Genomic DNA, 71,928 nt, shown 5'->3' with positions numbered 1-71,928 from the left:
TAGGAACAATTTTTTTTTAGATTTTTGAATAAGATAACTAAATTACACTATCAGTAAGGTAAGAAACTAGAATCTATTGTAATTCATGGGGAGATCAAAGGATGATCTGCGGTGGTGGAGATGACGGCGAAATTCGACGACGACCTTTTAAGCAACTATGGGAATTGCTTTGGGTGGCTATGGAGGGCTGATGGATGGCTGTGGAGGGTTGATAACTAAATTACAGCAACAGTAGGGTAGGAAATCAGAACATGTTGCAATTCACTGGGAGATCAAAGGATGATCCGTGGTGGTGGAGATGACAGCAAAATTCAGCAATGATCTTTTAAGTAATTGTGGGAATTGCTTTGGGCAGCTGTGGAGGGCTAATGGATGGCTATGGAAGGATAGCGAGACGCCAAGAACACTGCTATAATACCAAATGTTATAACCCTTGTGGATTCTAAGCTTGGGGTTGATCTCTTTAGGGGATTGGCCTCCTTGGAACTCTATAGGAGTTCCTTCCTCTACGTTACTATTTAAATGTTGCTAGAAAGATTCATCTATTTCTTGAGAAAAGAGGCTGAATACATGGTTATTTATAGGGCTTCTAAACCCCAACTCCTAATAGGACTCATACTCAAGACTCATACTTCTAACCAACTCATAATAGGACACCTATTCAAGACTCCTATTTCTTTATAACTTCTAATTCTTCTCTAAAAAGCAACATCCTAACCCTAGCCTACCTCTTCACCTCTTTAATAGGGGTCAACTAAGTAGATTTTATATAAATACCTCTCTCAATTAGGACTCTCCTAACTAGAGTCCTAACAAAAACTAGAAAGAGAATTTTCTTACTTTCTATGGATTTCGAATTGTAGAACATTGTTGAAAGCAATTTTGAGAAGTCTTCCTAACTAATGAATGAATGAAATGATTTGGAAAAGAAGACTTTCTCTTTGAATGCTAAAGCGATGAACGCTTTGTTTTGTGCTCTTGATAAAAATAAATTTAATCGGGTTTATATATATGAAACTACACATGATATTTGGCACACACTCGAAGTTACACACGAAGGCACAAGTAGGGTTAAAGAGTCAAAAATTAATCTTTTGGTTCATAGCTATGAGTTGTTTTGCATAAACCAAGCGAGACCATTAGAGACATATACACTCATTTTATAGATGTCGTCAATGGTCTAAAAGCACTTGGTAAAAGTTTTTCTGATTTTGAACTTATTAACAAGATATTAAGATCCCTTCCAAAAATTTAGGATCCCAAAATAACGACAATACAAGTAGCAAAAGACCTCAATAACTTTTCGCTTGAAAAACTTATCGAGTCCTTGATGACCTATGCAATGACGTGTATTGAAGATGATGAACTTGAGAAAAGCTTTCCAAAGAACATTAAGGACATGAAACTTAGAACCAAAGAAAGCCACTTGGGTAAAAACTCAAGTGATGATGACTTGACACTCCTTACAAGAAAGTTTAAAAAATTCTTAAGAAGAAACAAAACAAAACAAGATATTAAGAACAAAAGTGAACTAAAAAAGGGCCGAATAGTATGCTATAAATGCAAGAAGCCGGGGTACTTCAAAAATGAATATCCCTAAGTGAAGAAAAGTTACCAAAGAAAAAAAAAGAGCTCAAAGCTACCTGGGATAGCTCAAGTGCATCCGAAGACAAGGAGCCAACCAACCAACAGAGAAGAAGTTGCTAACTATGCATTAATGGCGTTTGGCGATGAGGTAAGTGACTCAATCAAAACTCATTTATATTTTGATGAATTATTAAGTACTTTTCATGATTAGTTTGAGGAATGTAAATTATTAGTAAAAAATATAAATTATTGAAAAAGGATTATGCTTCTCTTTCTAGTGAACTTGAAAAATTAAAAAATGAGTATGATAAGTGTATGTTAACTCCTTGTACTCAATGTGAAGAGTTGAGTCATTTAAAAAGAAAATTTTGTTACTACAAGAAACATTAGAAAAATTTAAAATAGGGAACAAATCTTTAAACATGTTCCTTACTAATAAGGGTTATGTTCGTAGAAATGAAGGAATTGGCTTTGTGAGTAACACTCAACAAAAGCCAACTATCTTCATTAAGTGACTTACATTGCATGTCTCGCCTAGAGAAAAATATAATTTTTGTAGAAAATATGGTCATTTTGCCTACAAATGTCAATTTAAAAGGTATAATCCACACAAACTAGTTTGAGTTCCTAAATGAATAATAAATCACTCAATGATAGGTAGATCTATTTATGAGGGACCCAAGGCTAAATAGGTACTTAAAAGAAAACCTTATTTCTTGTAGATGTGTTTACAATCACAAGCTAGGAGCAAGAGATGGTACCTTGATAGTGGATGCTCAAGGCACATGGCCGAAGATCCAACATACTTCTCTAAGCTCACTGGCCAAGACGAAGAATTTGTCACTTTCGGAGACAACAATAAAGGAAAATTTATTAGAAAAAGAAATATAGGTAACAAATCAAACCTTTTGATTGAAAATGTTTTATTAGTAGATGGTTGAAAACATAACTTACTAAGGATTAGCCAATTGTATGATAAAGGTTATAATATCAAATTTGAATCTAATACTTACAATATAGAAATACCACACATAAATAGATTTTTTATTGTCTTAAGGACAAAAAAATGTCTATACTATTGATCATGATGAGTTTTGTGATGAAACTTACTTTTTGGTTTTAAATGATGATGCATGGCTTTAGTATAGAAGATTAGGTCATGCAAGTATGAAACTAATTTCATAAATTACAACTAAAGAACTTGTAAGTGGTATGCCTAAAATTAAATTTGTCAAAGATAAAGTTTGTGATGCATACCAACTAGGAAAACAAATAAAAAGTAGTTTCAAATAAAAGAATCAAATAAGCACCTCTAGACCACTATAATTAATTCAGATAGATTTATTTGGATCAATTGATACAATAAGCCTACGAGGTAGCAACTATGCTTTTATAATTGTTAATGATTATAATAGATATACTTGGACATATTTCTTGACACATAAAAATGATTGCTTTAAATATTTTTAAAATTTTATAAATTAATTCAAAATGAAAAAGTTTTTATGATTACCTCTATTTAAAGTGATCATGATGATGAATTTCAAAACCATGATTTTAAAAACTTTTGTGATTTAAATGAGTATAATCATAACTTCTCCACTCCAAGAAACCCTTAATAAAATGGAGTTATTGAGAGAAAAAAAAAGAGTTTACAAGAAATAACAAGACCCATGCTTAATGAACATAGCATACCCAAATATTTTTGAGTCAAAGCTATCAACATGATATGCTATTCATGAACAAGGTTCTATAACCAAAGTTCTTTTATTAAAGACACGAAAAGCTTTAGACATAGAGGAGTAACTAAGAAAAATGTCATATTGAGTATTGGATCTCTATCTAACTACCCAAGCCTCTTAAATTAGTGGATCTCTACCCAATAATCTCTTATTGACTCTTATTAGATCTCATCCATAGGATCCAATAATTTAGGGTCTTATTAGATATCCATTAAGATAGGGGCTCCAACGGATATCTCATATTCGAACCTCTACTCGTCGCAATAACTACCATATGTGTGTGACCCATTAGGCCCAATTTCGAGCTGGCCATGAGTCATACCTATCAGAACTCCTTCTTCAGTGAATTATTATCTCTATAATAATTCACTCGACTCATCGACTACAGACGTACTAGGCCACTATGTCGTAGTCCTCAAATGATATAAGGGAATCCAATCCTTTAGACCTATCTATCCTCAATTACAATGTATCTATAGTTCCTTATCTATCTAATAACTCAGAGACTGTATATCGGGCATGGTATTGTCAAGCCTATACAGTTTCTACTCAAGTCTCGCTCCGATCGGATTCTCACGGAGAACTCTTTCTCTCTCAATCTGAATGACCCTAGCTAGAGATTTATCTGAGCAAGAACACATGAGATATTCCTCCCATGACATTGAGAGCTGATGATCCTCTATCGATACTTAATAACCCTCGTAAGGTTGACTACCACTCCCGATAACCGGCTGTGTTAGATTTTGAACCTCTAGACCTATAAGTTCGGTATCAAAGAGTAGAGTACTCATACATGACATCCTTGGTGACTCAAGTCTAAGAACCAAATACACCATTGGGATGACAAAATCGTTGTCTAACAATAAGGCATCGTCATCCATCCAACATTCCATGAGCAAATCAATCAGTGAACTCATTTTAAAATGAGAACCTGCACTGTATCCCTAATGTCCTCACACGAGCAGCTATAAGACTAGCTACATCCATCATATGGACGGGTATACAATACACTAGTATATCTGGTTATCTCGATGTCCCTCTCGAGTAACCTATGGCTAGGATTATTTAGGATTTGTGTTTAAAGGCGAATCAGTCTCATTATCATAATCTCATCATGATCTGATTCTCATTCCACAGATCCATTGTCATCATAATATATTCATGCAACAAGTAATATAAAATGATAAAATATCAAATAGTAATAATAAGAAAAAAAAATTGTGTATCAAGTCACACATGCCATCACTCATATGATTGGCTTGTAAGGCACCTATAACTAGTAATCTCCCACTTGACCTAAAGCCAATCACCTTTGTGTCTGATGTCCATCAGACTCCTGTGACACTCAAAGGCAATTTGAGATAATGGCTTTGTTAGTGGATCTATGATGTTATCTTCGGATGGAATTCTTTGTTGGGAAATCTTGGGGGCGACATCATATGCGCAGCGGAAGAACAAAAAAATAAAATCCCTGATTCCCAAAGAGATGTTCGTCGTCGTGCGAAGATTGGTGCGCAAAATCCGCGAAACTGAAAAAAACTGCATATAGAGTAGATTGTGTTACCTAGGGAGATCGTATATCCCTATTTCCTTGCAGATCTTTAGAAGAGGGTGAAGGAGGTCAAGCGTCCTCCTCTCTAGTGGTGATCCACACAATAGGGTTGCGATGATGCTCCTCAAAACTCCAAGCCAGCTCTGAGGTGGAGAGGGGAAGGAGAATAGGAGAGGCAAGCAAAGGCTCTAGCCTATGAGGCTCTGAATCCCTCCTATTTATAGAGGTCCCCTGTCAAACCCTAATGGATCCTCCCCTAGTGGGTATTAGGTCTGCATCCAATAACCCAAGCCTTTTAGATTAGTGGATCTCTGTCCAAAAATCTCTCATGGGCTCTTATTGGATCTCGTCCATGGGATCCAATAATTTAAGGGCTTATTGGATATCCAATAAGACAAGGGCTCCGTCGGATATCTCATATCCGAACCTCTACTCATTGCAATGCTTACCATATGTGTGTGACCCTCTAAGCCCAATATCGAGCTGGCCATGAGTCATACCTGTCAGAACTCCTTCTAACTCAGTGAATTATTATCTCTGTAATAATTCACTCGACTCATCGACTATGGACGTACTAGGCCACTACGCCGTAGTCCCCAGACGATACAGGGGAATCCAATCCATTGGACCTATTTGTCCTCAGTTACCGTGTACTTATAGTCCCTCATCTATCTAATATCCCAGAGACCGTATATCGAGCATGGTGCTGTCAGACCCATACGGTTTCTACTCGAGTCTCGCTCTAATCGGATTCTCTCAGAGAACTCTTTCTCTCTCAACCCGAATGACCCTGGCCAGGGATTTGTATGAGCAAGAACACATGGGATATTCCTCTCATGATGTCGAGAGTGGATGATCCTCTATCGACACTCAATAGCCCTCGTAAGGTCGACTACCACTCCCAATGACCAACTGTACTAGATCCGGGACAGCCAAACCTATAAGTCTAGTATCATACAGTAGAGTACTCATATAGGACATCCTTGGTGTTTCAAGTCTACAGACCAGATACACCACTAGGACTACGGAATCGTTGTCTAACAATAAAGCATCATCAACCATCCAGCATTCCGTAAGCGAATCAATCAGTGAACTCATTCTCCAATGAGCACCTATATTGTATCCCTAGTGTCCCTACACGAGCAGCTATGAGACCAGCTGCATCCATCATATGGACGGGTATACAGCACAACAGTCTATCCGGTTATCACGATGTCCTTCTCGAGTAACCTATGACCGGGATTATTTAGGATCTGTATTTAAAGGTGAATCGATCTCATTATCGTGATCTTATCACGATCCGATTCCCATTGCACAAATCCAAGGACATTACAATATATATGCATATATGCAATAGTTATAAAGTGATATATGCCAAAATATAATAAGCAAAAGGATTCTGTATCAAGTCACACGTGCCATCACTTATGTGATTGGTGTTGGGAAATCTTGGGGGCGACATCATATGCGCAGCGGAAGAACAAGAAAACAAAATCCCCGATTCCGAAAGAGATGTTCGTCGTCGTGCGAAGATTGGTGCGCAAAATCCATGAAACTTAAAACTACGTATAGAGTAGATTGTGTTACCTAGGGAGATCGTATATCCCTGTTTCCTTATAGATCCTTAGGAGAGGGTGAAGGAGGTCAAGCGTCCTCCTCTCTAGCGGTGATCCACACAGTAGGGTTGCGACGATGCTCCTCAAAACTCCAGGCCTGCTTTGAGGTGGAGAGGAGAATAGGAAAGGCAAGCAAAGGCTCTAGCCTATGAGGCTCTGAATCCCTCCTATTTATAGAGGTCTCCTATCAAACCCTAATGGATCCTCCCCTAGTGGATATTGGATCTGCATCCAATAAGACAAGGGCTTCGTCGGATATCTCATATCCGAACCTCTACTCATCGCAATGCCTACCATATGTGTGTGACCCTCTAGGCCCAATATCGAGTTGGAGGTGAGTCATACCTGTCAGAACTCTTTCTAACTCAGTGAATTATTATCTCTGTAATAATTCACTTGACTCATCGACTACGGACGTACTATGCCACTACGCCGTAGTCCCCAAATGATACAGAGAAATCTAATCCATTGGACCTGTTTGTCCTCAGTTACCGTGTACCTATAGTCCCTCACCCATCTAATATCCCAGAGACCGTATATCGAGCATGGTACTGTCAGACCCATACGGTTTCTACTCGAGTCTTGCTCTAATCGAATTCTCCCGGAGAACTCTTTCTCTCTCAACTCGAATGACCCTGGCCAGAGATTTGTCTGAGCAAGAACACATGGGATATTCCTCTCATGACGCCGAGAGTGGATGATCCTCTATCGACACTCAATAGCCCTCGTAAGGTCGACTACCACTCCCAATGACCAACTGTACTAGATCTGGGACAGCCAAACCTATAAGTCTGGTATCTAAGAGTGGAGCACTCATACAGGACATCCTTGGTGTCTCAAGTCTAAGGACCAGATATACCACTAGGACTACGGAATCGTTGTCTGACAATAAGGCATCATCAACCATCCAGCATTCCGTAAGCGGATCAATCAGTGAACTCATTCTCCAATGAGCACCTGTACTGTATCCCTAGTGTCCCTACACGAGCAACTATGAGACTAACTGCATCCATCATATGGACGGGTATACAGCACACTAGTCTGTCCGGTTATCACGATGTCCCTCTCAAGTAACCTATGACCGGGATTATTTAGGATATGTGTTTAAAGGTGAATCGATCTCATTATCGTGATCTCATCACGATCCGATTCCCATTGCACAAATCCAAGGACATCACAATATATATATATATATATATATATATATATATATATATATATATATATATATATATATATATATATATATATATACAATAGTTATAAAGTGATATACGCCAAAATATAATAAGCAAAAAGATTCTGTATCAAGTCACACGTGCCATCACTTACGTGATTGGCTTCCTAGGCACCTATGACTAGCAATTGGCTTGCTGGGCACCTATGACTAGCAATCTCCCACTTGACCTAAAGCCAATCACCTATGTGTCTAATCCCCATCAGACCCCTGTGATGCTCAAAGACAATCTGAGACAACGGCTTTGTCAGTGGATCTGCAATGTTATTTTCGGATGGAACTCTTTCCACTGCTACATCTCCTCGGGTTACGATCTCTCTGATAAGGTGGAATCTCCTCAGAACATGCTTAGATTTCTAATGAGACATGGGTTCTTTCACTTAAGCAATCACCCCGTTGTTGTCGCAATATACGGAGATCGACTCCTCGCTACCCAGCACGACTCCCAAATCTGTGATGAACTTCTTCACCCAGACTCCCTCCTTTGCTGCATCTGATGCAGCAATGTACTCTGCCTCTGTGGTTGAGTCAGCAGTAGTATTTTGCTTGGAACTCTTCTAGCACACTGCTCCTCCATTCAAGGTATACACATACCCTGAATTCGACTTGCTATCATCGACATCAGATTGAAAACTTGAGTCTGTGTAGCCTTCAACCTTAAGGCTATTACCTCCATATACTAGTAAAAGATCCTTAGTCCTTCTCAAGTACTTAAGGATACACTTTACTGCTTTCCAGTGCTTCAAGCCTGGATTCGCCTGATACCTACTCGTGACACTTAGAGCATGGGCTATATCAGGCCTAGTACATAGCATGGCATACATGATAGACCCTATTGCTGAGGCATAGGATATCATATCCATGTTCGCCCTTTCTTCTGGAGTCTTTGGGGACATACTCGTAGAAAGCGATATCCCATGTCTCATCGGTATGAGACCTCTCTTGGAATTTTCCATGCTAAACCTTTTGACAATGGTTTCTATGTACCTGGACTGGGACAAGCAAAGCATCCTCTTGGATCTATCTCTATAGATTCTAATCTCCAAGATATAGGATGCTTCTCCTAAGTCCTTCATGGAGAAGTGTCTAGATAACCAAGCCTTTACTATGGATAGCATTCCTACGTCATTCCCGATGATCAGGATGTCATCCACATATAACACCAAAAAGGTGATAGCGCTCTCACTTACCTTCCTATACACATAAGGCTCATCTTCATTCTTAACGAAGTCATAAGATCTGATTGCCTTATCAAATCTTATGTTCCAACTTCGGGAAGCTTGCTTTAGTCCATAAATGGATCTAAGCAACCTACACACCTTATCTGGGCAGTTCTTGGACACGAATCTCTCAGGTTGTATTATATACACCTCCTCCTCGAGGTTCCCATTGAGGAATGCGGTTTTCACATCTATCTGCCAGATCTCATAAGTATAGTATGCTGCAATAGCCAATAGAATTCTGATAGAATTTAGCATTGCTACGGGTGAGAAGGTTTCGTCATAGTCAACATCTTGCCTTTGACGATACCCCTTAGCCACTAGACTTGCTTTATAGGTCTCTACCTTTCCATCTACTTCGATCTTTTTCTTAAAGATCCACTTGCAACCGATGGGTACAATACCTTCGGGCGCATCAACTAGGTTCCAAACCTTATTGGAGTACATAGAATCCATCTCAGAATTCATGGCTTTTTGCCACTTCCCGGAGTCCAATATCCTCAACATTCTCTCCTCTAATATGTCCCACATATCTCTCATGAGGATGGGATACTCTATTAGACCTACGTAAAGTTGAAACTTGTGTATTAGGTACCTGAACAGACTCGGGCTGTAGAGTGGTGCTTGAGCTTGGTTCTCCAACCTCACTCAACTCTATCATTCTCCCACTATCTCCGCCAAGAATGTGTTCCTTCTCAAGGAACACTGCTCTCTTAGCTACAAAGACCTTTTGGTCCTTGAGATAATAAAAATAATACTCAAAAGTTTCCTTGGGGTATCCCACAAATTTGCATCGCTCTGTCATCGATTCTAACTTATCGGGGTTGTGTCTTTTAACGTGGGTAGGGCAGCCCCAAATCTTAACAACCTTAAGATCAGGCTTCTTCCATTTCCATATCTCATATGGTGTAGACACTACCGACTTAGTTGGAACTCTGTTCAGAAGGTAAGCTGCGGTTTTTAGGGCATATCCCCAGAATGAGATGGGTAGGTCAGCGAAACTCATCATGGATCATACCATGTCTAATAACGTATGATTTCTCCTTTCAGAGACACCATTGAGTTGAGGTGTATAAGGAGGTGTCCATTGGGATAATATCCTATGGTCCTTGAGGAACTGAGTAAACTTTGTACTTAAGTACTCACCTCCTCGATCTAATCGAAGAATTTTGATACTCTTTCTAGTCTGGTTCTCCACCTCATTCTTATACTCTCTGAATTTCTCAAATGCCTCGGACTTGTACTTCATTAAGTATACATATCCATACCTTGAGAAATCATCAGTAAAGGTAATGAAGTAGGAGTAACCACCAATGGCATGAGTTGACATGGGTCCACATACATCACTATGTATGAGTTCCAACAGCTCAGTGGCTCTCTTTCTAGTTCCACTAAATGGATCTTTATCCAATAATCTCTCATCGACTCTTATTGGATCTCGTCCATGGGATCCAATAATTTAGGGGCTTATTGGATATCCAATAAGACAAGGGCTCCGTCGGATATCTTATATCCGAACCTCTACTCATCGCAATGCCTACCATATGTGTATGACCCTCTAGGCCCAATATCGAGTTGGCCGTGAGTCATACCTGTCAGAACTCCTTCTAACTCAGTGAATTATTATCTCTATAATAATTCACTCGACTCATTAACTACGGACGTACTAGGCCACTACGCCGTAGTCCCCAGACGATACAGGGGAATCCAATCCATTGGACCTGTCTGTCCTCAGTTACCGTGTACCTATAGTCCATCATCAATCTAATATCCTAGAGACCGTATATCGAGCATGGTGCTGTCAGACCCATATGGTTTCTACTCGAGTCTCGCTCTAATCGGATTCTCCCGGAGAACTCTTTCTCTCTCAACTTGAATGACCCTGGCCAGGGATTTGTCTGAGCAAGAACACATGAGATATTCCTCTCATGACATCGAGAGTGGATGATCCTCTATCGACACTCAATAACCCTCGTAAGGTCGACTACCACTCCCAATGACCAACTATACTAGATCTGGGATAGCCAAACCTATAAGTCTGGTATCATAGAGTAGAGCACTCATATAGGACATCCTTGGTGTCTCAAGTCTAAGGACCAGATACACCACTAGGACTACGGAATCGCTGTCTGACAATAAAGCATCATCAACCATCCAGCTTTTCGTAAAGCAGATCAATCAGTGAACTAATTCTCAAATGAGCACCTGTACTGTATCCCTAGTGTCCCTACATGAGCAGCTATGAGACCAGCTGCATCCATCATATGGACGGGTATACAGCACGCCAGTCTGTCCGGTTATCACGATGTCCCTCTCGAGTAACCCGTGACCGGGATTATTTAGGATCTGTGTTTAAAGGTAAATCGATCTCATTATCGTGATCTCATCACGATCTGATTCCCATTGCCCAAATCCAAGGACATTACAATATATATATGCATATATGCAATAGTTATAAAGTGATATATGCCAAAATATAATAAGCAAAAGGATTCTGTATCAAGTCACACGTGCCATCACTCACGTGATTGGCTTGCTGGGCACCTATGACTAGCATTCTTTCTACTGATATATCTCCTCGAGTCATGATCTCTCTGATTAGGTGGAACCTCCTCAGAATGTGCTTAGGCTTCTAATGAGACCTGGGATCCTTTGCTTGAGCAACCGCCCCATTGTTGTCACAATATAAGGGAATTGGCTCCTCGCTACCCAACACGACTCTCAGATCTGTGATAAACTTCTTCATCCAGACTCCCTCTTTTGTTGCCTCTGCTATAACAATTTGCTCCACCTCTATGGTCTGGGTAGCAATAGCATCTTGATTGGAACTCTTCTAGCATTCTGCTCCTCCATTCAGGGTGTACATGTACCCCGAATTTGACTTGCTATCAACGACATCAGATTGGAAAATTGAGGTTATGTAGCCTTCAACCCTAAGGCTATTACCTTCATATACCAGTAAAAGATCCTTAGCCCTTCTCAAGTAATTAAGGATACACTTTACTACTTTCCAATGCTCCAAGCCTGGATCCGCTTGATACTTGCTCATGACACTAAGAGCATGCGTTATATCAAGCTTGATACAAAGCATGGCATACATGATAGACCCTATCACTGAGTCATAGGGTATCCTATATATGTTTACCCTTTCTTTAGGAGTATTTGGAGACATACTTCTAGAAAGCGATATCTCATGTCTCATCGGTATGAGACCTCTCTTGAAATTTTTCATGTCAAACCTTTTGATAATGGTATTTATGTACTTGGACTAAGACAGGCCAAGCATTCTTTTGGATCTATTTCTATAGATCTGAATCCCTAAGATATAGGATGCTTCCCCTAAGTCCTTCATGGAGAAGTGTCTTGAGATTTTTATAAAAAAATCAAGATCTCTTTGTTATGACTCTAGCTAGGAGAGTCCTAATTGAGAGGGACATTCATGTAAAACCTACCTAAGCTCACCCCTATTAAAGAGTTGAAGAGGCTGGCTAGGGTTTGGAGGTTATTTCTTAGAAAAGAATTATGAGTTGTAAAGGAATATGAGTCTTGAGTAGGAGTCCTATTAGGAGTCTTGAGTAGGAGTTTTAATTGAGTAGGAGTCTTGAGTAGGATTCCTATTAGGAGTTAGGGTTTAGAAACTCTATAAATAGCCATGTATTCATCCTTTTTTGGAAAGCAATAGATGAATCTTTTTTGCAGTCTTTGGGCAGCAACTTGAAGGGAGGAACCCCTATAGAGTTCCAAGGAGGCCGATCCCTTAAAGAAATCAACCCCTAGTTTAGAATCTGTAAGGGTTCTAACACCTGGTATCAGAGCAGCATTTTTGGCATCTTACGACCCTTCCACAGCCATCCATCAGCCCTCTAGAGCCACCCAAAGTAATTCCCACAATTGCTTAAAATATCATCGCCAAATTCCGTCGTTATCTCCACCACCGCGGATCATCCTTTGATCTCCTCGTGAATTGCAATAGGTTCTGGTTTCCTCTCTTACTGCTACTACAATTTAGTTATCCTTATTTGAAAATCTAAAAAAAGATTATTTCTATATTGCTGCATAAACTTTTCATCGTAAAGTTTTCATCTCTACGATGAAAGATACATTGCAGAATTCCAACCGTATAGCACAATTTGTTTGATCTTGCTACTACATTTTTTCTATGCAAATCTTTACGAAATTTTTATGACAACTTTGACACTTCCTAACAGCAGATTTTCCTTTAGTTTTGTCAAAAAATTCTTAATATATATCATTGATCTTTTACGTCTAAACTGCTATTCTTAAAAATCCGCACGGTAAAATTCCAGCCACATAGCACAGATTGTTTGATCTTGCTATTATATTTTTTCTATCCAAATCTCTACGAAATTTTTATGACAGCTTTAACACTTCCTAACAGCAGATTTCCCTTTAGATTTTTCAAAAAATTCTCAATATAAACCATTGATCTTTTACGTCTAAGCTACTATACTTGAAAATCTACATTGTAAAATTCCAACCGCATAGCACAGATTGTTTGATCTTGCTACTATATTTTTTCTGTCCTAATATCTATGAAATTTTTATGATAGCTTTAACACTTCCTAATAGTAGATTTTTCTTAGGTTTTGTCAAAAAATTCTCAAAATAAATTACTGATCTTTTATGTCCAATCTGCTACACTTGAAAATCTGTGCTGCAGAAAATTTCAGCCACATATTGTTGCCTTAACCCATCTATTTGTAATCTTTTTTAAATAATTTTTTTTATATACTTCATAGATCATCTTGGCTTCCATCTAAGATTGATCTATTAAGGAATTCATCTCTAAAACTGATTTTGTATTGCTACAAATTTTTATTGCAAACCGTTGAAATTTTTCGACGAGAATTCTGCTATCGCAACTTTCACCAATTTTCTTGCTATTATACTGCCAAAATTTTCTTGATTAAATTAGACATCCTTGTTGTCATATAAACTAAGATTTTTTTGTCAATTTTCTCCTCAAATTTCTCAAGTTTTTGGTGGAAATTTCATCGAGAAATTACTGTTTCTTTGACGACAATTCTGCTCTTACAAGATAACACATACCTGCAACAACTTCCATTGATTTCTATCAAACCTTTGCTGCCATCTACCATAGATCTAAAACTTTCATCCACATCCCTAAAACTCTATTAAACTACACCCTCAATCTGCACCCAAAACAGCTACAAAATAAGCCTAAACCGCAGCCTACATCTATCGATCCACCAACCCTTCCGACCATCACTTCTCTCAGCCTATACATGCCTTTAACGCGATAACAAAAGGGAGATCTTAACATCACATATTTAGAAGCATATACTATGGCATCTAAAGAGGTAATCAATGCTGAATTTGAAGCCTTTGAGGCGCGAATGAAGGATAAGATTCAGATGCTCTTTACCGAACTTAATTTGGGCCGACCACTAAGCCCGAAGAAATCACATCAAGGAGAGAGCTCTGCCCAATTGCACCAAGCCCAAAGAAATTACTTTCAAGAGAGGGGAGGCTCTATAACTGACTCCAACTATCTACACATGAGGGTGGACCTCCCTAGATGGGAAGAAAGTGTTGAATCTCAGATTTTGATGATGAAACTAATTGATTGTGTTTAGATGTTTAACTGTATTTTGAGTGATGCAGGTCTACTCAATCAGGTTTAGACAGTTGACGCAGGAGGAATTGACGTTGCGCTGGAAGAGATCACGTTAGGATATTGGATGGCTGAACGCTTCGAACGTCGGACATCGGGCCAAGGAGAGCGAAATTGTGCCAAGGATATCGGCGTTGCGGAGGTCAACCGCTGATTGGGCAACAAGCCGCAAGAGAGGATGATGCGCCGAAGAATCGGACGAAGCGCCAACCAATGACGTGCCGGGCAACAGAATGTCAATTCGCTTTATAATAATTGTCTAGATCGGAGTAGAGTTTTTGCTTGTGTGTGCAGGATTAACTACGATAACGACGAAGACATAAAGCAAAACAAAGTGTCGGAGTCAAGCACGAAGGATTCATTGCGAGTTCGAGAGTTCGACGGAAGTCCGAAGGTTCGTCGGGAATGCTGCCGAAACTAGCCAAGAATGAGTAGGGAGCTTGCCGAAGGGTTTTTCGGAAGCTCGCCGGAAGGTTCGTTGGAAGTTCGCGGAGCTCACCGAGAATGATCGGAGCTTTCCGAAGAAGCTCGTTGGAACTCGCCAAGATCAAATCGTGAAGTCTAGGAGCTTGTCGGGAGTCCGCAGAATGGTTTCCGAGAGTTTATCGGAAGACCGTCGGAAGTTCGCCGAAAGCTCGCCGGAAGAAGTCTTGACTTACGGACTTTGTAATAGCTTATAAAATGTCTTTAAATTCGTAGTTATCATGTTAATTAGAGTTAGGATTAGGTGTTAATCCTATAACCCAAGTAGGGGCTAATTGGGCCCGAGTTCGGACTGGTTTGGGCCAAGTTTGGAGCTCAACCAGTGAGCTGATTTGGCCTAGGCGGTGGCACCGCCCAGCACCCGAGAGCTGGGCGGTGACACCTCCTGGGCTGGGCGGTTGCACCGTCCAGCACCCGAGCGCTGGGCGGTGGCACCGCCTGGCTGGGCGGTGGCACCTCCAGCACCGGGAACCCTAAGAGAATTCAAATTTTGGAGCCCAAAATTTGAATCCTCTTGAGGCCTATAAATACCCCTCTAATCTCAGCTGAGAGAACAACTTTTGAGAAGCATTTTGATTGAGAGAAAAGTCTTAGCAAGTCTTAGCAAGTCTTGTTTTCAATTTGCTAGAGAGTTCTCCTCCTCCTTTCTTATTGAAAATTTGTAAGAGGTTGAGCTGCTTGTAAAAGGTTGTAAGAGGGGTGTTTACCCTTCCATTTCAAGAGATTTGCTAGTGGAAGGTGGGAGCCTCATCGAAGAGGGGCATCGCAAGTGGAGTAGGTCATTTGACCGAACCACTCTAAAAATCGGCGTAATATTTGGTTTGCATTTTATTATTGTCATTTACATTACTGCAAATCTTCTTACTGCTTTAGTTCCTTATTACCCTTGCTGCGCAATTTTAAGAATACGCTTTCAAGTTAAACTTTTCAAGTTTCGTTCTTATCGTACGAAAGATTTTGTTAAAATCGAAGTTTTAATCCGCTGCACTAATTCACCCCCCCCCCCTCTTAGTGCCCCTCCGATCCTAACAAGTGGTATCAGAGCGAGGTTATCTCTCATATTTGGTTTAATACCCAAGAGAGATGGCTTACTCCGGCATGCAAGAGGGCCATTCTATTGCACGACCACCTTTGTTTAATGGGTCGGATTACACATATTGGAAGACTCGCATGAGAATCTTCCTCATTTCTATGGACTTTGAGCTTTGGTCTATTGTCGAGAATGGATTTCAAAAATCTTCTCTTCCGATGAGCGAATAGGATGAATCGGAGAAGAAGGTTTTTGCTTTAAATGCAAAGGCTATGAATGCCTTGTTTTGTGCACTAGACAAAAACGAATTTAATCGTGTTTCAATGTGTGATTCGGCTTTTGATATTTGGAGAACTCTTGAGGTCACTCATGAAGGCACTAGCCGAGTGAAAGAGTCCAAAATCAACATTCTTGTGCACTCTTACGAACTTTTCCGAATGAAACCAAGTGAGTCCATCGGAGACATGTACACCCGGTTTACGGATGTCATCAATGGACTCAAAGCTCTTGGTAAAGATTTTACTAACTTTGAACTAGTAACTAAAATCTTAAGATCCCTCCCTAAAAGTTGGGATCCAAAAGTTACGGCAATTCAAGAGGCCAAAGACCTTAAAGCATTCCCTCTTGAAGAACTCATTGGGTCTCTAATGACCTACGAAATGACATGTCAAGCTCATGACGAGCTCGAGAACCCCCTTCCAAAGAACAGGAAGGATATGGCACTCAAATCACAAGAAGACCACTTGAAAGGAACATCAAGTGATGAGGACAGTGACAATGACATTGCACTTTTGACTCAAAAATTTAAAAAATATTTAAGAAAGAACAGATTTAAAAATAATACAAAAAATAAATTTGAACAAAAGAAGGACCAAGTGATTTGCTATGAATGCAAAAAACCGGGACACTATAAGAACGATTGTCCTCAAGCCAAAAAGAGAACATCAAAGAAGAAGGCGTTCAAGGCAACGTAGGATGATTCAAGCGCATCCGAAGAAGAGGAGTCCAACACCGAGCAAGTTGCTCATTACGCGCTAATGGCGTTAGGAGAAGAGGTATATGATTTATTTAATGAAGATTTATCTTTTGAAGAACTATCTATCGCTTTTCATGAATTATTTGATGAATGTAGAACTGTTAGCAAGAAGTTAAGTATCTTAAAGAAAGAGCATGCTTTGCTACAAGATAAGTTTGATAGTCTTCAAACTCCTCCATGCTCTAAGTGTGAGCACTTAGAAGCAATAAAAAATAAAAATTTGCTTCTTAAGGAAACCTTAAACAAGTTTAAGGTTGGTAGCAAAGGATTAGATATAATCCTTGCACACAAGGGTCACATCGCAAATAGAAATGGAATTGGATTTGTAAAAGGATTACATCAAAATCCTACCACTTTCATAAAAGGACCTACATTACATGTTTCTTTTTATATGAAATGCAACTTCTGTTGCAAATCCGGACATATTGCCTACAAATGTCCATTTAGGAAAATTAGTTCACAAAAATTAATATGGGTTCCTAAAGGAACTATAAAGGATTCAAAAATAAATAACAAGGTTAGTGGGTCAATTTTTGAGGCACCCAAAATCAAATGGGTACCTAAAAATCATCCTCTTTTGTAGACAAACCCACAAGCTAGGAGCAAGAGATGGTATCTCGATAGTGGATGCTCAAGACATATGACTGGAGATCCATCTCATTTCTCTATGCTCACTAGCAAAGAAGAATGGTACGTCACCTTCGGAGACAAAAAGGACAAAGGCATACTTATATGAAACAACTAAATAGATAAAAGTATTTTTCTTGAAAACTCTTGGTTTGATGAATCTATTTTATCATCTTTTTATGAATATCTTGAAAATGATTTTGATTTGATGATTTTAATTTGAATGAGCTTTATCTTGATTTTTTGAGATTTATAACTTGAGATTTACTCTATAAAAATCAAGATCTTGTATCTTCAATGTTCCTTTTTAGCATCTATTATCCAAATGAATTATGATTGGTATCATTGCTATATTTCTTCTTATCGTGCACTAAAGAGAAAATTTTTCTAAATGAATCGTGATATTTCGGAACCACAATTCTTTTTATGATTCATAATAAATTGAGAAATTTTATATGCTTGAATTAATATCTTATTCTAAGATTGAATGAATTTTATCTATATCATGATCTCCTAAGATTTTTTCTTGATTATTTAAGAGGAGATTTTTCAAAACAAAATGTGTCTTCTATTATTATCTTTTCATGATATGATTTTCATGCAATTCCTTGTACTCATGAAATATTTATCTCATCACCCAATAACTCTTCTTGATATTCCTTATGTGATGAAACAAAATAATGCATGAAATTCAAATAAGAAGTTAATGATCATGCATGATAGGATGTAAAGAATTTTGACATTTAGATACTATCATTTGAATAGCTATGATCATGTTGCCAAAATGATTTATCATGAATGCTTGAATATCATGTATGATATGCCGATATTGATGATTGAGTTATTTGTATCATGCATGAAAAATAAAAGATATAGTTTTGAAATTGTGCATGTTCGAATTTGAAAATATAATGATGCATAATGATTAAATTGTGTAATGAAAATATTAAACATTTTGAAACCATGTTTTAGTGTCATGCATAATGATCATGCTTAATAAATTTTAAAATTATACATGATGAATCTTGCGATTTATGGATTATTGATTTTTACTATAATGGAAGTGCCTTATTGATCTTTGTTGTAATAAATCTTACACTTTCGGTTTTAAACATGATACATGTTTTTATTTGGCATAAATGAAATAAAATCATATGAATTGAAACAACTAAAAAGAGAAAAATATTTTTTCCTTGAAAATTTAATTTTCTCTATCTTATTGATCTTGATGATTATTATGATAAATCTATGTATACCATTTTGAATCTCTTGAAAGTAATGTTGAGATTTTGATGAATTTGATAATTTGAATTTGAATGAGGTTGTATTTAAATTATGATCTTGATTTCTTGGATTTACTACTTGAGATTCTTTTTTAATCACAATCTCTTCTTTGTACACCTACAATTTTTGTTATTTATAAAAGGAAGAGATTTGATAAAATGAATCATGTCTTTTAGTATTCAAATGGTCTTATCTTTGATGATATGATTTCTTTATATCTATGATATAAATGCCTTGAAATGATTGAAATATTTTACACAAATGTTATGCTCTTCCCTACTTCTTTCTTGTTTTCAATGATAAAACGGGGAGAAGTTTTGATCATGCATGGTAGGATATAATTTGACAAAATTTATACCATCATGAAACATTTATGATTTACAATGATGCATGCAATACTTGTGCTTTCTAATTTTGATGTTATGTATTGCATATGATGTAAATCATGATTTAAAATGCTATAGTTGTTGCTAAAATGATAAATGTTGATTTAATGTTTTGTATCATGAATGCTCTAAATGATGATTGTTTGGTACCATGATCAAAATATTGATAAATAGTTAAAAATTTTAGTATCATGTATGATATCCTCATAATGTCGATCGATTTATTCAATATCGTGCATGAATGAAATATAAGGTTTTCGAAAATATGCATGTAATACTTCAACTTATGATAATGATGCATGCAATGATAAAATATTCATGATGAAAAATTATCTTGACATTCATAACTTGATTATTCATCCTTTGTCATGATTTTGAAATCGTTGTAAAAGGAAAAAGAACAACAAAACTGTATTCTTCTTTTCTTTTTAACAATGACAAAGGGGGAGAAATATTGCTCGCTCAAGATGCAAAATTTGAAAACTTACACATTGCAAAAGAAGCAAAACTTGCAACTTGCACATTGCAATAAGAAGCAAGAATCATGAGCTTACACAAGAAAGCTATCTTGTATTTGCTTTCGTAATTTTTTTTGCTAGCTTGTATGTAGTAAAACTTGCATAGTGTAAAAATTGCTATCTTATAGTCTAAAGAGAAACCAATAGTTGCTATCTCAAAATGCAAAATATGCTAACTTGCTACGGAAGCAAAATTGCTAGCTCAAACATTGCAAAGGAAGCAAAAATTTGCTAGCTTGCAACTTGCATATCGTGAAAACTGCTAGCTAGTAGTCTAAAGAGAAGCAATCAATAGCTATCTCAAGAAGACCAAGCATGTTAAACTTACACATCTTTAATCGTTAGATTGCATGATGATAAAACTTGATATTATGTTTTTCATGCAATAAGTTGAACCCATATAACAAACACTTGATTGTGGTACTTCTCCTTTTTGTTGATGACAAAGGGGGAGAAGTATGTTGATTACATGACATATGATGCATAAGTTTTATGCATATGTTCATGATGATGTGTTGCAAGTATTCATAATGAATATTGCAATGACTTGAATTCTGTTTGAATTCAAGGTTCTATCAATATGGCATATTGATAGGGGGAGTTTGTTTAAACTCCGGGAGTTAAGGTTAACTCCGTTAGTCATCAATTAGTTGTCATCATCAAAAAGGGGGAGATTGTTGAATCTCAGATTTTGATGATGAAACTAATTGATTGTGTTTAGATGTTTAACTGTATTTTGAGTGATGCAGGTCTACTCGATCAGGTTTAGACAGTTGACGCAGGAGGAATTGACGTTGCGCTGGAAGAGATCACGTTAGGATATTGGATGGCTGAACGCTTCGAACGTCAGGCATCGGGCCAAGGAGAGCGAAACTGTGCCAAGGATATCGACATTGCGGAGGTCAACCGCTGATTGGGCAACAAGCCGCAAGAGAGGATGATGCGCCGAAGAATCGGACGAAGCGCCAACTAATGACGTGTCGGGCAACAGAATGTCAATTCGCTTTATAATAATTGTCTAGATCGGAGTAGAGTTTTTGCTTGTGTGTGTAGGATTAACTACGATAACGACGAAGACATAAAGCAAAACAAAGTGTCGAAGTCAAGCACGAAGGATTCATTGCGAGTTCGAGAGTTCGACGGAAGTCCGAAGGTTCGTCGGGAATGCTGCCGAAACTAGCCAAGAATGAGTAGGGAGCTTGCCGAAGGGTTTTTCGGAAGCTCGCCGGAAGGTTCGTTGGAAGTTCGCGGAGCTCACCGAGAATGATCGGAGCTTTCCGAAGAAGCTCGTTGGAACTCGCCAAGATCAAATCGTGAAGTCTAGGAGCTTGTCGGGAGTCCGCAGAATGGTTTCCGAGAGTTTATCGGAAGACCGTCGGAAGTTCGCCGAAAGCTCGCCGGAAGAAGTCTTGACTTACGGACTTTGTAATAGCTTATAAAATGTCTTTAAATTCGTAGTTATCATGTTAATTAGAGTTAGGATTAGGTGTTAATCCTATAACCCAAGTAGGGGCTAATTGGGCCCGAGTTCGGACTGGTTTGGGCCAAGTTTGGAGCTCAACCAGTGAGCTGATTTGGCCTAGGTGGTGGCACCGCCTAGACTGGCGGTGGCACCGCCCAGCACCCGAGAGCTGGGCGGTGACACCTCCTGGGCTGGGCGGTTGCACCGTCCAGCACCCGAGCGCTAGGCGATTGCACCATCCAGCACCCGAGCGCTGGGCGGTGGCACCTCCAGCACCGGGAACCCTAAGAGAATTCAAATTTTGGAGCCCAAAATTTGAATCCTCTTGAGGCCTATAAATACCCCTCTAATCTCAGTTGAGAGAACAACTTTTGAGAAGCATTTTGATTGAGAGAAAAGTCTTAGAAAGTCTTAGCAAGTCTTGTTTTCAATTTGCTAGAGAGTTCTCCTCCTCCTTTCTTATTGAAAATTTGTAAGAGGTTGAGCTGCTTGTAAAAGGTTGTAAGAGGGGTGTTTACCCTTCCATTTCAAGAGATTTGCTAGTGGAAGGTGGGAGCCTGTTAGGATCCTTTTATTTTTCCTTTTATTTTCTGTGCTTTCCTTTTATTTTTTGCATATTTATTAAGTCTGTTTAGTTTAGCTAAAGTCGGAACTCTATAAATAGAGATATAATTGCTTCTTTTCGGTAATCTATGAAAAATACTATTTTGTCTTTTGACAAACCTTTGGAGGCCGATCCCCTCGAAGCGATCAAGGAGGGCCGATCCCCTCGAAGCGATTAAGGAGGCCGATCCCCTCGAAGTGATCATCCCCTTCTCTTTTTTTTTTACGATAAGACTTTAGGGTCTTATCAATTGGTATCAGAGCAACGATCCTCGGCACGTTCCCGCTGCAACGTAACTAAAAAAAAAAAAAAAAAAATTAGAAGGAAAGGAAGAGAGAAAGCAGCCGCAGCCACGCATCCCTGCTTCCTCTGCTTGCGGCCAGCCCACCGCCGCCCCTGCTCTCCGGCAGGCCGCGCCCTTCCTTGCTGCCTCCTTTCCACCGCCGGCGCTGCGTCCCAGCCGATCGACCAACGCCGCTGCTGCCCCCCAGCCGGCGACCTCTCATCCTCGCTTTCCCGTCTCGCTCGAGCGAGAAGGATTGCTGGCGCCGTCTCCCTGCCAACGGACCACCCCTTCGTCGTTGAGACTCTCGGCGACGCTGCCCTAACTTCTCTGCCACCGTGACCCCGGGTCGCAGCCGCAGCCGCCGGTTGCCCCCCTCCTCTTCACGGCGACCGAAACAGGGCAACTCACCGCTGCTGCCCTTGTTTCCAGCCGCGCCTCCACCAGCCGCGCCTCCTCCAGCACTCCTCTTTCCCTCGAGTGCCGTTGCCGCCCAGCCGACCCATCACCGCTGTGGGCCACCGTGCGACGACCGCCGCTCGTCTCCCAGCTGCCGGCGCTTCACCTTGCTGTGCATCTAACCGAAACAGAGCACACATTGCTCTGCCTTTGTTTCAGCCGCGCCACACCTTGCTCTGCATTTAACCGAAACAGAGCACACTTGCTCTGGCCTTGTTTCAGCCGCGCCACAGTCGCGTGGGTTCCCTTGCTGCTACCGGCTGTCGCCACTGTCGCTGCTACTGCCCGGATACTGTGCAGATGCCCTTGACTAGACATCAAAAATAAGAACTGGGGATTACCGACTTACAATCGTACGCAATGGCTACCGATAACTCAATGAAGGCACAAATGGAAGCGTTGGAAATCAGAATTGAAAATCGGCTACAAGAAACTCTTCATGATTTCAAAAAGAGCTTGTTAGAGCACTTTAGCGGGTTTCAACAAGATGGAAGCTCAAGTTCTACGCTAAACAGATCGAGAGATACAGGAAAAGGTACCCAGGATGGTGACACACACTACCCACGTATCAGGGTAGAATTTCCACGATGGGAAGATGGGGATCCGACCAGTTGGATCTCTAGGGCGGAAAAAATTTTTCGTTTTCACAGAACTCCAGAAGAATCTAAGGTAGAAGTGGCCTCAATCCAGCTCGATGGAGATGCAATCCAGTGGTATGATTGGTACGAAACTTACCATGGAATTCCTTCGTGGGAGCAGTTTAAAAGAGGACTTCTTGTTCGTTTTGGCCCGTCCGAATATGAGAATGTTGATGGCCAACTCGCCAAAATTCGTCAGACTTCTACAGTGTTGGAATATCAGAGTAGATTTGAAAGATTGTCCAACCAAGCTAGAGATTGGTCAGAACGACAACTTCTGGGTACATTTATTGAAGGGCTTATTCCCGAGATCCGGTGTGAGGTTAAGGCTCGTCAACCTCGCACTATGATGGCTGCGATTTCATTTGCACGCCTACATGAAGAAAAAATCAGTGTGGAATATCGTCGAAATAGAGGTGCCAATAAACAGGTGATTAGCAGGCAACCTACCTCATCTACTCCAAGTCGAAACTATAACACTAGCAGACTAACCCGAAAAGAACTCAAAGAAAGGTTGGCGAAGGGTTTGTGCTGGCATTGCGATGAAAAGTGGAGTAAGGAGCATCGATGCAAACAAGGAAGACTTTTGATGATTGAACCGATCGAGGAGGAACCGGAAGTAGAAGTATCAGATTCCGATCATGAAGAAGTGGAAATTAATGATGATGTTGAAGCCGTCACACATACAGTGCATGCATTGGCTGGCTACTCTAATCCACAAACTATGAAAATTGGGGGAACTCTTAAACACCAGTCTGTCACTGTTTTGATTGATACGGGTAGCACTAATAATTTTATGGATAGAAAAATTGCAGCCCGATTAGCTTACCACATTGAATGTTGTGACAAATTTGAAGTCAAGGTCGCCGATGGACGGATTTTAACCTGTGACAGCAAGTGTTCAAAGATAAAACTAATTTTGCAAGGTCAAGAATTATTTGTGGATTTCTTTTTATTACCCTTGGAAGACTATGAAGTGGTGCTCGGAATTGAATGGCTATCAACCCTAGGTGATGTCTCCTGGAATTTTTCTAAATTGATTATGAAGTTCTTTATTAATGAAAGACAGGTGACTCTCAAAGGAAGACGTGGGGGTAAGGTTACAACTATCACGAGCCATCGGATGGAGCGGGTCCTTCGGAAGACACACACCGGATTTTTGGTGCAATTGCATAACATTGAAAAGGAAGTGACAGTGAACATTCCGGCTGGAAATATTGAATCATTGCTAACAGAGTTTGCAGATATATTTGCAGAGCCACACGGACTTCCACCTCTTAGATGTCATGATCATCGGATTCTACTATTACCCGAGAAGGCGCCAACTAATGTCCGACCGTATAGATATCCACATTTCCAAAAGGCAGAGATAGAGAGGATTGTCACGGAGATGCTCAAAACAGGAGTTATACGAGCTAGTGTTAGCCCATATTCTTCCCCAGTCTTACTAGTCAGAAAGAAGGATGGCTCATGGCGGATGTGTGTCGACTATCGAGCACTTAACAACATTACAGTGAAAGATAAATATCCTATTCCAGTAGTGGATGAACTATTGGACGAATTAGGAGGAGCTCAGGTCTTCACTAAATTGGACCTACGATCGGGCTATCATCAAATCAGAGTACATGAAGAGGATGTTCAGAAAACTGCCTTCAGGACACATAATGGCCATTATGAGTTTCTAGTAATGCCTTTTGGTTTAACCAATGCGCCCTCTACCTTCCAGAGTTTAATGAATGATATATTTCGGGCTCATCTCCGTAAGTTTGTTTTGGTTTTCTTTGATGATATTTTAATATACAGTCATTCCTTAGAAAGTCATTTATTACATTTACGAACTGTCTTTAATATTCTTCGTGAGCATGGTCTTTTTGTTAAGAAATCCAAGTGCAGTTTTGGGCAACTTGAGGTTGAGTACCTTGGCCATATCATATCTCAAAAGGGAGTTGCAGTTGATCCTTCAAAAATCCAAGTGATGACAGATTGGCCAATTCCAAAGTCAATCAAAGCTTTAAGGGGGTTCTTGGGATTAACCGGCTATTATCGAAAGTTTGTGAAGAATTATGGCAAAATTAGTGCCCCCTTGACGTCACTTCTAAAGAAAAATGCATTCAGATGGTCAGAAGAGGCAACTCAGGCATTTCAATTCTTGAAAACTGCAATGTCTACTACACCCGTGCTGGCTTTGCCCGATTTTAATAAGATGTTTGTAATTGAATCTGATGCTTCTGGAGCTGGAATAGGGGCTGTATTAATGCAGGAAAGTCGGCCTATCGCTTATGCTAGTAAGGCTCTTTCCCCTTCCCATTTGAGTTTATCTATTTATGACAAGGAGATGCTAGCTATAATACATGCAGTCACAAAGTGGAGACCCTACCTAATTGGTCGACGGTTTCAAATACGCACTGATCACAAAAGCCTCAAATATTTTCTAGAACAAAAGATTTCTTCTCCAGAGCAACAGAAATGGGTCACAAAGCTACTAGGATTCGATTATGAGATCATTTATAAAAAGGGGAGTGAGAATCTAGTAGCCGATGCCCTCTCACGCCTTCCAGAATAAGCTGAACTAGTAGCTATTTCTATTCCTATTGCGAGACTTTGGAAGTTATCAGAAAGGAATGGTCAAATAATCCTGAGATCCAAAACATCATTAAAAACTTAGAAGAAGCCCCAGGTTCTGTCTCAAATTATAGTTGGGATTCGGTGGACTTGCGCTATAAAGGCCGAATAGTAGTTGCCCCACATTCTTCTTTCCAAGCAATAATTCTGAAGGAGTTCCATTCATCACCAATTGCTGGTCACTCGGGATTTCTCCGCACTTATAAGCGAGTTCGACAACTTTTTTACTGGAAAGGTATGAAAAATTTTATCAAGAAATTTGTTGCTGAATGTGATGTTTGCCAACGTCACAAAAGTGAGACAATAGCCACCCCAGGCTTACTACAGCCCCTCCCTATTCCTGATGCTACTTGGACCGACATATCTATGGATTTCATTGACAGTCTCCCATCATCTCAAGGAAAGAGTACTATACTTGTAGTCGTGGATAGACTTACAAAGTATGCTCATTTCTGTGCATTACGACATCCTTATACTGCTGCAAGTGTTGCTCGTACTTTTGTGGAAAACATAGCTAAATTGCATGGGAGTCCCCGTTCAATTGTTAGTGACAGAGACAAGATTTTTACTAGCTCCTTCTGGACAGAACTTTTTCGTTTACAAGGTACTCAGCTGAATATGAGCACTGCTTATCATCCACAAACAGATGGGCAAACTGAAGTGGTAAACAGGTGCCTCGAAAATTACCTCCGATGTTTTACTAGCGACAAACCGAAGGAATGGGTCAAATGGCTTCCCTGGGCAGAGTGGTGGTATAATACCTCTTACCATTCTTCTATTAAAATGACTCCATTTGAAGCAGTTTATGGCCAACCCCCACCTACAATTACAAAGTATGTACCTGGTTCTTCTAAAGTTGATCAAGTGGACAAGGAATTGATGGATAGAAATAAGATTATTCAGCTTTTAAAGGATAACCTCACAGCCGCACAAGCAAGAATGAAACAACAAGCTGATAAACACCGAAGTGAACGAGAATTTACTGTAGGTGATTGGGTTTTCCTTCGTCTTCAACCCTACAAGCAAACTTCCATAAAGGTCCGATCTTCCATGAAGCTATCTCCTCGGTTTTTTGGGCCTTATAAGGTATTAGAACGCATTGGACCAGTGGCCTACCGCTTGGATTTGCCTGCTAGCTCTAAACTACATCTAGTCTTTCATGTTGCATGCCTTAAAAGGAAATTGGGTGACGATGCAATAGTGCAGTGCCACTTGCCAGACACTTCTACTACTGGGGAAGTTCAAGCTCAACCACAGGTCATACTTGATCGACGAGTTGTCATGTACCGCAGACATCCTGTAACTGAAGTGCTGGTGCAATGGGCCAACTTACCAAAGGAAGATGCCACTTGGGAGTCCTACAACATGCTAAAGGAGAAGTTTCCAGAATTTGATGCTGCTCAGCCTTGAGGACAAGGCTGAATTGAAGGAGGCGGGATTGTTAGGATCCTTTTATTTTTCCTTTTATTTTCTGTGCTTTCCTTTTATTTTCTGCATATTTATTAAGTCTGTTTAGTTTAGCTAAAGTCGGAACTCTATAAATAGAGATGTAACTGCTTCTTTTCGGTAATCTATGAAAAATACTATTTTGTCTTTTGACAAACCTTTGGAGGCCGATCCCCTCGAAGCGATCAAGGAGGGCCGATCCCCTCGAAGCGATCAAGGAGGTCGATCCCCTCGAAGTGATCATCCCCTTCTCTTCTTTTTTTTACGATAAGACTTTAGGGTCTTATCAGAGCCTCATCGAAGAGGGGCATCGCAAGTGGAGTAGGTCATTTGACCGAACCACTCTAAAAATCGGCGTAATCTCTGGTTTGCATTTTATTATTGTCATTTACATTACTGCAAATCTTCTTACTGCTTTAGTTCCTTATTACCCTTGCTGCGCAATTTTAAGAATACGCTTTCAAGTTAAACTTTTCAAGTTCCGTTCTTATCATACGAAAGATTTTGTTAAAATCGAAGTTTTAATCTGCTGCACTAATTCACCCCCCCCCCTCTTAGTGCCGCTCCGATCCTAACAGAAAGAGAACCGATTATTTAGATCTCGCGCGCGGAGTGATATTTTCGGTACCACAAAACCGCAGACGCATCTATGGTAGAAATTATAGCTATACATCTTGAAGGGGATTCCATACATTGGTTTGACTGGTTTGAATACACTCATGGAGTCCTCTCATGGCAACAATTCAAAGAAGACTGCTGATCCGCTTCGGACCAACCGATTACAAGAACACTGACAGACAACTAGCAAAGATCCGATAAATCTCCACCATTTAGGAGTACCAAATCAGGTTTGAAAGGTTATCTAATCACACTCATGATTGGTTTAAAAATCAACTATTGGAGATCTTCGTTGAGGGCTTGAAGCTGGAGATCCGGGGAGAAGTTAAAGCACGACAACCGTACACACTTATGGTAGCCATCTCTTTCGCACGACATCAAGAGGAGCGATTGAACCATGAAGCTCGGAGGACTAGGGTCGCTCCTTGACCAACAATACTAAAGCCCTCAACCCCCCTACTATCAATCGAGTCCCTGCACCAAAAAGGTTGACAAGAGAAGAGCTTTGGGAGCGATATGCGAAGGGGTTATGTTGGCATTGCGACGAGCCGTGGAGCCGTGAGCATTATTGTAGTAAAGGGAGACTTCTTATGATTGAACCAGTAGAAGAAGAGGTCAATGAATATCTAAAAGAGAGCCTTGAACATGAAGAAGAAGATGCAAAAGAAGAGCCATAACCAACCGACGTTACAGTACACGCACTAGCTGGCTACTCAAACCCGCAAACGATGAAAGTTGGAGGCCTTCTCAAATAACAACCGATCACTATTCTCATCGACATGGGCAGCACTAATAACTTCCTAAATAGTAAGTTTGCAGCTCGGATGGCACTCCACATCAAAGGTTGCAGCAAGTCCGATGTAAAGGTCGACGACGGCAGAACCCTAAAGTGCGACCAAAGATGCCCGCGAGCGAAACTGTTGCTGCAGGACCAAGAGATAATTGCATATTTCTTCCTCCTCCCTCTTGATGATCATGAGGCCATGCTCAGAATTAAATGGTTGATGATATTAGGTGATGTTTCTTGAAATTTTATGAAACTAATTATGAAATTTTACAATAAGGAGAAACAGGTGATACTGCATGGGAAATGTGGGGGGCGACGTAACGACGATTTGCACACAACAAATAGAGAAGGTTTTGCATAAAGCATGCAGCGGCTTTTTGGTACAACTTGAGCAGCAAACTAAGGGAGAGCCAATAGAATTTGAAGATCTAAATCTACTTCCATTGCTTGCTGAATTTTCAGATATATTTGACGAACCGTGCAACCTACCTCTTACCCGTCGGCATTATCATTGTATAATGATTCTTCTAGGTAAATCTCCAGCAAATACTCAGCTATATCAGTATCCACATCTCCAGAATGATGAAATAGAAAGGATTATAAAAAATATGCTCGAAATAGGAGTTACTCGGCCAAGTTGCAGCCCCTACTCTTCACCGGTGCTCCTCGTACGAAAGAAGGACGGAACATGACGATTGTATGTTGATTACCGAACTCTCAATGGCATAACCGTCAAGGATAAATATCCTATTCTAATAGTAGATGAATTGCTAGATGAAAGGGAACATAAATCTTCACAAAGCTGGACCTTTGATCCGGGTATCATCAAATACGAGTGTACGAAGAAGACATACCGAAAACCACCTTTTGAACACACAACAACCACTACGAATTTTTATTTTCTTCAACAGAAGGTGGAATATCTTGGGCATATCATATCAGAGGAAGGTGTGGTAGTGGACGCCCTCAAAATTAGAGCAATGTAAAACTGGCCGACCTTGAAGAACATAAAATTGCTACATGACTTTTTGGGTTTAACAGGCTACTACCATAAGTTTATGAAAAACTATGGAAAGATCAGTGCACCACTTACTTCCTTACTGAAAAAAAGATATTTTCCAATGGCCAGATAGAGCCTCTGCTACCTTCAATAAACTTAAGGTAGCCATGACGACGATGACGGTAGCACTACCAGATTTCAGCCGACCCTTCACTATTGAGGCCGACGCATTTAGAGTCAGAATTAGAGGCATTCTCATGCAAGATGGTCGACCACTTGCATACACAAGCAAGACATTGTCTCCCTCCCATCAAAATATGTCAACATATGATAAGGAGATGCTTGCCACTATGCATGCAACAATAAGGTGGAGACCCTACTTGATTGGTCGATGATTTTAAATTAAAACTAACCATAGAAGCCTCAAGTACTTTTGGGAGTAAAAGATATCATCTCTTGAGCAGCAAAAATGGGTAACAAAACTTCTTGAATTTGATTATGAAATAACTTATAAAAAGGGGAAAGAGAATGTTGTTGCAGATACGCTCTCGTGGCTACCTAAGCAAGCTGAATTTTTGGCCATTTCACTTTCGACTAGTAACATCCCTAAGGATATTAATAGGGAATAGTAGGAAGATTCGGAGACCAGTAAGATCATAAATAATAAAAAAATGGAGGAAGCACCAAGCTCTATGGCTCAATACAATTGGGACTCAAAATAATTACGCTATAAGGGCACTAAATTGAAAAGGAGTATGGCCTATCACACGTAAATCGATGGTCAGACGGAAGTGGTAAACTGGTGTTTAGAGACAGCCCAAAGCCACCCACCAAATATGACTACCCAAGGAGAACTTCATACCTAGTCGAGTGCCATTATTGATCGACGAATTGTGACTCGACGACGATGACCCACTACTGAAGTGCTAATATAGTAGGCGAACTTACTAGCAGAAGGTGCCACTTGGGAGAACTATAATGACTTGAAGATCAAATTTCCAGAATTCATAGATTGTTAGCCTCGAGGACATGACTGATTTGAAGAGGGTGGGTCTATTAGGACTTTAGCTAGGAGAGTCCTAATTGAGAGGGGCATTCATGTAAATCCTACCTAAGCCGATCCCTATTAAAACGCTAAAGAGGCTGGCTAGGGTTTGAAGATTATTTCTTAGAGAAGAATTAGGAGTTGTAAAGGAATAGGAGTCTTGAGTAGGAGTCTTGAGTAGGATTCCTATTAGGAGTTAGGGTTTAGAAACCCTATAAATAGTCATGTATTCATCCTCTTTTGGAAAGCAATAGATGAATCTTTTCTGCAGCCTTTGAGCAGCAACTTAGAGAGAGGAACCCCTATAGAGTTCCAAGGAAGTCGATCCCTTAAAGAGATCAACCCCTAGTTTAGAATCTGCAAGGGTTCTAACACTCTTACTCTTTATTCTCATATGATTCTTGTATTTTATTTAAGATGAGATTTTCTATATGAATCATGAGATTTGTTATACATGAATCAAGATCTTCTACCATTCTATTCTTCCATGTTTCTTTTTTCCATTTTCTAAAGAGGAGAATTATCCATATCAATCATGGTTTTTCTTGATTTCTTGGAATCTTAACTTTAGAATTTATTTTATGAAACATGATCTTGATGACTTGAGAATTCTTATGTATGAATCGAGATAATTTATTATTTATTCTCCTACAATTCTTTTATTGTTTACTAAAGAGGACATTTATCCAAATTAACCATGATATGTCACTTGAGTTTTTAAGCTTTATGACTTGAGTTTTATTATGTATATTTCTTTGTATTCATGAATTATATATCTCATCACCAAGTTAATTTTTCTTGATATATTTCACGTGATGATTTGAAAAATGATGGAAAGGGAAAAGTTTTGCACTATTGTAACCCTCCCTTTTTTTTTGGACAATAACAAAGGAGAAGAAAGATTTGCTAGCTTGCACAATTCAAGAAGAAGCTAAAACTTGTAAACTTACAAAAATTACTAGCTTGCAAAGAAAAGCAAAACTTGCTAGCTTGCTTATCTCAAAAGAGAAGCAAGAAGTGCTATCTTGCATATCTCAAGAGAGGCAAAACTTGCACATCTCAAGAGAGGCAATACTCATGATGCAAGTTCTAAACTTGCACATCTCTAAACCTTGCTAGCTTGTATGATGCAAAACTTAAAATCTTACTAGCTTGCATAATTAAAAATTTACTAGTTGCACTTTTCTCCTTTTTGTTGATGACAAAGGAGCAGAAGGTATAATGATGATTTGAATCATGCATGATATAATGCACTTTGATATTTTGAAATTTGATGTTTTGAAATTATGATTATGTATGCAATACTCATGATTTTATTATGATGATGTATATGATGTATTACACATTATGTGAATCATGATTAAAATTGCTTTGACTTGAATTTAATTTAAATTCAAGGTTCATTTCGATATGGCATATTAATAAGGGGAGTTTGGTTTAAACTCTGTAATCAATTAGTTGTCATCATCAAAAAGGGGGAGATTGTTGAATCTTGAATTTTGATGATGAAGTCAATTGATAAGTTTGTGATCTAATATGCATTTTGAGTGACGCAAGACTAGCTTCGATCATGAAGAGACAATTTGATTAAAGCAGGAAGAATTAATATTGGGCCGAAGTGAAACATGTTAGAAGATTGGACATTGGGCCGGAGGATTGGTCGATGTATCGGTAGAAGGCTTCGTTTTATGAGTTCGAGCATCAGGCTAGAAGGATCGGATATTGCGCTAAGGAGATCAGATGTTGCAGAGGTCAACATACCGATTGGGCAATACGCTACAAGAGAGGATGATGCGCAAAAAGAATCGGATGAAACATCGAATGAACTAATGACATGCTGGACAACATAGGATTCATGCTTATAATCGTGTATGTCTAGATCGAGTTAATTAGGTCTAATTGAGTTAGTTTTGGGACAAATAATGTCAACTCAATTAGGGTCCAATTGCGCCTGTTGTTTGGCTCATTCAGTGTCTTGTAGCAAGGTCTGGCGGTGGTACCACACAAACGGGCGGTGGTACCGCCCAGATATAGTCGTCAAGATTATGTTAGGCAATGGTACTGTCTAGACAGAGTCTCCCAAACTCTGTCAGGTGGTGTTATTGCTAGACTGGGTGGTGGTACCGCCTAGTGTCAGAGAATACTGGTGGTGGTAACACCAGACTGAGCGGTAGTACCACCTAGTGTCAGGGCTACAAGCGATGGTAACCCCAGGACCTGGAAAACCCAGGATGAGATCTTTTTATGCTCCATTTTTTATGTCATTGGGGTCTATAAATACTCCAGTTATTTCTGCTTGGCAAAGTAAGAAAGTGAGTTGAAAGAGGGGAAAGAATCCTTATGAAAAAGAATTCTCTCTTAAAGAGTAGAGTCACTCCTTCTTAGTATTTAGAAAGTTCTTCTAAAGGGAGAAGTGAGGTCTAGGTCTAAAAGAGAGAGGTGTAAAGGTTCTCTCCTAAGCTTGTAAAAAGGAGAAAGAGTTGTAAGGGTAGTTGATCTTTGTCCATTGAAAAAATATTGGTAGTGGAAGTCGGTAGCCTCAAGTGAAGAGGAATCGAGAGTGGATGTAGGTCATGATGACCGAACCACTATAAAACTCGGTTTGCATTTATATTCTATCATATTATAAACTGATTTACTTGCTTACAACTTTCACTATACTTACAAACGCGCTTTCAAGTTAAGCACATTTTTTATATCGATTTTCATTGAACGTAATTTTTCAAAACTGACGTTTTTATCGAAAGCACTAATTCACCCCCTCCTCTTAGTGCCGACTTGGTTCTAATAGTAATAGCCTCCTTATAGATCTAAGGATCAATATCCTCAACATCCTCTCCTCTAATATATCCCACATAGCTCTCAAGAGAATGGGATACTCTATCGAACCTGCGTAAAGTCGGAACTTGTATCCTAGGTACCTGAACAGACTCAGGCTATGGAGTAGTGCTTGAGCCAGGTTCTCTAACCTCGCTCAACTCTATCACGCTCCCACTATCTCCGTCAAGAATATGTTCCTTCTTAAGGAACACCGCTCTCTTGGCTACAAAGACTTTTTGGTCCTCGGGATGATAGAAATAATACCCACAAGTTTCCTTGGGGTATCCCACGAACTTATATCTCTCCGTCATCGATTCTAACTTATCAGAGTTGTCTTTTAATGTGGGCAGGGCAACCCCAAATCTTAACAACCTTAAGATTAGGCTTCTTCCCTTTCCATATCTCATATGGTGTAGACACTACTGAGTTGGAAGTTTGTTCAGAAGGTAAGCTGTGGTCTCTAGGGCATATCCCCATAATGAGATGGGTAGGTCAGCGAAGCTCATTATGGACCGTACCATGTCTAATAGTATACGATTCCTCTTTTTAGATACACTATTGAGTTGAGGTGTATAAGAAGGTGTATATTGGGATAGAATCCTATGGTCTTTTAGGAACTAGGTGAATTCTGTACTCAAGTACTTACCTCATCGATCTGATCGAAGAGTCTTGATACTCTTTCTAGTCTAGTTCTTCATTCTTATACTCTCTGAATTTCTCAAAGGTCTCGGACTTATACTTCATCAAGTACAGTAAAAGTAATAAAGTAGGAGTAATCACCTATGACATAAGTTGACATGGGTCCACATATATCACTATTTATAAGTTCTAGCAACTCAATGGCTCTCTCTCCAATTCCACTAAAAGGAGAATTGGTTAGTTTTCCACGAAGGCAAGGCTCGCAAGTTGCAAATGACTCGTAAACGAATAAATCTATATATCTATCCTTTAGCAACATTTGAACCCTTCCCTCATGGACATGACCTAGCCTACAGTGTCATAGGTATGCATTGTTTACCTCATCTCGTTTCTTCTTGGACACACTTACATTCATGATATATGGAGCAAGGTCTAGCATAAACAAACCATTATGCAATGTTCCTCTCATAATGATCTCATCATCTAATAGTATTGAACAACAATTATTCTTAAAAACTAATTTATATCCACTAACTGTCAAACATGAAATAGAAATAATATTTTTGATAATAGAAGGAACAAAATAGCATGCATCCAATACAATAATAGCTCCACCAAGCAGATGTAGGGTGACCTCGCCAATAGCAACTGCAACAACTTTTGCTCCACTGTCCATCTTGAGGTCCATTTCACCTCTCGCCAACCTCCTAGGTCTTGCTAGAACCTATAACGAATTACAAATATGATAAGCACTATTAGTATCCAATACTCATGTGTTATCATAAGAGTCTGACAAATGGAGACTGATCATAAATGTACCTGAAGCTTCTCCAAGCTTGTGTTTTGGCCTCTCTGTAAGGTATACTTTGCAGTTCCTCTTCCCGTACCCATCTTTGCTGTAGTGAAAGTACTGACCTTTGTCTTTTATCGGGTCTTTCTTAGTAACCTTTACTTTACCTGGTCTACCCTTGTCCTTGCCCTTCTTAAGAGACTTCTTTGTCTTCCTTTTCTTTCTGGTCTCATTAGTATATAGAACTAACTTCTCTTTCTTGATAGTGTTCTCTACCTCTCTCAATATATTGAGGAGCTCAAGGAGAGTCATCTTAAGTATGTTCATATTAAAATTTATTAGGAACTGTGAAAAGGAATATGGTAGGAACTGAAGCACAAGATCCACACACAAGTTATCCTCTAAGACTATTCCTAGACTTATGAGTTTCTTTATCTACTCAATCATCTTTAGGATATGGTTCTGAACCGATGTCCCTTCAATCATTCTAGCACGGAAGAGGCTCTTGGATATCTCATATCATTGAGTCATTCCCTGTTCCTCAAACAGTTTGCAGACATGTAAGAGAATGGATTTGGCATCCATCGTTTCATGTTGTCTTTGTAACTCAGGAGTCATAGAGCCCAACATATAACACTAAGCAAGAGTGGAGTCATCTATGTACTTCACGTAACAAGTGATCTCATCCTCGCTTGCCCCTTTCTCAAGCGTAGGCAACACTATATCAAGGACATATGTAATTTTCTCCGTTGTGAGAACAATTCTCAAGTTGCAGAGCCAATCTATATAATTCGGACTAATGAGGCAGTTGATATCAAGTATGCCACGTAAGGGATTTGAAAGAGACATTTTCTGAAAATAAAGATGTAACAGAAATAATATACAGATTTTGTAAAAAAAATAAATGAATAAAATATGGACTTTTATCTTAATCTACTCCCATTATTTTTCGAGCGAGTTATGTGGACTTCCGGCAGATTTCTAATGGGGATTGGGATCCAATCAACGTCTTAGTGTAACCTAGAGGGATTCGACTAATCACACTAAGCCCAAATGGTAGGCAACTCTTGCCGATCACAACTCCTTATGATTCCCATCCTGTTCGGCCTCCGAACCATCATGGCTTCGAGTGACTCGACCAACCATGATGTTCGTTAAGTCAACACATTCGTTACAAGATGAGTCTAATTCGATGATATACCCTCGGGGGACTTGACCAAGCATACTATATCCTTAGGTCACCAGTGACATCTCTATATCATAGGCAAGATAACGAGTCGTGATATAGATAAGCCTCAAGGGACTCGACCAACTCAACCTATGTTGAGATTCAGTCCATACCTATAATGATGGAAGGCTATATGGGTCAATCTAATTGCCTCATATTTACCAACTTAATATTGTTGAGAGAGAGGATTTTGATTCGGTCTCCTAATGTAATGTATCACACACATACATATTTAATATATATATACATCACATGCAAATATATATACATATCTAGTAGGTGTATAATCAATCACACATCATATAAGTAATCACACTAGATGATCATGGACTATATCCTAATATGATCAAGCTTGAGCCAGTGAGCTTGATCATTCATATCAAGATCTATGTGTGCAACGGTGCATCTTCATGCCTTGTGATCGTCTATCTCATCATTGTCGGTTCTATCGGCATCTTGATACATTTTTATGCGTTGCAATCGTCCGTTTCGGCCTCATGGGTTCTGTTATCGCTTCCACGCTCCCACTGCACCTTCGTATGTAATTACAACTTAATCACATGCACACAAGCTCGACAACAAATGAGAAATAAATTGGAAGCTCATAGGCCCTAATAATAATAATAATCACATCACACATACACACATATCACACGGTCTATGATCATCCATCCACATCATATATCACATGTACACATCACCATATAGGACTACTAGATAATAATAATTAATTAAACTATTTTAATTAATTATATGTAGTATTTTAAGAACCCTACCATAGGGTGCCCCATATGGCAAGTTCCACATATGATAGGTAGTTTCTTCTTAAGCAAGAAAATCTTACCATATAGAGACTCCCCGAAAATTAGGAATCCTAGGCCACTAGACTGCCTTGCATGGCTAGAAAACCCTAGCCACCAAGGAGTCCCTTGTAGCTAGGAAACTATGGTTGCAGGGCTGCCATGGGATGGGTTGTAGGTGCCCCATGCGGCAGGAACTCCTAGCCACTTGTGCAACCCTTATAGCCAGGAAACCCTAGCCACTAGGGGTACCCCTTGTAACTAGGAAACCTATCTCCAGGGGCAGCCATGCAGTAGGTGTTAGGATCGGAGTGGCACTAAGAGGGGGGGTGAATTAGTGCAGCGAATTAAAACTTGTAAGTTTGAAAACAAATTCGTAAATGCGAGGAGATTTTGATTCGACAGCAACTTGAGTAAAGTGAGAGGATGAAAACGAAATCTTGCTGTAGTGTAAATAACAATTTCAGAAAGGTAAGTGCTCACACATTCAAGTAACACACCAATTTAAAGTGGTTCAGTCAAAATGACATACATCCACTTGCGAAGCCTTCTTCGATGAGGCTCCCAACTTTCACTAGCAAATCAATTTGAAGGGAAAGGACAAATACCCCTCTTATAACCTTTTACAAGTGGTTCACACTCTTACAAATTTTTAACGAAAAGGAAGGAGGTGAACACTCAAGCAATTGAAAACAAAACTTGCTAAAGACTTTGCTAAGGCTTTTATCTTAATCTATTGCTTCTCAAAAAGTTGTATTCTCTGCTGAGAATTGAGGGGTATTTATAGGCCCCAAGAGGGTTCAACTTTGGGCTCTAAATTTGAATTGCTTTTGGGTTTCCCGGTGCTGGCGGTGCCACCGCCTGTCAGTGGCGGTGCCACCGCCTGTCAGTGGCGGTGCCACCGCCTGTCAGTGGCGGTGCCACCACCTGTCATTGTTTCACACTAACAGTATACTAGCGGTGCCACCGCCGGACCTCTCGGGTGTTGGGCAGTGCCACCGCCCAGTTCGGCGGTACCACCGCTCGATCCTTCGGGTTCTAGGCGGTGCCACCGCCCAGTCCGGCGGTTCCACCGCCCGATCTTATGAGTCACTGGTTGGGCTTCAGATCTGGCCCAAACCAAGTCATATTCGGGCCCAATTGGCCCCTAACCAGGATATAAGATTATCCCTTAATCCTAACCCTAATTACATGCAAACTACGTAACTGAAAACATAGTCCTAAGCAAGTTTTTAACCAGCAAACATCGAGTCTCCTTCCGGCGAGCTTTCCGACGATCTTCCGGTGGACTTCCGATACACCATCGAATTTCTTCCGGCAGACTCCCAGCAAGCTCTCGATCTTGTGATGAGTTCAGCGAGTAGCCGAGCCTTCTCGGTGATCTCCACGAATCTCTGACGATCTCTTCGACGGACTTCCGAAAACTTCGACAAGTCCCCGATTTCTTCTCGGTTGGTTCCGACAGCATCTCCGACGAATCTTCGGACTTTCAACGAACTCTCGAACACCCATCGAACTTGACTCCAGTAGACTTGCTTTATGTCTTCAAGCTATCGTAGTTAATCCTACACACTTAACTTAATAATATGGATTAGATCAATTAACCCATCAATTGATTTCATCATCAAAATATGAGATTCAACAATCTCTCCCTTTTTGATGATGACAATCAATTGATAACGGAGTTAAACATAACTCCCCCTATCTACATGCCATATAATGAGAAGATAAAATCTCTTGAATTTAATTTCTTTGAATTCAAGCCCAAACCGATAAGTTCTATCCGTTGAACTTATCGTTATTTTCTATAAGAATGAGCAAATACGAAACTTCATATTTCTCATAATTTCAAGCTATGAAAATTATTTTCAAGTCGAATGATAAAAGATAATTATTATTTCGACAAGAGATATGAACTTTCAACATAAATCTCATGATATAAATGTAAGGCATGATTTCATATGATCATGAGATGAAACGACAACCAATCTAAAAACTTTCATATTGCAATATTCTCAAAAAGTTTTACGATGCATATAAGACATTTGCATTACATAACATATTAACTTTTGCAATCCATATAAGTCATGCTATCACATTTGCGATGCATATAAGACATTTGCATTACACAAGCTTTTGTAATTTATATAAGTCATGCTATCGATGCATATAAGACATTTGCATTACTCAAGCTTTTGCAATTCATATAAGTCATGCTATGGATGCATATAAGAAATTTGTATTACACAACATATTAGCTTTTGCAATTCATATTTTACACAAGTCATTAATCTTTTGCACATTCTTCTCCCCTTTTGTCATCAACAAAAAGGAGATGAGGTGTTAAGCATAAAACTCGTGATCATTGAAGACATTCATAAAATCATCTCATAAGAAAAAATCTTGAAAAGGAGATGGAAAAATTGACAAAGCTTCAACTTGGCATTAATATTGATCATTCAAGGAAGACATCAAATTATCCAAAATAACATGAAGGAGCCATCAAAATGTTGACAAAATTTCAGAAAGAAACATCCAACATCATATACTAGGATAATGTCAAACGCATGTCAAGGTAGTATAGAGGTTTACAATAATAAGAAAGAAGTCAAATCCACGAAAACTGGAAAGAGGATGAAAAATTTCGGAAAATATATACAATCAAGCTCATTCACAAAGACAATTTAACATGCCTGGTTCCCTTCTAATAAAGTCAAATTGATCTTCATTGCTTTTGTAAAAATGTTTGCTAATTGATGCTTTGTGTCAATAAACTCTAAAATAAAATTATTGTTAAGGACATGATCGCATATAAAATGATGCCTAATGTTGATATGCTTAGTTCTAGAGTGTTGAATTAGATTTTTGGTAAGACAAATGGCACTTGTATTATCACATTTTATGGGAATGTTCTTCAAGTAAATTCCATAGTCTTCCAATGTATTCTTCATCTAAATAACTTGTGCACAGCATGCACTTCCAGCTATGTATTCGGCTTCCGTCGTAGATAGTATAATCGAATTTTGTTTCTTGAAAGTCCAAGAAACAAGTGCATGTCCTAAAAATTGGCATGTTCCGGATGTGCTTTTTATATCTATCCTACATCCGCCAAAATCAGCATCTGCATAAGCTATTAAATTGAATTTATCATATTTCGGATACCACAATCCTAAATTGGGAGTTCCTTTAAGATATATAAAAATTCTTTTAACACTTTTAAGATGAGATAATTTAGGATTAGATTGAAACTTAGCGCAAAGTCCTACACTAAACATGATATATGGTCTAGTCGCGGTGAGGTAAAGTAGACTTCCTATCATTCCTCTATACGTTTTTTATCAAAGTTTTCACCATTTTCATCTATATCTAATTTAGTTGAAGTACTCATAGGAGTGTTTATTACTTTTGAACCATCCATGTTAAATCATTTTAACAATTCTAATGTATATTTAGATTGATTAAGAAATATACCATTACTAAGTTGTTTAATTTACAATCCTAAAAAGAAGGTTAATTCTCCCATTAGGCTCATTTCAAATTTATGACTCATACATTTGGCAAATGATTCACATAGTGATTCATCCGAAGAACCAAAAATAATATCGTCAACATAAATTTGAACAATAAGAAAATTATTTTTAAAATATTTGATAAACAATGTAGTATCAACCTTGCCTTTTGTAAAATTATTTAAAATAAGAAAGGAACTAAGCCTTTCATACTAAGCTCTAGGAGCTTGTTTTAAGCCATAGAGAACCTTAGTCAATCTAAATATATGATTAGGAAGAAGAGAATTTTCAAATCCAGGAGGTTATTCAACATACACTTCTTCGGAAATAACACCATTCAAGAAAGCACTTTTGACATCCATTTGAAATAATTTAAAATCATTACTACTAGTATAGGCAAGGAGCATCCTAATGGCTTCTAATCTTGCCACAGGAGCGAAGGTCTTTTCGTAGTCGATACCTTCTTCTTGGTTGAAACCTTTGGCCACTAGTCTAGCCTTGTTTCTAACTACGAAACCATATTCATCTTGCTTGTTTCTAAAGACCCATTTAGTACCTATGACTAAATGGTCACTAGGTCTAGGAACAAGCTTCCATACCACATTCCTCTCAAATTGGTTCAATTCCTCTTACATTGCAATAACCCATGAATCATCTTTCAAGGCTTCGTCAATGCATTTAGGTTCAATTTAAGAAAGGAAGGCGGCATTAGCACAAAAATTCTTAAAGGAAGAACGAGTTTGAACCCCTTTTGATGTATCTCCTATAATTAGCTCCTTTGGATGAGCATCTACATACTTCCATTCCTTGGGTAAGGAAATTTCGGAAGAAGATGCATCTAAGTTGTTATTTTGGGGAGAGGGTTCATTTAAATTCAAATTATCAAAACCAAGATCATCATCAAAATCATTTTTCTTTAACTCAAAATTTTCATTAAAAACTACATGAATAGACTCTTTTATAACTAAGATTCTTTTGTTAAAAACATGAAAAGCCTTAGAAACGGAAGAGTAACCAAGAAAGATGCCTTCATCGGATTTAGCATCAAATTTTCCTAAAACATCCTTTTCATTCAAAATAAAGCATTTGCAACCGAAAACTTTAAAATAAGAATCATTTGGTTTTTTGTTATTCCATAATTCATAGAGAGTTTTTGATAGAGATGGTCTTATTAGAACCCTATTCATGACATAGCAAGCCGTATTAACGGCTTTGGCCCAAAAATACTTAGGTAGACTATGTTCATTTAACATGGTTCTGGTCATTTCTTATCAATTTCTATTTTTTCTTTCAACTACCCTGTTTTGTTGAGGATTTCTCGGAGTGGAGAAGTTATGATTATATCCATTGGATTCACAAAAACTTTGGAAGTCACGGTTTTAAAATTTGCCATCGTGATCACTCCGAATTGATGAAATCATGAAGCATTTTTCGTTTTGAGTAAGTTTACAAAATTTAGAGAAACATTTGAAACAATCACTTTTGTGAGCCAAGAAATAGGTCCAAGTGTATCTACTATAGTTATCTACAATTACGAAGGCATATTTGTTTCCTCCTAGACTCATTGTGTCAATTGGTCCAAATAAGTCCAAATGAATCAATTGCAATGGTCTAGTGGTGCTAATTTGATTTTTTCGTTTGAAACTAGTTTTTATTTATTTTCCTAGTTGACAAGCATCACACAGTTTGTCCTTAACAAACTTCATATTGGGAATCTCTCGTACTAACTCTCTTGATGAAATCTTAGATATTAGTTTCATACTTGCATGGCCTAATCTCCTATGCCAAAGCCAAGCATCATCATTTAAAATGGAAAAGCACATTTCATTATTAAGTTCATCAAGGTTGATGGTGTAGACATTATTTTGTTTTAAGGCTATCATTGATATGTTATTGTTTGGTTTTTCAATAATGCATACATTATATTCAAATCTAACGATGTAACCTTTATTGTATAATTGACTAATGCTTAAGAGATTATGTTTCAATCCATCAACTAGCAATACATCATCAATTGAAAAACTTGATTTGTTACCTATGGTTCCCTTGCCAATGATTTTACCTTTGTTGTTGTCTCCGAAGGTGACATACCCTTCTTTTTTGCTAGTGAGCATAGAGAAATAAGATGGATTTCCGGTCATATGCCTTGAGCATCCACTATCAAGATACCATCTCTTGCTCCTAGCTTGTGAGTTTGTCTACAAAAGAGGATGGTTTTTAGGTACCTATTTGATTTTGAGTGCCTCAAAAATTGATCTACTAATTATGTTATTCATCATTGAATTATTTATAGTTCCTTTAGGAACCCATATCAACTTATATTGACTAATTTTCTTAAATGGACATTTGTAAACAACATGTCCGGATTTACAACAAAAATTACATTTCAAATGAGGTGAAACATATAATGTGGGTCCTTTAATAAAGGTGGTAGGATTTTGGTGAGATCCTCTCACAAAACCAATTCCACTTCTATTTGCGATGTGACCCTTGTTTGCAAGGATCATGTCCAAGTCTTTGCTACTGACCTTAAACTTGTTTAAGGTCTCTTGTCTCTTGTCCAAGTCATATATATATATATATGATGTAGATATTACTAGTCATAGGTGCCCTATAGGTCACTCACGTGAATGATGGCACGAGTAACACACTATGCACTCTTGTCCGTTGTGTATATTATAATGTTCATGGATTTGTGCAATAGAAATTGGACCATAATGAGATCACAATAATAAGATCGATTCACCTTTAAACATAAATTCTAAATAATTCTGATCATAGGTTACTCGAGAGGAATATCGAAATAATTGGATAGATTAATGTGCTGTATACCTATCCATATGATGGAGGTAACTGGTTTTATGGTTACTCGTGTGGGGACACTATGGATATAGTGTAGGTGCTCATTGGAGAATGAGTTAATTGATCGATCCGCTCACGAAATATTGGATGATTAATGATACCTTATTGTCAGACAATGATTTTGTTATTCTAGTAGTATATCTAATCCTTAAACTTGAGATACCAACGAGGTTCTATCATCCTTTTTTATTTTTTTTTTATTTTTTTTCCCTTAGTCTCTTCCTTATAGTTGCTCGTAGACTCCTCTCATGAAAATGACGAAATCTAAGGTTGAGGTGGAGGTGGAGAGGGTGATGAGGAATTGCACCGAGTGGAGATTGTGCGAGACTAAAGGCAAAACAGTAAAGATGATTCAGAAAGGATGTTTTATGGGGATGAAACAAAAATGTCCTATGTGAGAAATAATAAAATTTAAGATTTTTTAAAATTTTGATCAAAAAGTAACTGCAAATGAAATAATTTAAGAATTTTGAAATGTTCATGGGCCCCGCTGTTTTTGTTGTCTAGCGGATTAAGCCCAAATACAGCCCATTAAGCACTCGTCAATCTCCGATTACTCGCGAAACCGAGCGAGATCATATGCTTCGTGTCTGCCGTTAGATGAAGATCTAAGGGTCAGAAGCAATGAGACGGCACTTGACGATCAGTATTCTTAACCCTGCCGACTCCGCTGCTCTCTCGATCGGTGCCGAGAGCTGTGCGTTAGGGTTTGCGCGGCGTCCTTTCTCACCGCCGCCGTAGTCGATCCTCACAAAGGTGCGATCTCTTTGGCTTCTCGTCTTTTCCTCTCCGCTTCTCTTCTTTGATTCCAGCAATAGATGCACTACCAATATATTTCTTTCGTGGATCTGGGACGACTCCGCCAGTTTGATTATCTCTGTTTTGGTCTATTGTTCTTTCGCTAGAGAGCTCATCATTGAATCTCATTGAAGACGCACTTTGCTTTGCTTGAAAATTTCAAGTTTTATCATTGCAAGTTGTAGTAAAGTTGAGAGAATCGCCATCGTTCTTTGTTTAAGTAATACTCACGTCTTACTGAACCTAGCAATCATAATGGGGAACATTGTGTTAGGCATACAAGCCATTATCCACTCGATTGTTTCCTACTTGTTGTTGTATGCATCTTCTGTGTTACCAAGATAGTTTAATAACGTATTAGTATGATAAATATTTTGAATTGGATTAATAGAAATCCCAAAAAACCTAAGCTGTTGGTATAGGACTAATCCATATTAAATTCTACCATTCCCTCTAACGTGAAACTGAACCAAGTGATCGGGAGAAATATTTTACAAAAAATATTAATTAAATATCAAACAAATTAAAGAGAGAAATATAGAATTTGAACTCACAATCTGTTCGGATATCATGATAATTATTATTTTTTGGGTTATCATGCTCTTTCTTTAATAGATTGAACTTCTTACTAATAGTTCTACACTCATCAAATAATTCATAAAAAATGATAGAAAGTTCATCAAAAGATAAATCTTCATTAATTAAATCATATACCTCTCCTCCTAAAGTCATTAGCATGAAATTTGCCTCCTCTTTGTTGCTAGCTTCTTCATTCTTGGAATCACTTGAGTCATCCCAAATCGCTTTCAAAGCTTTCTTCTTCTTCGGTTGCTTCATCTTGGCATGGGGGCATTCATTTTTGAAGTGCCCCGGCTTCTTGCATTCGTAGCATATTACTTGGTCCTTTTTATGTTTAAGTTTGTTTTTGATATCATTTTTAAATTTGTTCTTTCTTATAAATTTTTTAAATTTTCGAGTTAAAAGTGCAATGTCATCGTCACTATCCTCTTCACTTGATGTTCCTTTCAAGTGGTCTTCTTGTGTTCTAAGTGTCATATCCTTCCTATTCTTTGGAAGGGGGTTCTCGAGCTCTTTATGAGCATGGCACATCATTTCTAGGTCATAAGAGACCTAATAAGTTCTTCAAGAGGAAATGTTTTAAGGTTCTTGGCCTCTTGAATGGCCGTAACTTTTGAATCCCAACTCTTTGGAAGGGATCTTAAAATTTTAGTTACTAGTTCAAAGTTAGAAAAACCTTTACCAAGAGCTTTGAGTCCATTGATGACATCCGTGAAACGGGTGTACATGTCTCCGATGGACTCACTTGGTTTCATCCAGAAAAGTTCGTAAGAATGCATAAGAATGTTGATTTTGGACTCTTTCACTCAGCTAGTGCCTTCATGAGTGACCTCAAGAGTTCTCCAAATATCAAAAGCCGAATCGCAAATTGAAACACGATTAAATTCATTTTTGTCAAGTGCACAAAACAAGGCATTCATAGCCTTTGCGTTTAAAGCAAAAATCTTCTTCTCTGATTCATCCCACTCGCTCATCAGAAGAGAAGATTTTTGAAATCTATTTTTGACAATATTCCAAAGCTCAAAATCCATGGAAATAAGGAAGATCTTCATACAAGTCTTCCAATACGTGTAATCTGACCCATTAAACATATGTGGATGTATAATAGAGTGACCCTCTTGCATGCCGGAGTAAGCTATCTCTCTTGGGTATTAAACCAAATATGAGAGTGAGCCTTGCTCTGATACCAATTGTTAGGATCGGAGCGGCACTAAGAGGGGAGGGTGAATTAGTGCAGTGGATTAAAACTTATAAGTTTGAAAATGAATTCGTAAATGCGAGGAGATTTCGATTCGATAGTAACTTGAGTAAAGTGAGAGGATGAAAACGCAAGCTTGCTGCAGTGTAAATAACAATTTCAGAAAGGTAAGTACTCACACATTTAAGGAACACACCAATTTAAAGTGGTTCAGTCAAAATGACCTACATCCACTTGCGAAACCTTCTTCGTTGAGGCTTACAACTTCCACTAGCAAATCACTTTGAAGGGGAAGGACAAATACCCCTCTTACAACCTTTTACAAGTGGTTCATACTCTTACAAATTTTCAACAAAAAGGAAGGATGTGAACACTCAAGCAATTGAAAACAAGACTTGCTAAAGACTTTGCGAAGGCTTTTATCTCAATCTATTGCTTCTTAAAAAGTTATATTCTCTGCTGAGAATTGAGGGGTATTTATAGGCCCCAAGAGGATTCAAATTTGAATTGCTTTTGGGTTTCCCGGTGCTAGCGGTGCCACCACCTATCAGTGGCGGTGACACCGCCTGTTAGTGTCTGACACTGACAGTGTATTGGTGGTACCACCGCCGGACCTCTCAGGTGCTAGGCGGTGGCACTGCCCAGTCTGGCGGTACCACCGCCCGATCATTCGGGTTCTGGGCGGTGCCACCGCCCAGTCCAGCGGTTCCATCACCCGACCTTATGGGTCACTGGTTGGGCTTCAGATCTGGCCCAAACCAAGTCATATTCGGGCCCAATTGGCCCCTAACCAGGATATAAGATTATCCCTTAATCCTAACCCTAATTACATGCAAACTACACAACTGAAAACATAGTCCTAAGTAAGTTTTTAACCGGCAAACGTCGAGTCTCCTTTCGGCGAGCTTTCTGGTGATCTTCCGGCGGACTTCCGATACATCCTCGGATTTCTTTCGGCAGACTCCCAGTAGGCTCTCGATCTTGTGGCGAGTTCAGCGAGTAGCCGAGCCTTCTCGATCTTTGCTACTGACCTTAAACTTGTTTAAGGTCACAAACCCCAAGTGTAATAATTTTTCTTAGGTTGTCGCAAATCCAAAAGCTTAAGTTGTTAGGAACTGATCTAATCTATATTAATTTCTAATATAGAATGATATGATATTTTGTTTCTTTTATTATTTTCTCTACCTCAAGGTTCAGTGTTTATCGAGTGGATATTACTTGTTACTACTCCAAGGCTGCTAAGTCTGAGGAATTCACCTTTATTTGAATTTGATTATCTCATTGTTAATTATTAGCTAATGATAATAGTGATGATCTATTATGGGCAAATACATGTGTACTAAAATTTTTCCCGCTGATGTTAGTACTCTAACCATGATCATCAGGCATATGTTTAATGTATATTATTTATTGCCTAATATGAGTGGACATTTCTGGCAGGCTGTGTAAAAAATGGTGAGAGTCAGTGTCTTGAATGATGCTTTGAAGAGCATGTATAATGCTGAGAAGCGCGGGAAGCGGCAGGTCATGATAAGACCATCGTCAAAAGTGATAATCAAGTTTCTACTTGTTATGCAGAAGCATGGTTAGTCCTGCAAATTTATTTTGCTTTTGTGGCATTGAAGTATTACATTTTGATGATAACTACAAATTCTGTAGGCTACATCGGGGAGTTTGAATACGTAGATGACCACCGAGCTGGTAAGATAGTGGTAGAACTGAATGGGAGGCTGAACAAATGTGGTGTTATTAGTCCTCGCTTTGATGTGGGTGTTAAAGAAATTGAGCCGTGGACTGCCAGGCTACTTCCATCTCGTCAGGTATGTTGCTTTTACTTCTTTGTAATTAACACTGTAATCCTTGCTTATAGGATTTGAAATTACTATGGTGTTCTTGTACCTGGCCAAAGTAAATTTTGCTGTAATTTTTTGCTCTTGAAGCTTGTGGTAATAATTGTTTGTTATGCTAAATGGACAGTTTGGTTACATTGTTTTGACTACCTCTGCCGGTATCATGGATCATGAAGAAGCCAGGAGGAAGAATGTAGGTGGTAAAGTACTTGGATTCTTTTACTAGACCAGATGATCTATCTCTATTGGAGGATTGAGAGTTGCGGTGCCATGGTTCTGTCCGAACTTTTGAAGTGGATAATTGGAGCATTTTTGCTATCCTTTTTTATATGATTTGTATTAGACTTAAAATCAACTAGAGATGTTTTTATTTGAAGTTCTGTTCCTTATAATTACTCTGGATTCTCGTGAAATCTATTCTAGTATTTGTCTGTCAAAACACGAATGTTGAATTGTGTGTTGTTTGATACTGCATTCTAGTCATCCATGAACTTTATGTGATACAGAAAACATTGGATGACTGATCGAAATGGCCGGAAACCAATACCCAAACTTGGGCTTAAATTTGACTGTGGAAGTATACTTTTTCTTTCTAAGTTGAACTCGGATGAATCCAATCATCGCCGATGACACGCTATCTAATTTGTCATGTGTTTGAACCAATCAATGCAACATGGAATGGAAAACACTACCGAGGAGGAACATTTCCCAATTAGAAGCATTCAAAATCGATTGAAAGCTCAATCCGCGGCATTTGATGTTTCAACATTTTGACCTCCGCCTTTAACAAGTACATCGTCAGCCGCCTGGGAAGGGGTCAAGTCAGGTCGGCAATTCATGTGGTCTCCCTTCGGTGATAGGATCCGGAATGACCAAAATCCAACAGGGAAAGCATCCGATAAAGAAGAGCCCGTTCCAACCATTCGATATTTATAATATAATATGTATCATCGTTTTGGATCCTCAAGATCCGAATCCGACCCGATATTTATCCTACCAATATGACATTATAAATCCTTTGCCATGCGCAATTCTAACGAATAATTGAAAATATTCCCGTACCCGTTTCAGCGTACGCGCTGCCGCACCTTCTATGTGTTTGGACACGGTCGTGGGTATGGTCGTTGGGGCCCCACGTTTCTCCGAGAAAGAAAAACGAAAAAGATAAATAACGTGGTGTGTTGGTCACTCGCTACTATTTCCTCCTCTCTCTCCGATCTCGACGGCCGAACCCACGGCCACAGAGAGAGATCCCTCTTCGCCTCCAAATCTACCCTTTTCGATCTCTCCATCTCGTGAGACCTCAGAGCCTTCTTCTTCCTCTTCCAATCGAGGAACCTCGTGAGCTCTTCTCCTCTTTCTGCCCTCTCGTTTTCTCTTTTCCTATCTTTGCTTCCCATTTGGTTTCGTGGATCTCTATTTGTCTTGATCGGTTGCATTTTGATCCATTTACTCAGGGAGGAAGGGAGGGAGGGGATCCTTGGCCGTGGCGTAGGATTAAGGAATCAAGATCGCAATGGCTGCTCCACCTGCTAGGGCACGGGCTGATTACGATTACCTCATCAAGCTTCTCCTGATCGGCGACAGCGGTAGGGTTCTCTCCATCTCTCATTCCGACGCATGTGGTGATGAGATTTTGGGCCTTTTTTTGCTTTCCCCGTTTTGATGTGATTCCTTTATCGCAATTTTGATTTGTGGAATGTTGGATTGGTGTTCCGGTATGGCTGGGATGGATCGGCATGAAATCGTGGATTTTGGAAGATCTAAGAGTGGTTTACAGATTGATATCTGTTTGAGACAAACATTTCTTTTACCTGGGGATCCCGTTTGGCTGTGTTGCGCACAATAGGGGTGCTAGATCTAGTTAGATCTTATACTTTTGGACGGGGCACTGGGTTTCTTGTGGCATGACATCCGAAACCAACCATTTGATGCTTCATCCAGCGTTCCAATGTGTTCACTTTTATCTTGTTATTTCTTTAGGAAAAAAATCTCTTTTTTTGCCTTTTCTTTCTCTGGAAGGATGCTTTGTCATCATGATCATTGTCTAGCTGGCACACTCTTTTATGTGATCCAGGTTAAGCTGACAGGAAAGGGGATTAAGTTGATCTATCTATATTTGCATGTGACTTGTATGTTATCGAGCATACTGAAAGGTTATGTCAACACACCTGGAGTAGTTTCTCATCTCTGGTACCTTGTAACCATGGATGTTATGTTTTTTGTGCTCCTAAGCTTGGAATTCGATGAGTTCTCTGATCCACTAGATTACAGATAACTTTTCGTTGGAGCCATGATAATCTTTTCATTTCTTGGTTGGTAAGGATATGCTCAATATGTTGGTACGGTACTAGGACCTTGAATGATTGAGACTTGGGTGCTCATGAAAGATGCATGGGGTAATGATGGAAATTTGGGTGCTCATAAACGATGTATGGGGGGCTGTGTCTGGAACCTTTTATAAGCCATATGCTGATTGATGAGACTTGACAGATACTTTATAGTACTGCTGTATCCTTCATTTTAATTACTTAAAGAGAGTAAATTTGGATCCAAAATGGTAAATTTTTTAAAGACATTGTGTAATGGGTTAAAGATGAGAGTTAACCATGGTCTCTGTTGTTACAATCTTTCTCTTGTTTAAAAGATTATATACTTGTGAAATGCATGGAATCTGCTCTAAACACTATGTTATGTTATTAAGTATGCTGCTTGCCATGCAAAATTTTATATGCCTCTAAGGGATGGAACTAGGAGAAATATGTAAAATTTATACAATTTAAGCAGCGAAATTTTGAAGCCTCCTTAAGTAGATGCTTTGAACATAGTTGGATCTATTTTTTTCAACATAGAGAGACGATTGATAAAGGTATTGCTTCTGTAGTTAAAATATGATGGTTAAAGGGGAGATTGTATTCTAAAGTATTTTGTGATATTTGAGTACTTATTAATTTAAAGGAAAATTCTATCAGGCAGTTATAAAGCTGCATAGTCCAGAATGTTGGATATTTTGGAAATAATTTATTTAAAAAATTAAGATTGCAGAGTTAAGAAGATGTGATGCATGTGTAAATTTACAAAGATGGAGCTAGAAATGCTTACTCCTACGAAGAATTAGGAATAATACTTATCATGATTGCAATGAGGTATAATTGTTTCTGGAAGTTTCGGTATGCCCAACGGAGACTTAAAATGTGTCCTTGTGGTGAATTTAGTTAATACACATTGTTGGTGTTGAGAGAGGTAATGGATTCGATGAGCCTTAAATTTAGTAAGTTATGTTGTAATTTTTTAGGGATCAATTGTACTTGTCTGATGTTAACCAAAACCAACATGAACATTAGCTTCTTGCTTGTCCATCTGGTTGTTTAATGGCAGGCACTAATGCTATATCACCATTAAAGCTGTGCCTGGATAAGTGCCTGCAGATAGGAAGCTCGGGTCATTTGTTTATGCAACTGAAGATATATGTTTGGGTTCAAGTGGACAACAAAGACTTCTCTCGGCATATAAGCTTAGAGTTGTAGCGATTGGCACTTCTAATATGATAAGATTTTCAAAATATCTCTTCCTTTTACAAGAACTTTTATGAATGGCGCTGAGAAATATAAAGAAAATTATGTTTGATTTTTTCTGATGTTTACGAGGTTTCCATGCTTTGGTATCAACATTCTTCTATAGGTGTCGGTAAGAGTTGCCTCCTTTTGCGGTTTTCTGATGGTTCCTTCACTACAAGCTTCATTACTACCATCGGGTGAGTTATGTTTCAAGCACCGACAGTTACCTTTTTCTCTCCTTTTGAACTTCTCATCCTGTTGTTATTGCCCAATATCCACAACTTTGTAGTTCTGATTGCAATATCCTTGTCTTTACACAGTATTGATTTTAAGATAAGGACAATTGAGCTAGATGGCAAGCGGATTAAACTGCAAATTTGGGATACGGCTGGTCAGGAGCGCTTTCGAACTATAACAACTGGTAGTTTCTTTTTTCCTCTTTATGCAATTGGTATTTTTACAGGGTGAATCTTGATATAGGTTGGCTTTTCCAGAAGCTTTGCTGGTCTAACAAATCCTATTTTCTTTTGTTGCAGCTTACTATCGAGGTGCCATGGGTATCTTGCTTGTTTATGATGTCACTGATGAGTCATCTTTTAACAGTAATCACTTTTTACACTTTTTGTTTTTATAGCTTAGTGTTTACATTTTTGCCTTGTGAGTTCCATGGTGCACGGTTTTTATGACATACAGACATAAGGAATTGGATTCGCAACATCGAACAACATGCATCTGATAATGTCAACAAGATTCTTGTGGGCAACAAGGCTGACATGGATGAGAGCAAAAGAGTATGTTCCCATTGTCCATTTTAGCTGGTTGCTTTACTTTTTTCCCTCGGTTTGTCTTTTCTCTTCTGCTAACATGGTGTTTAAACTGTGATAATACAGGCTGTGCCAACTGCAAAGGGACAAGCACTTGCTGATGAGTATGGAATTAAGTTCTTTGAAACTGTAAGTATTAAAGTGTTGGGTATCTTTTTACTTTTATAATTTCATGGTAATTCATACTTTATAATAACTTTGTTCTAATGCTGCAGAGTGCAAAGACAAATCTAAATGTGGAACAGGTCTTCTTTTCGATAGCTAGAGATATAAAGCAAAGACTTGCAGAAACCGATAACAAACCTGAGGTAGAAAGATTTTCTTTTGATGTTAAAATAGCAGAGTGAGTACCCTCATCATAGAGCTTAATTAGTTGTTTGGCTGCAGGATCGGACAATCAAGATTAACAAACCAGATCAGGCAGCTGCTGAGGGTACTGCAGCATCAAGATCAGCATGCTGTGGATCTTGAGAGAATGATGGGGGTTGTGTGGGATGGTTTGGGTGTAGTAGTCGTAACTAATTTGCTTGTCATAGGTAGTGATGCTATGATTATAATGGAGACACGGCGCGTGCTTGTGATTTTAATCCTTATAATTTTCGCTGACATTGGGTCTTAGACGGGTGAACTAATCCGACAATTCTTTCTCGCTTTGGGATTGCGAACTTGCGATTCCTATTCTATTGTCTTTTTGAAATCAGTGTTGGATTGAATGCTTTACCATCTTTCTGTCACATCAGCGTGCCAGATTTTGTCATCCTTTATGTATATATTGGATCTCTCATGGTTTAGATATATTATATATATATATATATATATATATATATATATATATATATATATATATATATATATATATATATATATATATATATATTGCTTGCTATAATGGAGATTTCTAAATGTTATTCGGTTGTTGCTTTAGATGTTGTGTTGTGATTCATTTACTATCATCATTATTTTTGGATGTAGATACATTTCCTTTCATTTCTTTCCATCCAAAGTGTTGCTCCATCATATATTGGTAAACTACATGGACAGTTGAATACAGTTGATTGATTGTCGTTTTTCTAGTCGGTTGACCATATGGACATTTTCTTAAGACAGTTGCATAGTGGTGATTGAGTTGACTTTTGCTACCACATGGAGATCAAATTTGTTTCCATCAAAATTGGTTTTAAGTTGATCTTTGTATATAATCCACATTTGGGTAAATAGAAAGTGTGCCTCTTCGTCATTATGCCCTTTTGAATGAACACCACATGTAATCGACTACTTTGTGTTCCCTTTACTTGCGGGGAAACATTGTTGTTATTTATTCACTAATTTTATTAAATACAAGACGAAGAGAACTTATTATTTATTTATTGTAGATATAAGACTTGAGGCTGCAAAAAACAAGTCACAGTAGAAGACAGAGACCATAGTGGAGTACAAGATCCAAAGAAAACAAGAATAATCCTCAAAGGAAATAACAAAGATCATAAAATATCTTTTTCTCAAAGGAAAAAAAATACATGATAATCTTTGAACTAAAATATATTTGCTTTAAAGTGTGTTCTTGAAAATAAGGTGTTTTGTCCTCTGTGAATGATTTTATATGAGTCTTAAATCCAATACTCCAAAATCCTTTTGTCTTATATTTGAAAACACATCTTATAGAAAACCAAACAAAAAATAAATAACAAGGACAAATAATCAATATAGAACATCAATGACGTGAAGTTTCCCAGTTTTAAAATATTCTTCTCAATGAAACTCTAAAAAAAAATTCAGAATTTACAATCTTTTCCGGATGAGACTCTGAAAAGATTTATAGTTTCTTAAAGTTATTATTATTATTTTTGTCTTCAAGAGGCCTTCCTTCCACAGATCATAAAGATTTACTGATATACGAACATGGGGGTGAGGACTCTGAGAGCCTTCATCCTTCTAGCTTCCGGTTGTCATGGACAGCCAGAAAGAACAAATGTTTTTAATGGTAAAAACTATGCCATACCTCTATAACTAGTAGTGCTATCTCATGGATCGCAGATAGGATGCCTCCATGTCTCCTGAGGGGTCTAGTGGAAGGAAACTGCAGGATAAATGAGATGAAGGCAGTGGATGCCTCCATATCGTCGAAGGAAACTGCTGGATAAATGAGATGAAGGCAGTGGAAGAGAAGATTAATATTGCCATGGAGGAACGAATCCTTCCCAGGCAGAAACAACCTTCTTGGGTTTTGACTAACCGCGTTAGTAATGTGTTGTCTGCTGAGTTCCTTTAGGTTTTGGGCTTTGATGAGAAGAGCACAGGTATTAATATTATTGGATCCATGCAAACAAGAGTGAAGAAATATTTCCGACGAGAAGAGAACTCAAAAAAAAAAACAAAATGTATTAATACCATGGTGTGATTCTGTACATAGTCGTGTGCTTGTGTCCTCTCTCTCTCAAGAATCTGCCCTAACATAAATAGAATGTGAACGTAGTTTGTGCCAAGTGTTTGTTGCATACTAACTAAGTCGCAAATTGAAGAGGAAGAGCAAAAAAGAAGAACCAAGCCTGATCGATCAATGTCCACAACCCACCATTGGAGTCTTATCTACGATCTCCAATCCTAAACCAAGCTTAAGATCAGTCTCCAAAGGCGGTAGGTTCAGGTCCAACAGCGTCCCTCTTTGGTCGCCCGGCGGCTTCTCCGTGAGGCCATGCCCGAATCCTTCGGCCGTGGTCCTGTGCCGCCTCATGTGACCACCCAAGGCCTGTCCGATGGCGAACTCGAGCCCGCAGATGGAGCACTCGTGGACCCTCGGCTTGGCAGCCCCGCCCTGCGCCTGGCCATGGCCGTCGCCGCCCAGCCTCGGCTTCTTGTGGCTCGCTCGGTGGCCTCCCAGCGCTTGGAAGGATGGGAACTGCCGGTTGCATGTCTTGCACTCGAACACCCGCCCCGAGTGATCTCTCTTTTCCGCCCCGCCACCACTTCCTCCTCCTCCTTGAGATAGAAGCATCAGCACATTGGCCATGTTGACGCTATCGATCTGCTCTCCTCCTCCTCCTCCTCCTCCCAGTCTATATCTCTTCGTGTCCTTGAAGACATCCATGTAGGAAGCTGTTTCCGAGCAAGGAATGAAGCAAATGAATGAGATCAGGAGATACCGGAGGCTGATACTTATAGGTGTTTGATTGGTGATAGGTACGTGAAGCGAGCTGTTTCTTGGTTGCTTAGATAAGCTAGACTTTGGGTAACCTTCTTGACACGTAAATGGCAGCCAGAGATGACGATGATGGGATTGGCTGTTCCGTCTTAGAAAAATTAGTCTGGTCTTCCTGTTCTAGAGACTGACACAGATCCAACCAAGTTCTGTTCTTATCCTCTGCAACAAAACCCAGTAGTGATCAGAACAAGTCAGCAGCAGACCTGCACAGGGATGTTGCTGTGTGCTTGCCATTATTCCTTCTCGCAAGGCACTCACTGATGAGTGCCAAACAGGTGGGTAGTAGAGGATCAGAAGACACACTAAAAGCTTTGTTGATAAGGTGTGGAGAGCATCACCATCGCCTGGTTTTTCTACATGCTTTCGTGTGACTCCACATCAGTCAGTTGTTCTGGATGAAGCATGACGAGTACACAGTTTTCGTGGTGGAGAATGGAACTGAGCACCTGTCAATTTGGTCAATTCCCATCTGTTCTAGAATGCCGACTAAGTGTCAGCAGAATGCGGCGACCTTTATTAAACGTTATCACTACTTTAGCTTCGTCATGGTTTCGTGCCAACTGCCCAAAAAGACAGCAGTGGGCTTCAAAGATCAGCATCTGTGTGTTCTTCACGTTTCATATCTTAGGCTCAATCCGTGCAACGTGACGACATTATTGGTGCTATTATTATTGTTCTTCAAGAAAGAAACATGACAACGATGGCCTCACAGGTTCTGACTTTTAGCTGGAAGACGTAGTCAATGCTGCTGCTGCTTCTGCTTCTTCTTCTTCTTCTTCTTCCATTTCTGGATGGGTTGACTTCGATGTATGATTGACGATCCATTATCTAATACATCCCCCTGCATATTATCGTCATGCCTTCCGTAACGCAGTCTTAAAGAAACAAATCCTAATGCCAGTGAATAATCACCAATTGCTTGAGTGTTTAGCACATCAAGTGCAGCTATTTCCATTTCCAGTTTGGGATATGCTACTCCACGAAGCAACAAGACTTTTGTGGGATGCCATGAATGTGGACATCGGAGGTTGATTCTAGAAGATGGCACAGCTGGAGTAGACACAGCTTCTCTGGCTTGCAGTTAATATGGCATGCAGCGTATGTGTGTACTTAGGAATCTATGGACGAAAGCAGGGAGAAGACGCAGCAAGTCAGCAAGAAACTGGTGGGCTGTTAGATTTGCAAGATGTCTAAGCATAGTTATCAAAGATGGTTCTTGATGTATCAAGGCAACATCGATCTACTTGGGAAGTCAAAAGCACTAAATTCAAGGCTTTGCTTGCACATGTATACAACGACTATAGTATCATTTCTTGTGGTTTGCTTCAAGTTTCAGTGTTTGCTTTGAGTTGACCAACAAATAAAATTGATGATAGGAGTATTTTCTACACCACTACTGGACTTGCATATTGATTTGTTTTTGGTTTCAGTTGCTATCAGACTATGGGCAGAGTTCAGCAGAAGAGTTAAAACTAAACACCTGCAAATGCTTACCCAACTCAGTGAGGTTGTCTTATGCATTACATGAAAAAGACAGCACCAAACACCATGGAACAAAAGACAAACTGATCTTGCAGGAAGAGTAGCTCAATCTTGATAGCAATCTCAGCAAAGCAACTGAACAAGTTGACTTGTCGAAACCCTAATAAAGAATTATGGAAAGGACAGGTAGTGTGGAGTTAAAGACTTGTCTGATAAAGAATATGCTTATCAGGACATTTGAATGCGAAGATGGAAGTATGGACATAAAGCATCTCCCAAAATCTTGCTTCTGCAGAATTCTTTTGCATGAATAGATTTCTTGAGAGCTTGCAGTTTCTTTTCTTTGCTCTTTCTTTTTGTCTTTTTTGGGCTAATTTTGTTCTTGCACTCAACATTGATGAGACCAGCCAGAAAAAAAAAAAACATTGAATCAGAAGAAGCGATCAAAATTGTATGAACAAATTACTCACATTCGGCATCAATCAAGTCAAAAGTGAAAGATAAGGGTTTGCCAGAGAAAAAGTTGAATCTACCACAGAAAGTTTAGGAATGTAATCAAGAGTATTAGACCCACAGTATTTTTTATGGAAGTGTTTATTCCAACTTAAAATCTTCTGTCAGAAATTGCAAGTAATCCATAAACAAGCAATAAATTTGGGTTCCACAAACCTTTTGATCCTTTTGTATCACAGTATCACTAGATCAGGATTTGCCAAGCAATGGTGCTAAAACTGACCTGCCCTGCCAATTGTCAATTGATCTTGTTTTCAGCATTCTCTTTTACAACATCAAGGTCAGTCTGCTTCTAGTTGCTCTACAAATCGGGAATGCAACTCTAGCTCATCCCACAAGTTTCAGTTGGAAGTGGGAGCCAATGCAAACACACAATTAGCCATCAAATCCAATGATAGAATCATTGAGGAAGGAAGAAGTTCAATGTTCATTTCAAGGTGGCAATCTGCCAGACAGATATGCGGACAACTTATCGCGAAGCATGACTCCATTATTGTCTGCAATGTTGCAGAGTTGCTGCTTGTAACTCGTGTCGTGCTCGTGGGATGACAGCGCATCATCTCTCACCTCATCTTCCAAGTCTATTACTATGTTGTGCAGCAAGCAGCAGACAAGGATTATTCTTGGCAGTCTGTGCTTATCGGGTCTCCACATCTCCCCACCAATGATCTTCCACATATCTTTCAGCTTTGCCAATGCACTCTGTGCCACCGCCACGGTTGCAGAAAGCCTTTTATTGAACTCGGTTTTGGCATCTGAAAGATCCTTCCCTTGGTAGGGAGTGAGAAGCCATGGAAGAAGAGGGAAACCCGAGTCTCCAATTATGTATTCTCTCACTTGAAAACCTTCAGGCAGCTCCATTTCTTCTCCATCCAGCCTTGTACCCTTTTCGCACATTTTAAAGAAGCCTGAGCTGCATAACACCGATAACTCATTCATGCTCCCAGGCCACCCAGTGGCTACATCTCGGAACCTCATCTGATGGTCAACAATAGCCTGCAACAACATGCTGTGTTTCTTCTCATGATCAACCCATATAACATTAGAAGTGTCTGCTGACGATAGGCACATCATAATATGGGTAGTCCCAATGACACCACAACAATTTGGAAACCCTCGGATCTTTTCGAACTTGCACTTAATATCTTCCATTTCTTGAGTGGTCGGCCATTTGAGATGGTGGATGCCCCTCTCTTCCATAGCTTCCACAAAGCGCCAGGTCACCTGGGAGACAGTTGACTGGTTCACCCCGAATGATACTCCAATATTCAAGAGTGACTCACCGGAGCTTAATCTTCTCAGAGCAACAGCAACTTGATCTTCTACAGATAGGATTTTGCCATCCGCAAAAGCTAAATGTGAAGTTTTTGACATCATGTCATCCCTGACCAATGCACATATGTAGTTGAATGTCGTCCTTGATATCTTGAAAACTGACTCAAACTTTCTCGGTTCTTCAGGTAAAGACAAGTGTCCTGAGAGCACCAAGAATGGAAGCACACATGAAGAATGTTTCATGATTTTCACATGAGAATTATATAATACTAAAGCTGCTTCTTATAAATTCATCACAACAGACATGTCCATGCATTGCATTGGAAAGGAACATTATCATGAAATGGGGATGATATATGAAGACCAAGAACAAGATTTAGACAAAAAATGACCTTTAGCAAATTATATTTAACTATTTCCTTGTATTTCTCATACCAAAACTTTCGATCAACTGAAATATTCATGTGTTGTATAGAAATATAAACCTGAATTTTATATCCTTTGACAACTAAAGTTTAAAGGCATTTTTATTAGAGTGAGCGGAGTATCAACAATAAGGAACATAAATGAGGATACTTATCCTTTTTTCACAGTGACGATATATATATATATATATATACACACACACACACACATACACACACAAACGGTCAGGACTCCCAATTGTCTGATTGCCTGGTTTATTGGAGCATGTCAATTGGATCATGTGTTCAGTAAATCTTATGGACTGAGTAGTTCTGTAGTGCAATTGAAGAAACACAGAAGCTCTACTTCAGTTTAATCCCATATGTTGAATCTGAAATATGAATAAATATATAGATCTTACTTGCTACTGCAGAAGTTCTGCAACGGACACTCCCATCTATGTTAAAATCTATCGTTGAAAGCTAATCTGAATAATTTGGTCATTTATTTCTAGGAACATTGCCTCTTCAGAGTTGCATAAGTAGCAATGTGTACCTTCTGCAGGATCTGACACATTCCCCCTTTAGGATGAGCAAGACAAGCATGCAAATGGTAAATCGCAAATTTCTAGATGGAAGTAAGTTTAATGATAAAGACTCTTACGAGTAGGACATTGACTCTTTATTATTTTCCTTATTGCAGTACAGTTCTTAAAACTTTTATTCTTTAGCAATCTGTTCTAAAAGTAAACTGTAGAGTTGTATGTGCAGATAATAGCTTGAAAACCAAAAAAATTATGAATTTGACCCTAGTTTCCAGTGATCAAGATTTGTGATTACTATGGGATATGCAGATGCATTAACAGGAGGTTCTGTTCACTGGGAAGGGAAACATATAAAACAAGAAAAATATAGAATGCTTGCTACTTGTACTTATGAAATCAGACAAATTTTGGATGCTTGTAATATAAAAAATTTCATTCGCTTGAAACTTTCAGATAAGTGACACTGCCATATACAGTGTCTGAGGAATCTAATATAGAGTAGTAAGTAATCACTGGAACATAACAATGAGAATTATTTCTGGTAAGTAAAAACTAATTATTTCCTTAATGAAGCTGTACAATGATACTGCACAGGGAATATTTAGAGTTCACCTACAAGACTCACTGCCTACGACCTTCGAAAACAACCAACTGGATCATATGGCTATCAGTCAACTACCAACTACCAATTAAAATGTTTATGACAAATAAACAACCTTACCCCAAAGACAGAAAAAGGGAATCAAGAAAATACAGTTGAGCAATCTTCCAACAAAACAAAATATGCAGCATTTTAGGCAAATTGGAGAAAAAAGCCATGTCTAGATCGAAAAAAATGTGAGATCATTCAACTGTTTACTAATTGGTCTCCTGTGGAACTAAATTATTCAATGTATATCTTGCTTATCGCATGGATGTTTCTCACCGATAAGCTGGCGTGTTTAATTTCCTACTTCAACAACAGCATATGTTGCTGAAAAATTTCATCTTTCCATGATTATCTACAGGTTTAGTCTGCTTCTACAGGTCACCATAGAGATTACTTCTATTGGAAAGACAACCCTTGGCAAATGTGAACACTCAGTATGTCGACTCTTCACTATATTTTAGTTCATCCTAGACAGACCAGGTTAAACACATCAAATATAGACAAAGATATGACATTGAAAAAAAGTAAAAAACTCAATTCTCACCAACCACCTTCATGAAATCCTTTTAGGCTCTAAATGCTTCATGGATGAGGAGCATGGTTTGGGTGGCATCACCTTTCCATAAGAAAAATTTTAGGTTGCTAGTCGCTATGATAATACCAATACCTTTTATAGCATCATGAAACATTCTTTAAGAATTCATTTTCCATTTACTCTCCACTTATAAGAGAAAGAGGACCATTAATATGCAACACAAACTCCACAAAGGAGTACAATAAAAAATCCACCAAAAACCAACAGAGCTTTTACGGTAACTGTTCTCCATTAGTATTTTTTTCATTTTTTTCAGAAACAAGGCTTAAATAAGCTGCCCGAACTTCATCTCAATCAGACTGTTGTTAAGAATGCATTGATGTCCGGATGGATGCATCAACTAAATTACCATCATTTTGCTTAATCAAGAATCCACTGCCAAAGTCTTTGTTTGGTGCTCATCAGTCTAACTAGGATGCAATTATTGATCACTAAAGGAAGTCAGAGTTTAGTTACTGGTACTATCTCAATGTTTAGAAGTTTATACAAAAAAATTGATAATATGAAAATATTATGTATTTTCTTGCATTCGAGTGTGATGTTGGCATTGAAAAGAAATGAAAAGTGTGCGGCGATACAGAAAAGACCATGTGGTATGACATAAAACCTTGAAGTATTAATTATTAAACAGACAGCCCGATAGGTTAATTCAAATAATCTTCCTGCTATATTTGAGGACCTACGATTTCAGTAACGACCATTGCTAATTGTAAACTTCATGTTTCAGGAACTTAGAGGAATGCCACCCCTTGATGCTTGTTGACAGCACAACACACAATAAACACTCCATGATACTCTGACCGTAGCATCCAGTTTGTGACCTCGAGGTACCAGTGTTTGCAAGCCATTGTCAACTGTCTATTCAAGGACTTTCTTGGTGAATTTATTGAGACCCAAACACATTGTTTTCATTGTTATACTTCTAGGTTTAGTTTTTCTTGATATAATGTGGCATGATTGTAAGTTATCAAAAGAGATCATTCACAATTTTTCTTCTTCTTCTTCTTTTTTGCTGTACACTACTCGTTCTTGAACTTTAGACCAAATTTCTCCAAGTCCATAAATATAAGTAACTCCAAACCAAATTCTTCATGATCCACAGATCTGTAAAATTGAGTGACAGTGACAAAGTTCAAAACATTACAATCCAATTTATATTTTGTAGCAACGCAAATAACAAATTAAGATATTCCCAGTTTTTTTATCAGTTAACAATGAACATTCACCTCTAAGATTTGAGATGTCATTTCGAGCATTATCATTTACTACATTAAGATCTCTGGAAATTAAAGCATGAATAACAACACTATAAGGGCATCCCCTATTTGATTGCACCAAACATCATTAAGAGAAGCGAAGTAAAGAGATGAAACCACTATCGATGTGCTTCAACCAATTACAACATGGAATGCTTTGATGCATGATTTATCTTAAGGGTCGTCGACATCACTGAGAAATAAAAGTACAATCTGGTGAACATCCAACATCCCCAATCAAGCTTTGCATACTAGATGATAACCTGTATTAATTCTAACCAAGATGATATCGATGCATAAGTGATGATTATAAGAGAATCGAGATTCTAATTAAGGCCCAAATGCCATTACCAAAAAGCACACAAGAAACCCAATCTAACAAGACATGACTGCCATCGATTGTGATCATACTCCCACTAAACCCACTGATTCCATGAAATAGAAGTGAGCATAAAGATGAAGAAGAGGGGAGAAAGAGAGGAACCCGTAATCCTTCTCGAGAAGTCAACCCACCAGTCTCCACCTTCCTGCCCTGCGGCCGCCGCGTCCTTCGCGGCCCTCTTCCTCCTCCTGAACCCTCGAACAGGCCCCATGTTCACGCCTCCACCAACGAGAACTCGATTCAAGCGGTCAGCCGACAGGGTCTAGAAAAGATCAGCGAACTCCAAAGCGATTGAATTAGAAGGAAGAAGACACGGAGACAGGCAGGTTCTCAATCTCCAGAGGAGAGGAGGTTTATAAAGGAGATCGGTGGGGACAAGATGTGGACGGTGTCGGAGGGTGACCGAGGCAGGCATGCAAGGCTAGTCATAGCGACAGGGGAAGAGAAGAAGGTTAGCAGGAGCGAGAATGCTGCAGTTGGGGAGTCGTGGTGGCGCTGCTGCTGCTGCTGCTGCTGCTGTCTCCATGGCATGCACAAGACAAAGCTTCCATGGGTGATGAGTGGGGTGTCGAACGGATCGAGAGCAGCGAAGCGGCATCTAATGAGGATTTGTTGTCTCTGGGCGGTGCCGGTGCAGCCACCACATGTGGAGTCTTGGTTGAGTCCGGAGCCTTTGGGCCAAAGCCAAACCACTCCATGCGCTCCTCACGCAAAGCCTTACATGATGACTGTAGAAATAATCCATCAGCCAGCGTAAGTTGACGCATCTTATTTTGACTTTTGTTGGATTCTTGTTGGCTCATGTGCGTGCGTGTGTGTCAGATGACGACTCGCCCTGCTTCCTATTTCGTGTTCGGCGGCATATGAGCCTCTTGAGCACTGATAGGCTCGCCTTCTGGCAGCCCAGAATGCCGACGAGGTGTTTGCATAAATGCTTCATAAGGTGGTAGCTCGAGACATGCACGTACAAGGTTGAGGAAGATAGAGAGGAGTGCCTTAATCATCTTGCAACAATAATGGTGCAGGTGGTGAGTGACGAGGACCACATAGGCAACTACAACTATCTTTCTTGATGAACAGAGAAGAATCGAAATCAACATCGACAAAACTGGTGGCTCCTCTCTTTCAAACGACGTCGGCTTCCGAAGAAACTCCAGCTCTATCTTGGACTCTTCTGCCAATGTGGTCCGACGACTTGACTCCTGCAACTGGTCCAATTGAGGAAAAATATGCAAGCACAGTTCGGCTGCATTGCCTACACCATTCTGCCTTACGTTCTCAATGACTAAAAGAAGAAAAGGTTCGACTTGACGATGTGATTTTGGTGGGTTGTTTGTTGTTGTTTGAGTTACCACCAGAGGCTTCACGTCACCAAAAATGTATCGCTTTTGGCTCCCGTAGGATCATCTCAAAAGCCAAAGCGATGGGGCAAGAAGAAAAAGAAGAGACAGGAGCAGGTGAAAAGACGCAAAGAAAAGAAAAAAATAGACATTTCATCAAACAGCTGTAAGCGGACATTTCATCAAACAGAAATTAAGCCCAGTGTGGCAGCACCAATCTTGGGCCAATCATGCACAAAAGTCCAGCCCAACCACACAGAGAGAGGAGGAGGAAATGCCCCGTTGGTCTTATCAAGACATGAAGGAGAGCTCTCGTGTCCTGGCACTGCAATGCCACCCGATCCCTTACGGATACTGAAGCCGCACCAGATCTGGGAAAAGGGCAACAAGCTATTCTACCCACTAGTTGTGGAGTCCAACAGAACCACTCAGTATCTCTATCCTTTCTTGTGTCTATCTGCAGGATATTGCCATGGATCCAAAGCAGCACTTGATGATGGTGGCCCTGGAAACTAGATATTATCCATCCACTGACCAAGAAGACAAAGTGCAACCCTGCCACGCCCATAACAAGTGGGCAAGACCTTCCTTGTGCTGGTGTTTCCTCAAAGCCATCGATCACATCGGCAACTAAAAGCAAGAAGGCTAAAATGGAGGGATGGAGATAAGAAGCGCAGTGTCTCCATGTTTACAAAGTGTGATGTGCTCCGTTCACGAGGGACCTGTTTGAGGCCGTACCATTTTAGGCTACCAAGTCAACATCGCATCGATAGCCTTCGCGATGACAAACGCGTTGTGTGCATGCATCACCTACATAAAGGAGAGTGATAGAAATGGGTCAGGTCCACCATATCTTACCTTCACTCGGCTCCTTGAATTCTGATATCTAATGGTGGAAAAGCTCCTGTGGGTCTTATTTACGGTAAGCTCGAGTTCATCTCAAGAGATGGTGTTGATAGTGATGCCGAAGAACACCATGAGTGCTTAAGCTTAGATTGGGATAGCTTATAAATAGCACCCCGAAGGAATTGGACAAGCATAAAGGACGAGAATGGTGATGGTGAAAGAAGAGTTGCGAAGAGGACCGTGGACGGAGCAGGAGGACCTGCAACTGGCTTGCTTTGTGGCCTTGCTCGGCGAACGACGTTGGGATTTCATAGCCCAAGCCTCAGGTTGGTGACCATTCGTTAGGTGATGGATTGGAGAGTGGTGACAATTCATTTACTGTGTCTCTTGATGTTGTGGCAGGTCTGAATAGAACAGGAAAGAGCTGCAGGATGAGATGGGTTAATTACCTCCACCCCAGTCTCAAGCGCGGCCGCATGACCACCCAAGAAGAGCACCTCGTTCTCGAGCTCCATTCTCGCTGGGGCAATAGGTTTCTGCTTGAATACTAGAGCTAAACGTCATTTTGTAGCCTCTTCCATGTGGATTTATTTTGATGGAGGTTCTCAGGTGGTCTCGGATCGCACGGAAGCTCCCCGGCCGCACTGATAACGAGATCAAGAATTACTGGAGGACTCATATGAGAAAAAGAGCACAGGAAGAGAAGAGAAACTGCTCACCTTCGGCGACGTCTTCCGCACCGCCTGCTGATGATCTCCCCACCCGATCAGAGGTCGCTGCGGAGAGTCAACTTAATGGAAACGGTGACGGTGGTAATGCTGACTCCGTGGATGAGGTGTGGGATGAGATTGCACTAAGCTCTGGGGATCGCAGGGATGAAGCCGGCGGTTATGCATGCACCCCTTTGACTTCCGCCACTCCTGTGTGGGAATGCTGCTCTGGTTCGCTGTGGAAGACGGAAGACGAAGAGCTCGATGGCGTGTCATTTGGTTTCTGAGTACCAGAAGAACAACGGGGAGCCTTGTTCTCGAAGCCTGTTCATGCATGACGTTCGAAGATAGTTGTGGATCCATTGAAGGAGGATGGTATGAACAATGTAGGTGGGGGGCTCGATGTCATAAGTGGTGCGTGTAAAAGGATATGCCACGGGCTTGCTTCTTTTCTCTTAGGTACACCAAGTGAGGGTATATCTATCGGGAGACACAACAGATATCCATAAATGAAGCGTTCGATCCTCTTGCTTCTGGATGATGGATGGCAGTAATATAGTAGCTTCATATGACATAAAACATGGTTGTCATTATGTAGTTTGGATCATGCATGAATCATTGCTATCAATCCTTTGGAACCATTGCAGCTTTCTCCATTCCACTAATCCTCATGGGAAGAAGATGATGGGCATCTTAGATCACTATAGAAAGCTACTGCAGGACTGTGAACGAAGTGGATGGCGATAGGGCGGCTGAAAAGTGCTGATAAGAAGGTGCGGTTCTCTCTACGTTCTTTCGCCCCTCTATTATTCCTAGTGGTTGTATCAGCTACCTCAAAACAGGAAAATCTATGTTGTGATAAGCTTGAATCAAAATGATAATACATCAAATAACACTATCAAGGATCATAATATATCACTTAGGAAAAGGTTTACCTTCTCCGATGTTAATGAAAAGCTTTTCTTTCTTGATCACATTACCTGCTGATGTAAACCAGTATCCTCCAAATTCAACCTGCGAACACTTGCCAGCATTTTGGTCAGCTTAGACATCGACTGACGACTACAAGAAATGGCATGGCAGCCGACAAAACTGTTATGAGATCGACAATAAAGATGAAAGTATCATATTATGTATGCCACATGAAAATAAAGATGAACAAGGAAAAATATATATTGTCATATATCTCTCCTCAATATTATATACGATCGCAGCCTTCGTTGTGCTGTGGTTTCATGTTTAACAATGATCCCTAAAGCTGTCTAAAAGAGAACCAGATAGGTTCATATGTATCCAAGACCGAAGCAGAACACCGATTCGATGGCCTCAAATGTATAATTGCTAGTTTTCGAGTGCTGAACTCCAGATAGTCCATGAAATATACCAATGCATTTGTCCATCCACTACTGAAGACAGTACCATCGGTTTGTCCTCATAAAAAATAATAATAATAAAGGAAATGAGCAGTCCACTTGTGACAGACGGAGGAATGGGTAAGATGTCAATCGATGTCCTTTGCTTGCCACTCATAAGTTGTGCTGTACAACGCATCCAATGTAATTCCATCCAGACTATTCCCACTTGTTCAAACCACAGAACAACCCAATACTGCCATAAGATTGTTAATTGAATGTTTGCTACGTTAAAAAAAACCCGCTACGGTTACATTGAAAAATTTTAATATCATGATTAAAATCAAATAATAATATATCAAATTTATGATATATATCTTTCGATATCATCTAGAAAGACCTTTATCTAATCTATATGGATACCGCCCTCAGATCCAAAAATTATAATGATGTCGATCTACAAAAAGAACTAGATTCAACTTCTTCTTTCTTCGTATCAATCATAGGATCACTATGATTGATATATTAGAAATAAGAGAGGATGAGAGAAAAACTATAATCTCTCAATGGAGAGGATGAGAGGATGTCATGTCTCTTTTTTCTTTGAGATCTATCAAACCGTCGATTGTGGTTATTCTATTAGATCATTAGCGGTGACATTAATATCATGTGATGGTTCATCAATATTTTTTTGTTGTTTACCCTCATCAATTCTCTCAATGATTTGAGGAATAATAATATCTCAAATAGATAATGATAAAGGATAATTAACATATATCTCCTCGATGTCAAAATTGATTCTTCTAGATTTTTCACTCTCATTGATTTCATCATTTTTTAAGAATTTTGTATTACCAAATTTTATTATCCTCATACTATGATTAGGGCAATAAAATCTGTATCCCTTAGATTTTTCTAGATGATTAATAAAATATTAAAAGATAGTTCTTAGATCTAATTTCTTTTCGTATGAATTGAAGACTCTTTTCTTTATAAGATACCCCTAAATATGTAGATGTCTCAAACTGTATTTTTTACAAGTCCATAACTCAAATGAAGTTAATAGAACTGACTTACTAAGAACCTTGTTCAAGATATACATAATTATCCTAAGAGCTTCACCCTACATTAACTCAAGTATAGAAGAATAGCTCATTATACTCCTAATCATATCCATAAGAATATGATTTTGGCTTTCAACAATGTTATTTTGCTGTGACACACTTGGTAAGATATACTGAGCACAAATATCTTATTTTTCTATTAATCTAGTAAAAGGACCAACTTTCTGATCGGATTTATCATATTTATCATAAAATTCACTACCCTATCAGATTTAATAATTTTAACTTTTCTATCTAATTATCTCTTGACCTCATTTAGATACACTTCAGGAGTGTTGACGTCTTAAGACTTTTCATGTATTAGATATACATAGTTATATCTGGATAGGTCATCTATAAATGTGATGAAATACCTTTCTCCACGGAAACAGAAAATAAGAATTGGTCTACAGATATTAGTATGAATAATCTCAATGAGTTCTTTACTTTTCATGACATTTATTCTTTATATACTTAGTCCGCTTTTCCTTAATGTAATCTATATAAACATCTAAATCAATGAAGTCTAAATCTTCTAGAATATTATCCTTCACTAATTTTTTAATTTTTTCCTTGGAGATATATTCAAATCGTCTATGTCACAATATAGAAGATATTTCATTATTGAAATTATGTTTGAATCCAACATTTGATTGTAGGGTCACTAATGTCTTGTAAACTTAAAATTCAAATTAATTCTATACAAACATCATACAGAATTCCAAAATCAACTTTTATTGAATCATAGAATTTACTGATTTTACTATTACTAAAAGAAAGATAATATAGAAGATCTTTTATTATTGAAATTACGTTTCAATCCAACATTTGATTGTAGGGTCACTAATGTAACATCCCCCATTTTTAAAAATTTAGTAAAAGGTTTGTTTGTAAAAATAAGGATTATTTAATAATTATTTTATATTAAATGATATTATATTAAAGGTTTATGGCTAGGGACCTAAGAGTAAATATTAGAAGTTTGATATAATTTATGAAAGATTCAGATTTAAGTTAAAAAAAAAAGAAAAAAAAAATAGTGGACATGTGTCACTAACTAACCTAAGGTTGGTGCCACTTATCTTTGCTCTAAAGATGACACCTAGCCCCTTTAATGCATGCATGACACCTTGCAACTTTTGCATTAGCCAAAACCTAAATAATTAGATGAAAGGTTAAAGAAAACAAACTTGAAGAGTTGCAGCCAACGTGAGTTTGAGAGAAGAAGAAGAAGAAGAAGAAGAAGAAGAAGAAGAAGAGCTTGAGGTTTTTCATCAATTTTCTAACATTTGGGATTCAAATAATTTTAAGGCAAGTATTCTAACCCCATCCCACAGTAACCTTAATCTATGTTTCCATTTTTATTCTGTAAAATTTGAAAGATTTCAACTGAGAACCAGACCTCCTTTCGTTTTGATATAAAGCTATGAATCTGTAATTTTTCGGTAATCTGACCTCTATGCAATGTTTCGGTCTTAACATTTTGTAATAAACTCTGATTTAGAACCTGTTCCATTTGAAAGTAGACAAAAAAATCTTTATTTTGATACTAAGATCGAATGATTTGGAGTTTAAATTCCTACTAAGACTTCTGTTTAAATTAACCCTACAGATTCTGTAAAATAGGGACCGAAATTTCTGACCTCTTGTTGCTTAACTACTTATAACTTTCTGCTGTGAACTCAGATTCATACAAAGTATGATTCATTCGAAGCTAGACTCAAAATTCTTTCTGTATATACCTGATTTGAAATTTTTGGACTATAATTGCTAACTGAAACATCTGCTTTCATCGACCCTATGGATTCAGTAAAACAGAGCTAATATTTTCAGACCTTTCGCTACGAAATTATCTGTAACTCCCTGTTGTAAATTTCAATTCTTGTTAAACTTGATTTTTCTAAAACTAGATTGACAAAGCTTTCTAATGACACCTATTTTGTATAAATTGGAGCATAATTGGTTATCCAAATAGTTCATACAATGTTCCTATCAAATTCTGCCAGAATCGAGCTTTGGTCGATTTCGGCTTTCCTTGTTTATTCTCTTTGGAAATCGATTTCGGCAAAAACTCTTACTTCAGTTAAGCTTTTCATTATTACCTTAAATTCCTGTATACTTTTGTCCTTTATTTATTTGTACATCTGCAGCTATCATCTAAAGATCATGTTTGCATCGTAATGATTCGGCACATGCATCCCATTGTTCCGCATTTGCTTTCGATATGTGCCTCTTCTAGTTTCATTTCTTTGGACATTGAAATTATCTAACTTTCTTATTTCAATTGAGCTATATATGGTTTCTTGAAATCCTTGTATGCTCTTGCTTTTGTTTCCTTTCAAATCTGAATACATTGTGAAAGATTATGTTTGTATCGTATTGACTCGAAAGGCATATGTACATTTCGTTGTTCCGCATGTGCTTCCAATATATGCTAATTTCATTATTCATACTGTCCCTTTGTACTCCGGTGTTTGTGGGATAAATGTGAACCTTTGCCAGAAATGGTAAAGGGAGTTATGCTTAGAGCCCGCGATGCTCTGCCGGCCCCCTATGACTTCACTCAGACGTGGGTGGATGGAGCTCCCAGACGTGGGAGACTTATGTTTGTTGGTCATTCAGAAATGGATGGACCATATTATGTTATGATCCCACTTCACCTTCTATGTGTTTGATATGATATCCAAAGCTTTGGCTATGTTTCTATGCATGCTTTGGATAAGAATGAAATGAATGCATCGTCATATGATATTTGAGCTTCTATTCATGTTTTGCTCTTTGATATATTTCTGAAATGTTATAAGTCTTTGTTATACCTTGAAAGCTACCATATGTCATCGATATGCTCCTTATGCCAATGATATGCTCCAATTACCTTTCCTCGATTGTATGAATAAAACGTGCTTCGAACGATACGATATTGTAATTCTACATTCAAACAAAACATGCTATTGTTTCATCTTGTATCTCTGCTTTGTATTTTGATACCTCATTTGTTTGAAAACTGTCCTATTTGCTATGGATATGTTAGTCATTTGCTGAGCTTTATATGCTCACCCCGTTGCTATATAAATTTTTCAGGATAGCTTATCGCTCACTAAAATGTGTAAATTGGGTTGAGGCAGTGGAAGACTAGAAGATTTTGGGGCAAATATTTTGTACTTGATAGGTTGATGTTGTATAAGTTCTTTTTGGGTGTAATGAAATATCAATGACAAATCTAGATTGATGTATCTTGTAAACATTTGAAAAGTACCTCTTATGTCAGGATTTTGAAAATGTTAAGTCTAAACTGTGTACTGATATAAACATATAGTACATGTTAGTTTTGTGATTGCATTAATGGCCACGCTTATGGATTTATGATATAGTCATGGTTTAGTTAAGTTGCTTTTAGATTTTAAGAATCATCTAGTGACATTATGTATGATTATAGACTGCACGGGTTTTGTGAATTGTGGATTGTAGAGGTGAATGACTTGAATGTTTTTTTTTTTTCTTGGTGACCTCAAATGTGTGATTGGATCCTGGATTGTCTGTTGAATTAAATATTATCAATCTTGAATTAGGTTCACACCTCCTAAATGAGAATCAAGTTCGGGGGGGCGTGACAACTAATATCTTGCAAACTTAAAATTTAAATTAATTCGATACAAACTATAATACACAATTCCAAAACCAACTTTTATTAAATCGTGAAATATATTGAATTTAGTATTACTAAAAAAAAGATAATATCATAGCTCATCAATTCTCGATAGAGAAACTAAATTTCTAGAAATAGTAAAAATATAACATGTGTCAGCAAGATCAATTAGATGATCCGTCTCTAAGCATAGGTGATAAGTTCCCACTTATATCACTTTTGTTTTAAGAAAATTTCTT

General features: G+C 38.9%; 5 protein-coding genes across 8 annotated transcripts; 3 read left to right on the top strand and 2 right to left on the bottom strand.

The window, feature by feature from the left end:
- Positions 1-44,202: 44,202 nt before the first annotated feature.
- Positions 44,203-48,450, top strand: LOC103999910 (small ribosomal subunit protein uS8). Its single transcript, XM_009421812.3, has 4 exons — positions 44,203-44,342; positions 47,602-47,746; positions 47,821-47,981; positions 48,139-48,450. Exons 2-4 carry the CDS (start codon positions 47,614-47,616, stop codon positions 48,235-48,237), a joined length of 393 nt encoding a protein of 130 aa, XP_009420087.1. The 5' UTR covers positions 44,203-44,342; positions 47,602-47,613; the 3' UTR covers positions 48,238-48,450.
- A 744-nt stretch (positions 48,451-49,194) lies between these two features.
- LOC103999909 (ras-related protein RABE1c) lies at positions 49,195-53,126 on the top strand. Of its 3 annotated transcripts, XM_065085821.1 has the most exons (10): positions 49,195-49,352; positions 49,469-49,600; positions 51,440-51,558; positions 51,656-51,765; positions 51,889-51,989; positions 52,105-52,170; positions 52,262-52,359; positions 52,459-52,521; positions 52,608-52,700; positions 52,780-53,126. In XM_065085821.1, the coding sequence occupies exons 2-10, from the start codon at positions 49,528-49,530 to the stop codon at positions 52,861-52,863; spliced, it is 807 nt and encodes a 268-aa protein (XP_064941893.1). In that variant the 5' UTR covers positions 49,195-49,352; positions 49,469-49,527; the 3' UTR covers positions 52,864-53,126. The 3 variants fall into 3 exon arrangements, with proteins under 3 accessions (XP_064941893.1, XP_009420086.1, XP_018675569.1); XM_009421811.3 differs by lacking the exon at positions 51,440-51,558 and having other exon boundaries at positions 51,693-51,765; XM_018820024.2 differs by lacking the exon at positions 49,195-49,352 and having other exon boundaries at positions 51,390-51,558.
- A 1,625-nt stretch (positions 53,127-54,751) lies between these two features.
- On the bottom strand, positions 54,752-55,515 carry LOC135595205 (zinc finger protein ZAT12-like). Its single transcript, XM_065085820.1, has one exon. The coding sequence runs from the start codon at positions 55,475-55,477 to the stop codon at positions 54,947-54,949; it is 531 nt and encodes a 176-aa protein (XP_064941892.1). The 5' UTR covers positions 55,478-55,515; the 3' UTR covers positions 54,752-54,946.
- A 2,284-nt stretch (positions 55,516-57,799) lies between these two features.
- LOC135595204 (protein ALP1-like) lies at positions 57,800-63,382 on the bottom strand. Of its 2 annotated transcripts, none has more exons than XM_065085818.1 (2): positions 62,795-63,382; positions 57,800-59,061 (listed from the first exon to the last, which is right to left on the bottom strand). In XM_065085818.1, the coding sequence occupies exons 1-2, from the start codon at positions 62,901-62,903 to the stop codon at positions 58,019-58,021; spliced, it is 1,152 nt and encodes a 383-aa protein (XP_064941890.1). In that variant the 5' UTR covers positions 62,904-63,382; the 3' UTR covers positions 57,800-58,018. The 2 variants fall into 2 exon arrangements, with proteins under 2 accessions (XP_064941890.1, XP_064941891.1); XM_065085819.1 differs by having other exon boundaries at positions 62,824-62,963.
- Positions 63,383-65,083: 1,701 nt separating this feature from the next.
- LOC135595112 (myb-related protein MYBAS2-like) lies at positions 65,084-66,003 on the top strand. The gene is made up of 3 exons (XM_065085631.1): positions 65,084-65,204; positions 65,281-65,410; positions 65,488-66,003. The coding sequence occupies exons 1-3, from the start codon at positions 65,084-65,086 to the stop codon at positions 65,873-65,875; spliced, it is 639 nt and encodes a 212-aa protein (XP_064941703.1). The 3' UTR covers positions 65,876-66,003.
- The last annotated feature ends 5,925 nt before the right edge of the window (positions 66,004-71,928 follow it).

This window comes from Musa acuminata, chromosome BXJ1-10, assembly GCF_036884655.1.
Source record: "Musa acuminata AAA Group cultivar baxijiao chromosome BXJ1-10, Cavendish_Baxijiao_AAA, whole genome shotgun sequence".
Classification (NCBI taxonomy): domain Eukaryota; kingdom Viridiplantae; phylum Streptophyta; class Magnoliopsida; order Zingiberales; family Musaceae; genus Musa; species Musa acuminata.
The sequence above is the reverse complement of the archived record's forward strand: the minus strand, read 5'-3'. Positions and strand labels throughout refer to the sequence as shown.

What these genes read in the sequence shown, in the direction of transcription:
- LOC103999910 (XM_009421812.3), top strand. Translation starts at nt 47,614, where the DNA reads ATGGTGAGAGTCAGTGTCTTGAATGATGCTTTGAAGAGCATGTATAAT. An exon ending in ACTTGTTATGCAGAAGCATG is followed by an intron (nt 47,747 to 47,820) that starts GTTAGTCCTGCA and finishes CAAATTCTGTAG; the next exon opens with GCTACATCGGGGAGTTTGAA. An exon ending in GGCTACTTCCATCTCGTCAG is followed by an intron (nt 47,982 to 48,138) that starts GTATGTTGCTTT and finishes CTAAATGGACAG; the next exon opens with TTTGGTTACATTGTTTTGAC.
- LOC103999909 (XM_065085821.1), top strand. Translation starts at nt 49,528, where the DNA reads ATGGCTGCTCCACCTGCTAGGGCACGGGCTGATTACGATTACCTCATC. An exon ending in AGCTTCATTACTACCATCGG is followed by an intron (nt 51,766 to 51,888) that starts GTGAGTTATGTT and finishes GTCTTTACACAG; the next exon opens with TATTGATTTTAAGATAAGGA. An exon ending in AAACCGATAACAAACCTGAG is followed by an intron (nt 52,701 to 52,779) that starts GTAGAAAGATTT and finishes GTTTGGCTGCAG; the next exon opens with GATCGGACAATCAAGATTAA.
- LOC135595205 (XM_065085820.1), bottom strand. Translation starts at nt 55,477, where the DNA reads ATGGATGTCTTCAAGGACACGAAGAGATATAGACTGGGAGGAGGAGGA.
- LOC135595204 (XM_065085818.1), bottom strand. Translation starts at nt 62,903, where the DNA reads ATGGGGCCTGTTCGAGGGTTCAGGAGGAGGAAGAGGGCCGCGAAGGAC. An exon ending in CTTCTCGAGAAGGATTACGG is followed by an intron (nt 59,062 to 62,794) that starts GTTCCTCTCTTT and finishes TGGTGCTCTCAG; the next exon opens with GACACTTGTCTTTACCTGAA.
- LOC135595112 (XM_065085631.1), top strand. Translation starts at nt 65,084, where the DNA reads ATGGTGATGGTGAAAGAAGAGTTGCGAAGAGGACCGTGGACGGAGCAG. An exon ending in TTTCATAGCCCAAGCCTCAG is followed by an intron (nt 65,205 to 65,280) that starts GTTGGTGACCAT and finishes ATGTTGTGGCAG; the next exon opens with GTCTGAATAGAACAGGAAAG. An exon ending in CATTCTCGCTGGGGCAATAG is followed by an intron (nt 65,411 to 65,487) that starts GTTTCTGCTTGA and finishes GGAGGTTCTCAG; the next exon opens with GTGGTCTCGGATCGCACGGA.